Below are 72,089 nucleotides of genomic sequence, written 5' to 3'. Positions count from 1 at the left end.
AATGACCTGTTCTCTCCCCTCAGAAAAATGTTTAATCCATTTGTACACTGCCATTTTCTTCATGGCATTATCCCCACAAACTTGGAATAAAATGTCCCTGATTTCACTTCCACTCTTGCCAAGTTTAACAAGAAATTTAATGTTTATTTGTTGCTCTAATTCAAACTCAGACATTCTCAGGACAGCACACAAAAACACACAACAACAATAATGAATGTCACTCAGCAAGACACCACCACACGTGGACACAAACAGAGTTATGAGACACTGATATACCAAGGTTATGAAACCTTACTGAACTGTTGGTACAAGACTGCCAATGTAAGCGCACCGTGGCAAGTTCGCAAACTTAATTGTCACAACTCGTAGTATTGCCATAGAGGGAATGAGTGAATAGGAGAAGACATGACAAATGAAGGCAGGGGTAAGAGTAAATTTTAACTCTACACTGTTTATATTTTTAATTATGAACTGTATGGATATATTACTAATCAAAAATGCATGGAAAGTATTAGTAACTGAATTCAGGATAGAAGAGAGGAAAGAGAATGTGATTGGCTAGAGAGAGATACAAATGGAGTCACAAATTATATTCATAGCATTTTATTTATTAAGTTGAATGATGAATACATACAGTTTTATTATTCTTTATACATTTTGCATTCTGAAACATAATATTTTTAAAATAAGGCTTTAGCTTTCAAAACCAATGGTTCTGCTAAGGGCTTGAAGATTAATGTTTCAAGGTAATACTTTACCCAATATATTCTCCCTCCCTCTTCTAAACACTCTTCACTGATATATTTCCTAAATCTCTTCCCAGAATTAAATTATTTCAGGTATTACCTCCCAATAATAGTATTTGTAATCTCTTTATTAATTTATCACAGACATGATCTAATATTCTATTTATATAAATGTAACCTTGATTTTATAATACTTCCAAGCAACACTAACATATTTTACTAAAAAAAATAAATTTCAAGTCATAAAACTAAGCTTTAGCTTTGATTTCCCCTTTCAGGGATTGATTGTGGCAGGCTAATCTTTTTCTGCAGATGTGGGTTTCCTTATGTATATAATGGATAGAAGCTCATGCAAGAAAGATCTTGTGAGAATTACATCAATTAAAATACTAATATTAAATTAAATGAGACAGTGTACATAAAGCAACTGAATTAGTGTGTAGAACAAATTGAATGCTCAAAAAGTAACCATTCCATCTTGTCCACAAAAATAAATATAAGTATGCCTACATTTTTTACCACTCTGGAGGTTCTTTAAAGGTCTTAGGATTGTTGTTATCACTCTTCAGTATGTATATACAATGCTATGAATGCAAAAGTTAGAGGGGATTTGGGTAAGTATGTACATATTTCAGGCATATGTAAATGTTTTAGTAATAAAACTTAGATGTGGATTAATTTTTAAAAAAATACTTTTGTCAATTACTTCTAAACTAATTTAGAAAAACAGAGACATGAAAAATTTGAAAACGAATTCAAAGCCTGTATAACTAGTTTCACACAATTGTATTATAGTGCTTTCATTTAATATATACATATTTACATGCTTTTCATGATTCCCGTTTAATAATAAGCATAAATATATGTATATACTAAATATATGAAATATATAAAATAAACAAACATATAGAAACATTTTTGTGTAGTTCTGACAATTACGTTCACGAACTCATCCTAGAAAAAGGGATACATACCTCACTGTTGAATATCACTATGGTCACCTTTGATGTACTACCTTTGGGAAGCTATGCACTGACTCCAGAGTCTAGTCCACCCTTCAAAGCAATTTTGGAACACTTTTTCTGGAATGGCCATCAGAGTTGTCATTGTATTACCCTTGATGTCCTGAATGTCATCAAAATGTCTTCCTTTCAATATTTCCTTTATCTTTGGGTAAAGAAAGAAGTCATTGGGGGGCCAGATCAGGTGAGTAGGGAGGGTGTTCCAATACAGTTATTTGTTTACTGGCTAAAAACGCCCTCACAGACAGTGCCGTGTGAGCTGGTGCATTGTTGTGATGCAAGAGCCATGAATTGTTGGTGAAAAGTTCAAGTCATCTAACTTTTGCACATGGCATTTTCAGCACTTCCAAGTAGTAAAATTAGTTAAGTGTTTGTCCAGTTGGTACAAATTCATAATGAATAATCCCTGTAATATCAAAAAAGGTTAGCAACATCATTGCAACAAGTTCGCAAACTTAATTGTCTGACCTTGTACATACATACACACATATAATGAAAGACTGAATCTATAAACAAAAATATAAATTAGGGAGAAATTCTTTGCTATATGAAAAATTTCAAAATGTTATTTCTTTAAATCATAATTTTCTTTACAATTATTTTATACACAACTTCTTAAGATAGGTTTTACATAAAATAAGTTAAACACCTAATAATATTTCCCAAGTGTTATAATTAATGAAATGAGCTTCATTTATGGTAAAAAGAGTAACGAGAAAGAAACTGAGGTTTACACATTATGCTTTCATTCAAAAAATATTTGAGAGGACCTCCATAAGAAGGTAAAAATCACAAAATTATTTTCTTTTAATTTTCTTTGTTTTTGAGTGAACAAATACTGATGTAGTATATGCAATGTCCACATAGTGAAATAACTCAAACCTAATATTTCAGGGTGAAATAAAGTTTTTGAGTGGTGTTTCTACTGTAATGCACTGTAGATTAACTAAAGAATTTAATTTGGCACCTGCTGATAGTATGTTTTAACCCCATAGCTCATGGTGCAATTCCCCTGTCTTGGCAGATAGGTAGTGGTGGTTTTTTTTTTTTTTTTTTTTTTTCATAGTATAGATTCAATTTGTTTTGAAATCTAGTTATACATATATTGGATTGCTGACCCCCTGCCACAGTGAATTCCAGGAAGGAGTTCCACGCTATGACAAGTGGTATTCAACTAGAGGGGTTCATGAAGAAAGTAAATGTCTCTCAAATTAATTTCTCAAAATGCCCTAAGCCCTAGCCATCTCCCTCCAATGTTCTTTGCAGTTGCTTAACACTTCTGGGATAGTTGAGACTGGGTGAGTTGACTGCCTCCCCCTATGGCAATATTTCCTTTCAAAGGGCAGTTACCATGGTTGTATAATTTTGTGCAGTGAGTGGGAGCCTTTGTGATTGACCAAGCTGTGCTGAAAGATAACAAGCACAAGTTTACGCTGAGGAAAACTTTGTCAAACTTTCAGATGAAAGTTGGAAGAAAGAGTGCTTTCCACAGTGAAAACATGTTGCATTTTTAAACATCATCTAACTGCGAGAAGCTCACAACACTTAAAAGGTTTTATTAAATTTGGTCAGCCCTCTCTGTCTCCTACTGAGCACATGGAAAACAGAACACCAGATAGAATTAGTACAAAATAGAGAAAGAGAGGAATGGACTAAAATCCTGGCTCATTTACTGTTACATCTTGGATCATATAAATAGTTGGTATCTCCTATAGCCCTCTTTTGGTCTAGATTGATGCCCTATCATTCACCCTGACATTCTCATGACTATCTGCTATCCTTTGTATCAGGCAATTCCTTCCACCCAGAATTTGCTTTCTAGGTTTGAGCAAACTTTTGAGCCCAAATCTCTTATGATATTCTTGCACATTAAATAGTAAAATACTGACTCACTAAAGGTAGCATTGGATAGATTTAAAGATGGTGGAAAAACTGCATTCAAACAATATTGATCAATGATAGAGCCTGTATTTACTGTGTGTTGAGAACTGCGCTGGGTACATTTGCTTGCATTATCTCAATTAATCCTTTTGAAGTACATGAAAGTTGGCAACCAATTTATCTTTTTTTTCATACTCAAATAACTCCAATTTTGTTCAGGGTCCCTCTGTTTCCAGTTAAAGCAGGCCCCATTGCATTTAGTCACGGTCATGTGCACAGTTCTGTTCAATGTGATGGAGCAGAGGGTCTCTGGGGGAAGCCACTCTTTCAGAAATTTAACTTCAGAATAAAATACGCAAATCCCTAGGAAGATAAAAAATTCCTTTTTGCTCTTAGCTGTCCTCTTATTCTTTCTTCCCACCTGGGACAACAGGGTGAAAGTGATACCAGGAGGAGGAGCAATCGTCTTTGATGGAACTACACAACAAGGAGGGCAGAGTGAAAAGATAGTCTGAATTTTAGATGAGTATTTGGGCAGTTTCATCAGCCCTCAATTCTTTGCCACTAGTATTTTTATTATATAAAAATATAATCCTATTTAAGTCATTTTAGTTTTTTCTGTTGTTGTTGTAAAGTTTTCTGCTGCTCCCAGTATAATGCAATCATTACTTATACATGAATCATAACAACTCTCCAAGATATGTGATAATATCCCACAGCTAGAAAATAGGAAAAGGAGCTAGTATTTGAAGCTCTGTTTGTAACTCTACACCTATTCTCTTTTCACTCACTTCTTGTGGTTCTATATAGCTTAGCACTTTTTGCTGGTGACTTAAATGGAGAGATAGAAGTCAGTCATCAGATTTGCAGTTTCCCAAAGCTTGAGTGATAGCTAATGTGCCACAATCTGAGACAGCATTGTCTTGACATATTGAATTTCCTGTGTCAAGCTTTTCACCCTTGGTTGGATTTATATCCAAATAATTCATGGTTTGATAAGTTTATTAGAATCCAAGTGGAGATATTGAGTAGGTAGTTGAATATAGTGTTCTGGAATTCAGAAGAGAGACCTAGACTGAAAATATAAATTTATTCATCAATGACATACAGATAGTATTTTAAACCACATGACTGTGAAATCACAAAAGGAAGGAGAGTAAATAGAAAAGAAAATAGGATTAGTGACTAAAGCCTAGTCTTTCACAGTAATGGTGATGGTAAGAGTAAAATATACAGAGAAGGAACAAACAGTGAATGTAGTACCCAGAAAAACAAGTGATAAAATTATATAATTTATGGTGTCAAATACTGCTAATTTGTCAGGTAAGATAAAAATTGAATTGATCATTGGATTTAATTACATGAAAATTTTGGTGGGTGACCATGCATCCTAATGTGTCTGTGACACTATGAGTTTGTATCTACTGTTTTGGTTTAATTAATATAATTTTCCTCTCATTCTTAAGCATCATAGTTTGAAAATAATTCATATGATCATCCTAGTCATTGGTGATTTTGACAAGCGTAGTCTCTGTGGAATTCTGTGAGCAAAACTATGATTGGAATATAAGTAAGAACAAAGCAGGAAAGAGTATGAGATTCAAAGAAGGAGTTTTGATGCACAGATTTACAAAGAGATGGGATGGAAACGGGTAAAAAAATTAAATTATGTCCCAAAGGGATGTAATAGAATGAAACATTATTGATGTAGGAGAGAAAGAAAAAGTCCTCAAATAATTGAGAAGTAATTGGACCCATGTTTAGTAAAATAATTGGTTTAGAATACACACATATTGAAGCCAATTCTTCAAAGGTCTCTTGCATTTCTGCATGTTTTGTGGATGAGGCATTAATTGCCCTGTGTTCTGAACTCCTATTTCAAGGATATTTGTATAGTCAACAGCCTTGGAAGAGAGAAAGATAGAGACTTTCTTCATAACAAAGTGTAGGTTTATCTCCAGTCCTGAAGGAAAAAAAAAAAAAAATAGTGTCTTTCTGGGGCAATGGGTAGCCATATTTTACTATCCTGTATAACAATTTATTCCCTAAGCTGAAAGTTCCTCCCCTGTAATGTAACCCATTGCATGTCCAGTGTCTATGGCTTTCTTCATGTTGCCTGTGGGAATTGGGGCTTAGAGAACTAGAGCAAAGTTTCTGATACTCTGACTATTGATATTGCCATGAGTAATAAAGTGTTTTACACCTCTGATCCAAGAATCATGTATCTTCTACCACTATCCATGAAATATGTGAACTGACCTGCTTGCTTGGAAATAGGGGAAAGTATCACATCCTTCACAATGCTTGACAATAAGGTCTTATACAATTAGAATAATAAATACTGCAAATATAGTGATCCATTTTTATTATGTTTTTCACTGTATATAAAATTTAGGTTTTCAAGTAATCAAATCTATCAATCTAGTCTTTTATAACTTGTGAGTTTTGTGGCTTGCTTAAAAAGATTTTATTCACCCTCATAGGTGACTGAAAGACTGTACTTTTTCTTCTAGTATTTATTTTTATAGTTAATTCTTCAGCGTCAGATATTGAATCCATATGAAATATGCTGTTTTTTGTATGAGGTAAGATTTTCCCCCCAAGTGATAGTTAATTATCCCAGTGCCATTAAAGTCCATCTTAATCTGATTGTTTGAAATGTCTTTTTATAATATATTAAATCTCTAGTATGGAAATGTTTATGTTATACATTTTTTTATATTCATATATATATAACTATATAAAGTATGTATATGTGGATATATTTATTTAGTTCTTGCTTTCAATACAGGTTCAGTTAGTGCCTACTATGTGCTATATACAGTGATATGCATTATTACACAGTGGTTAACAAAAAGCCCATGGTTCCTGTTTCCATGAAAATTGGATCCTACTTGGAAAAATATGTACTAAAAGGGTAATCAAATAATTATATAGTTTAAAAGTATGGTAAGTGTTCTAAAGGAAATTAAAACAAAATGTTTTGACAGAATATTGAGGCAGGAGAGAGATCTATAAATGTAGCTCTCCTCTGAGGGGAAAATCATTTACGCCTACACCCAGACTATAAAAATTTAGGGTTACAAAGAGTAGTTAGAAAAATGTTCTAAGTTGATGGAACAGCATGCCATAGATAAAAGTTGTTTCAGAAAAAGGTCATGCAATGGTTTTTACTCACCAATCAACCAAGTACACCACGTAGGGCTCGATCTTTGGTTAACTGAATTCAAGTTAATCAGTTATACAGCTAAGGTGTTGATATATTTTCAAAAGTAAATATCCACTTCCTTTTATAGTTAAGGTCAAATTATTGTATGTATTGTAGTGGTCATTATGATTAACTCTCCAACATCTATTCTATTTGAAATAATCCATCGAATCTACTCTTCTTGCTGGGAATTGGTTTTAAGGATGGACTCAAATCTGGAAAATAAGATGTGAAGGCAAGTCTACTGGATGACTTTTGCAAAAAATTTTCCACACTTCTGAGATAGAGTCATGGAAATGGAAGGAATCTCTGTGCTAAGGAATTTCAATGTAACTTTTTACCTCATGCAGGTGCTTGCTGTCAGCTTCAGAATAAGTCAACATGTGGGAGAGCAGAACAATGAAAACTGCAGAATAGCACAGCCAGAGCCTTGGCATATTGTGCCTGGAACCTGCCAAACTTCCGAGTTTATTTTTAAGCGTATAATTCATTTCCTTTTAGTGAGTTTATTTGTAATTGAGGTTTTCCTGTTTTTTCATCTAATACGTGTAACAATTTTTAAACTCAAGTCAGAGGCATAAAAATGGAAAGTGGATTATCAGAGAAGAGTGGCTGATAGCTTCAAAACTCTGATCCCTCTTGGCCCAAACAAACATATCTACATAACATTTCTTGAAATTATTGGATAACAATTGTGGAATTGTAATGCTTCTTGTTACCATATTTTGTTAGTCTTTACTATGACATACGGCGTTTTATTCCTCATTTGTGTTTCTTTATAAATCACTATAGCGTAGTGGGGTGCGGCGTTATGACCTTAGAGTCATACTCCTTCACTGTGTGCTCCATACTTGAGCAAGGCCTGGGAATAAAATAGACTTTACTTTTTCATTATAGAGCTGGGACTTACAGTGGACAATGGGATTAAACTGAGTTACACAGTAGTGAATACTTCCTTTCCTGGCCTCTTACCCTGTACCTTATCTCCTTAGGTTCTGTATTCTCCGCGTGATTGCTGCTGAGTGGGAGTCCACGGCACTGTCATCACCATCGTTGCCTGGCCCCTCACATATTCTAACACTACCTTTATTTATACCTTAGTTGCTTCTTGTAAGCTGTAGTTTTTGTTAGACCTGATATGGAGGCTTTTCAGCTAGTGTTACTCTTTACCAGGAGAATAGATGTTAGATGTCTTCTTCTTTTGCCTGTGCCCTCTATTTATGGGTTGTTTTTCTGCCCTTATACTGATAGGAACGTAGCAAGAGCACCTATTGTTAAAATGCATACTGTAAAGTATTTGTATATATTTTTTATACTTAGAAAATGTACTAGTGAGATAATTTCAACCCTTTACTGTTCTGTGGTGAAAACAAGTGCTTGAGTATTTATGACCACTTTGTAACTTGTACATTTAAATTTTCATGAACTTCAGTCTTAATTCAATTAGATATAAACAAAGTTCACCATTAATAGAAATTCATATACACAGAAACAACAATAGAAATAATGCCACAATTTATTTTGTTGCTTTCTAAGACATTTTCAGAAATCAAATATCACAAATAGCTGATTGGCCAAATCAACATTTTGATATGTCACAGTCTTTATATTATGAAATTCCAAGTTGAAAGTGTAAAGGTGGTTAAATGAGTATACAACTTATCACTAAGATGAATCACACTAGGGTACTTGTTACCCTACAGATTTAATTAATGTGTCTAAATGCCAAGGAAAATGGAAGTAATTGGTGGCTAGCAGAAACTACTTTATATGTGGCGATTATTAGTAGGTGTTAAGAATATATGGGATGAAAGTAGCAAGCAATTGAATATTATTATTTTTTTCATTTAAATCAGTCTTGTTTGGCGACTTCAAATTTTAAATCTGAAAATTTTAAAGATCTAGAAGAACCACTCTGTTTTGTGAATAGAGAAAAAGCCCCAGAGAGAAAAATATTTTCTTCCGGTAAGTAATGAGGAGTAAAAAGTAATATGGATTTTTTTCTTAATTGCAAATGTGCTGATAGAAAAACAGCATAAAATCAAAGTCCTTTTGAAAAGTGAGGACAAAGAATTTCAAAGTTAAAAAAAAGTCACCAGGTCTTTATTGAAATTTTAAAAATCTCCTTTGAAATGGGACTGGCATAATGATATGTAAATAATGAGAGTAATAATAGACTCCTAAATGTGGTAGCCACAGATAACAAAATTTGGGGAGGCTGTTGTTTATTTATTTATTTTTGCCAGTTTTTTTATTTTTGTCAATTATATTTGACATTCAATATTATATTATATTAGTTTCAGGAGTACAGTATAGTGGTTAGATATTTATATAATTTATGAAGTGAGCCCTCTGGTAAGTCTAGCACCCACCTGGCACTATACGTAGTTACTACCATATCATTGACTATATTCCCTATGCTGCACTTTACATCCCTGTGACTATTTTGTAACTACCAATTTGTACCTCTTGGTCCCTTCACCTTTTTCACCCAGCCCCCCCAGGGGTGGCTATTGTTTAAATTATGTGATATTTGAATTGTACATCTCCTCTTGAAGATTATTTTAGTATAATAATAAATTGAGAAAAGCCTTAAAATAGTTTGCTAGCACATCAAAATCTTACATGAAAGTCAGCATAACAATTGGCCTTAAACTGCACCCAAATATGTTCATTTAGTTCATAAATCAGTTTAATTCATTTTTATATTTTCCAGGAAGAAAAATTAAAGTCTTCCTCTAGCTATTTTGTAACTTTTCCATTACTGGGTAAAAAAGCTGTTAAGTCAAATAGATTATTTTTTAGAAACAAGTTATTGATGATCATTTTAAAATTGCTAGTGTGTATAGATTGTGCATTAATATCTTACTTCTAGAAACGTAGATGCAAAATGAGGTTGTGGTGAAAATATCTGAAGGAAAAAGTTTTGTGTGCTGTGTGAGCAAAATTCTTAGAGGCAAAGAGACATGGAAGAACAGGGAAATAAGAAATGTAATGTTTTACACATGTGGTCCTTAAATTATTAATTTATGAGTTGAACATGTTGTTTCTAGGATAAAAATGTAAAAAAAAAAATCACACACACACACACACACACACACACACACACACACAAAAACCAGCTTAAATATCCTCTCAGGAAGATATCATTGAACAGAGGGTCTAGCTTTGTGTTTCTCTTATGTGTCCTACTTCAAGTTCAGATGAGGCTCACTCATAGAACTTGTTATACATCATTTAATTGTCTATGTTTTTCTTTTCATATGTTTATTGGCCCTTTGAGATTTCTTAACTGTGAATTTCCCATCCATATCCTTTACTCATCCTTTTCTTTACCAAAACATCATTAGCAATTTTTCCATATTTATACATTCATGTAAACATTAAAATAATACTGTCTAGTATTTAAAAAAGACTGGCACTTCTATTTCCAGGAAAATGATGGGCTAGATTATTTAGAAGAATCATTCTGCTAGAAATATCAGAGCAGTTAGATATAAGGTATTTTAAAATCATTTTAAGCATAGAAGATCCAGCAAGGTGGTAAATCAATTCAAGGGAATTAAAAACCTAGAGAGATAAGTCAAACCCTGAAGCCACTTTTGCCCTAATGGTATTTACTGATTAATGCATAAGCAAAACTTCTTTTTTGATGGCCCGTGTGGCATAGGAAACAGGACTCTAAGTCTTGGATCTTCCACAGTGGGGACTCTAAAAGGATGTACTCCATATTAAGCTGGGATTCTTATGACATAAACTTTCAGAGTTAAGGGTCCATAAATACCTTCACATGGGATTATCATGGAAAGTTGTTCAGAGCTTAGAAAAGTAAGAAAAAATAGTTCCCAAGCAGATAAAATGAAAGCTGTTCTGCATATTTGCAGTTTCAACCTGATCCATATATATATATATATATATATATATATATATATATATATATATATATATATATATATATATATGACAGAGGTAAAAATTACAGATCAGTGGAGAAATTGTGCACAGTTCTGAGCTGGCATGGACCAAGAGACATTTACACAAGATGTAGATAGAGGAAATGGAGAATCTGTCCTATCCCTTTATACTTGGGAGTTTAGAGCCACAGTGTTGTTTTATTTGCTACCTTACCTACTTATTGTCAGGAACAAGCCAGATGTGTGGGTTGAATTGTGTCCCCCAAAACATATGTTGAAGTCCTAACCCCTGGTCTCTGTGAATGTGATACATTTGGAAATGGGGTTTCTGCAGACATAATCAAATTGAGATCATATTGGATTTGGTGGGTTCTATTCAATAACACTGATGTCCTTATAAGAAGAGGAGAGACACAGACACATAGGGGAGAAGGATATGTGGAGATAGAAGCAGAGATCGGAGAGATGCAGCTACAAGCCAAGGAATATCAAGGAAGCTAGAAGAAACAAGATGAGATTCGTTCCCTAGAGCCTCTAGGAACAGCATGTCCCTGCTGACACCTTGATTTTGGACTCAGCCTCCAGAACTGTGAAGTCATAAATTTGTGTTGGTTTAAGCTCCTAGTTTGTGGTACTTCATCAGGGAAGCTCTAGAAAACTAATACCTCGGGCCTGCCACTCCTTCCAGATGTTCTTCTTCAGCTTCTCTGATTCCGGGTCAGGGGGTGTGTTTATCTGAGATGAAGGGTACGAGCTTCTCCTGCAGAACCTCGCCATCATCAGTCTTCAAGGCTAGAGACTTCGGTGTGGGAAGGTGTGCTCAGAGACAAATGAGACTTTAGGTATGACCTTGTGTATTCCAGTTCAGCCCCATAAGTTCTGGTTTGTCCTTACTTTCCCCACTTTATATCCATTCCATTTTCCTAAATTCATACCTGGCAGTCTTCAGGCTTTGGGCACAGAAATAACAGTCATCTCTTTCTTCCTAGTGGTGCTGCTTCTCTGATTGAATCCTGACTGGTAACAGACAAATAAAATAATATAGGTTTCTCTGAACTTATTTTGGTTAACTGTGGAAGAAAGTATCCTATATTGTTTTCCAACAATAGTTTGATATTTTGTCTTTTAAATTATTATCTTTTAATCATAGTTTTCAAAAAATGTATTTGATGAATACAGATTAGAGTATCACTTATTTTTTAGCTAAATATATTATATGCCTTGAAATGGATGGAAATCTACCAATGTGGCTATCAGAGCTTGAGCAAATGCAGTGAACGTGGATCAGAACTGATTCTACTACTGAAAAATAGAGAAATTGCTTATTTTTACATAAAGCATTAATCATTTCAGTCAGCACCAGCTTTTGCATAGACAATGAATGGTATGTGATACCAAAACATTCACTAAATCAATTTTTAATGGAATAGATTATTTCTATAAAACAAATAAAAAAACACACTGTGGGGACAGAGCCAGGAGTGCAGTTTCCAGGCTCTCGGCCTCACATGGAAAGGTGCTCACTCAGGTAGTAAATGGCCATCAACTGTGATTGCATGGCCAGCAGCTGTGGCTAGTTGGCCGTCAGCTGTAACCAGCGAGCCATTGGCCACTAATATAACTGCTGTGGCTACACTAGCAGAAAATGGGGGCTGGCAAGAAGATGGTGGCTGAGCTAGCAAGCGCGGATTGTGAGAGGCGGATGCCGCCAGTGAGAATATAGTGGTATGACTCCCCCATCTATGGCTCCATGGGTGTTCCTTTTTCGCCTCACCATGTCCTGCGTTCTTATGTGGGGAGTGGGAGCAGAGACCCCCCCCCCCAGGCCGCCCTGAGCAACAAATGGCGCAGCGAGCAGGGTCTCCCCCACGACAAATGGTGCAGTGAGCAGGGTCTCCCGCACGACACACACTTATTTGTATAAACTTGCTGATTTGGTTGTTAAAAATAAACTGACAATTTTGTTTAAAAAAGTGGTTTTAGTATAGGAAGAGCCTATTAACATTTTCAAGTCCTTTAATCCTATGAACAACCCCATATCTGAGAAATCTAAATGTCTAAGCCGATGTTTTTATACACATAATGCAAACACAAACCCCCACAAGTAAACATACTCACAAAAGTTTATGATATACATAATATCTGAAAAGAGGATTCATTCTGTGAAAACTTTCTTATTTCTTCCTGTTCAGAAATGAGACTGAACTCAGAAGAGTTAGGAAAAGCTCTGGTTAGAAATGTTAGAAAAAGAAAGAATAATAAATAAGAGGATACAGTCTGACTCTGAAGATCCATTTATAAGCAGCAATTTCTCCTTTAAAAAATGGAATTCCATATTTCACTCTTCACAGTGCAGTAAAAGATAATTGATTTATGCATTCCACAGACTATATATTTATACGTAATGTAAAACAATCTTTGTGTATATTATTACTTAGTATATATTTGAATCTGATATGACTCCTGAGTGCTAAATGTAACCAACAGTGATGTTAGCTAAACTATATTATATTTTATTATATGCTAATCACTGTATTAGGAATTTTGAGTGTATGTATTAACTTGTATAATCTACACAGTAATGTTAACAGGAATATACTGGTTTCTTTGCAATTTGCACTTGAATTCTGGATCTTCATAAATTTAGGTAACTTTCCCAACTACAATAGTCTCCCTTATCCACACGGTTTACTTTATGTGGTTTTAGTAACCTGTAGTCAACCCAAGTCCGAAAATATTAAATGGAAATTTTCAGAAATAAACCATTCATAAGTTTTAACTCGTGTGACATTCTGAGTACGGTGATGAAATCTGAAGCAATCCAGTCCTGCTCTGTCCTGCCTGGGATGTGAATCATCCCTTTGTCCATTGCATCCAACCCTTAGTCATTTAGTAGCACACTTTGTTGTTGTCATATTGGTTGAGAGACAAAGAGAGAGAGAGAGAGACTGAGACAGAGACAGAGAGACAGAGAGAGACAGAGAGAGAAGAGAGGAGAGAGCATTCATATAACTTTTATTACAGCATATTGTTATAATTGTCTTTTTATTATTAGTACTGTTGTTACTCTCTTATTGTGCCTAATTTATAAATTAAACTTTATCATAGGTATGTATGTATAGGTACTTTCTGTCATTTCAGACAGTCACTGGGTCTTGGAACACTGAAAAAAGGGGACTACAGTATGCATAGTTTGTAAGTTAGGGAACCAGCATTCACATTCAGTTGCTCATCCTGACCCTAGAGTTTGTATGTTTAACTGCTATGCATGCTGTGCTGATACTTTATTGGTCAAATAATAGATTGGTTGCTCTGGATTATGACAAAGTAAGAGGAAATATCAGCGACTCCTCAACTTTTTGTCAATTTTCTATTGAAATGTCCACAAATGCATATATAAGGGAATTATTTAAAACAGCATGTGAAAGTGACGACAATTAATAATGATAGAGTCAGGTATGTTCTAGAGAGGAGCTGGTAAATGGGATTAAAACTCCACTAATGGTGGTGACTTCTGACCTACCCAGAACAGGAAGACAGAGTGGACAAACTGGGCAGCTGTGCAGGGTGCTGAACTACTGGTAAAACCACAATTTACTGGACTAAATATAAAATCTTGTCCTAACTCAGATAATAAGTAAAATGATAACTGGTCATGCTTTGGAAAATTAGACAGCACTTAATTATACATATACAAATACATTTCAAAAAGAAAAGAAAAAAGGAAGCACTTCTTGCCAGATCGATTTCAAAAATTACATTCAAACAAATAAAAATAATATAATAGTAACATAGTAAATTGTTCTGTTTCATTCTTTAAAAATGTATGCCAGTTGGCATTTGTGGGGAGAAATAATAAACTTATGTCATCAATGGCTGGTATTAAATATTTATTATTAATATGTTTTATTTTTCAGTTTAGTCCAATACTTTGTGCTGTGCAAGTTTTGCTTTATCAAATCCATTAAGTTATTGTGGCAAAATATGACCAACTTTTATAATTATTCAGTGGAGGCTTGCAAAGACATCTCATCAATTTTTTAGAAATCAAAGTTTAATAAATATACATGAAAGCTATAAGTCATTCTCTCAAATACTTTATATTCTATTTTGTTAACAAACATGATCTCTCAGACTCTGAAAAATCTATCAATATAAACATTTTTGTCACCTTCTCCTCATATTTCTAATATTTTTTCTCTGTGTTTGGAACTTTTCAATTTGGAGAATATATTAGGACAGTTGACATTAAAATATGTATACATCATCAAACTAAAATTGTACCCTTAATGTTTTAATATTTTTAATTCAAATTCTCTTCTCATATTAGAATTGGTAGCCTTTCTTTTCCTTGTCTGGAATACCTAACAAATCTTTGGCTCTTTTACTTTTCTGTTTAGTTTTGATTTAAGTGTGTTACATTTAAAAACTATATATTCTAGCTTCTGTTTCAAGACAGTGAACTGAACACAAGCTTCACTCTTACACTCTTGTATTTAATATCTAGAAACACAATTTAAATAATATGGTGTTAAAGAGAAAACTAGCCTTACTTGTGCTAAGGCCCAGGATACCAAACCTAGATTTTTTTTTTTAATTAAAATTTACAGGGGGTGACAGTGGTTAGTAAAATTACATAGGTTTCAAGTGTATAATTCTGTAATATATCATCTATATATTATGTTGTGTTCACCACCCAGAGTTAGTTCTCCTTCCATCACCATATATTTGACATTCTTTACCTTCTTCTACCAATCCCCTCCCCATGACTCTCTGGTAACAACTAACCTATTGTCTGTGTCTATGAGTTTTTGTTTCTTTGTTTGTCTTGTTCCTTTGTTGCTTTCAGTTTTATATCCCACATATGAATAAAGTGATATAGTTCTCAACTTTTTCTCTCGGACTTATTTCGCTTAACAAAATAATCTCAAGATCCATCCATGTTGTCACAAATGGCACTATTTCATCTTTTCTTATGGCAGAGAAGTATTCCATTGTGTATATATACCACAACTTCTTTATCCAATCATCTATCAAATGTTCATTACAGCTTTATTTACGGTGACCAAGACATGGAAACAACCTAAGTGTCAAACCTAGATTTAATACCTGACCCAATTGCTCTTTCAGCCTTTCCTAGAGACATAATTGTAACCAGTCTGGAATTTTCTGGTCAGCACCAAAGAGGTAATTGGTTACGTGGGTCCTCTCCAACCACAACCCCTCCCCAATGGAAAGAACAGGTAATTTGTATGATAAAAACCCTTGCCATTCCCTTCCCCCCAAAAGATGACGTTCTGGTCTAAAAGTAATCCTTTTTCTTTTATTAATAACTTCTTTGTCCCACCCTTCTTCTTATAAAAACCTTCCATTTTTTATCAACCCCGAGGAATACCTTGCCCTTCTAGCTGCCAGATGGGATGCTGTCTGATATATGAATCACTTAATAAAGCAAATTAGATCTTCATATTTACTTGGTTGAATTTTCTACTTTTTGTCTTTTTTAACAAAGGAAACAAACTAACTCAAGACACATAGGTTCTCTCACTGCTCTAGAAGTTATGATTAGTACCTGAAAGTTAGAAAAAAAAGGGGGGTGGAGAAATAAACCTCAGCAAAAGACACAAACAGGAAATTACCAGTGCGAATGGTGCCTCAAGCTCACTGGAGTCAAAGAAAGAAGAGACGGTGGACTGATTAAGCAACCCTGTTTCTAAAATCTACATTCTACCTTCCTTATCATGTGTGCTAGATATTAAGCACTGGGTTGTTTGCCTCTGAATATCCACAGAAAAAACAAGACAAAACAACACAAATGCAAATTCCTTTAAAACACATGTAACATATTCACAAAAATTGGCTGTGTTTAAGAGAAAACTCAGAAACATGTCCAAAAAGTTGATAATGCACAAATCCAGTTCAATGATCATAAAGCAATAATTCTAAAAATAGACAAAATTTCCTTCAATCATGAAAAAAAATTCAAATCCTATTTAACACTTCTCAGTAACTCTTGGGTTAATAGATAAAATAGAGATCACTGTCTATTGAGACATACATGACAATGTTGATAATTAAAAAATACTGACTATTAAATAATGCTTATATAGTTACTGTTCCAAATACGTCAGTTATACTCAAATATTTAATCCTCAAAAAAGTCTCTATGAGATCAGTACTATTATCCCTTTGAAAGACACAAGGAGTTTAAGTAACATGCTGAATTTTATGTAGGCAACATGTAACAGATTCGAAATCATGCAGTTTAATTCCAAAGTCCGAATACTCTACACTCCAAGGGAGATACTGCTGCATACAAAACTAAAGGATCAGGTGAGAGGTTTTGGGAACGTACAGAGGGATAGTGGATGGGGGGAGGGGGGTTCACACAGTGTGAGGGATATAAATGATAAACGTCTAAGTTTTGCTTTGTCTTGTGCACCTGAAACTAATTAAAAAAAAAAAAAAAAAAAAGAATTGGTATGAGACCCAGTCTTATTTTATACTATATTATATAAGACCGGTCTTATAGTATTGTAAAATAAGACAGGGTCTTATATTAATTTTTGCTCCAAAAGACTCATTAGAACTGATTGCCCCGCTGGGTCTTTTTTTCAGGGAAACACAGTAGATGAGGATAAACTGGGTCAAATATATGGTGATAGAAGGAGAACTGACTCTGGGTAGTGAACACACAATGTGATATATATGTAGATGATGTATTACAGAATTGTACACTTGAAACCTATGTAATTTTACTAACCATTGACACAGCAATAAATTTTAATTAAAAACAAAAAACAAAACTAAAGGATCAAAGTGACAGAGAAAAACATAGTTTTAAATATAATTATTGAAAATAAGAAGAATAGAGAGAAATGAACTAAACCTACAATTCAATAAGATATTAAAGAACAATGAAATAAATCTCTAAACAGCAGAAAAGAGAAATTACTTCTGAAATCAGAAATTAATGAAATAGCAAACAAATAAAACAAGATAATTGACCAATAAAAAGGAAAGTGGGTTCTTTGAAAAGATCAATAAAATAGACAAGTCTTTGACAAGCAGGCACAAAGCGGGGGAAATATGTGGAATGGAAAAAGGAGGTCAGGATTGCAGGGCTAGAGGAGATTAAAATGACAGTTTCAGTGAACACTATATACAACTTATTTCAAAAATTTGTTAATCTTAGAAAATTTGGAAGAAAACACTAGATTGCCAGAATTGATCCTGGAAAAGTTTAAAAATCTGACTAGAACAATAACATTAGAAAAAAATAAAAATGTTTGTTAAAGATTTACCCTGAGGCATGGCATAAGCCCCAGGGTATTTTATGGGAAATTTCTAATGACATTCCAAATAGTAGATAATTCCAATCTCAGAGAAAGTATCTGAGAACATGGAAAAAGCTGGGAAGTTACATACTGTGTTTTATAATGCTCTTGTATACACGATGACAACAGAATAAAGGAAAAACTAAGGACCAATTTTACTCCTGAGCATAGATGCAGAATTTTAAGGTATTAGCAAATCAAAATAGTCCTGTGTTGGCTCAGTGTGTGTGTGTGTGTGTGTGTGTGTGTGTGTGTGTGTGTGTGTGTGTGTGTAATGCCATAAAAAGATATCCTAAGCTATATCTAGGTGTTCATTTCCTATTATAAATATGACTAAATATTCATACTCAAAAAGAGTTACTGATCTGAAATCATGGGTCGTGTAAACTCAGGAAACTATTTCTCCACCACAGAGTTGATTATTGATTTTGATCTTTGAAAACACCAGTTATCTTCTGGTTGAACTACCAGTTTCTGTCTTTCTTACTGATAATTATTTTCATGTCTTTTTTTAATATACTTTAGGAAATTATCTGTATGTTTCCCCTCCACATTATTGATTTTATTTTCTATAGTACCAGTTATTAAATTTACTGCTTCTATTGCATATACTTCTGTATTAACTTTTGCATTTACTTATTTCCTTCCTTATTTCATGTAGCTTTTTAATAAAACTGTAATTTAGCAACCTATCTTTTTATTTTAGTTTATTGCTTTATCATCTCAAATTTCATATATCCATTTGTAATATTTCTAACTTTTAAGTCCATAGAGGATACAATCAGATACTCTTTAAGATTTATACCCTATTAGTTAATGAAGATATGTTTTATTTTAATCAAAAAATGGAAGAAATATTTTTTCTTAAATCTTATATCTAACAACACAAATATAACTACAGACCTCAAGACTTCCAAGTTCATAACACATACTGAACAACAAAGGACTATACGATAGCCCATAAAATATTTAAAGGGTAAAGTTTATTATTGTCTTTGCTATAAAGCTCCCTCACAAACCAAAAACAAGCAAAAGGAGACATATATTTGTAGTGATCAGATAATACAGTGCATGCATCTCATAAAGTGTTTGACTTAAAAATTGTTTCATATAGATTACGATTGAATTCAAATACAGCTCTTTTAGAGTCAAACCGAAACAAATAAACGAACCAACAAACATACTCATACATATTCCAGTTCATCAAGCTTTTCTGGACTGTACTAGGTCTAGTTGAATCTGTAGCCAATATGTAAAACTGTCAAACACACAGTGCACTGTGTTCTTCAGTTATGTCAAAAATTATATTTTGGCACAAGTCATATTTGGGTTTAACCACTAGCGTTTCCAATATTAAATTACAAATTGTGAGCAAGTAGACAAATACAATTTATTAACTTTAAGCCATGCCTTCCACATATATATGCATATAGCTACATTAATTAAATTGCGGAAATTAAAAATAGAAATGCCTTCAGGTTAACATGAATTGTAGAATAGCGTAGCATTCAAAAAATTGAAAAGTAAACAAAAATGAAACTAAAATAAATAACGCATTCAGGTATCAAGTAAATAAACATTTAGGAAATATGATGAATAGTGATTAGTATAGCCATGGAACGCCTTGTACAGCAGAGAGCATTCCCTAATGAGCCTTTGAGTCTCTGGCTGACTTGGTATATAGGAGATTTCTAGATACGAACAATAGTTGTTCCAGACCACAGCCTTTGTAATCATCATGCCTAGGATCAACTTCCTACATCATGGCGTATTCTGAAATGTCAGTATTTGTATCAGGCGTTTTATGTATCAGCCCTCGTGAGTATTCTTTCCTAATAAAACCCTCTTTTCCTCATTCATTCTTTCCTCCCTGCTAACCCCTTCCTCCTTCCCCCTTAATTTTGGGTAACTGTTTAAACATGTGTCAAGCACACTTTTTCTTAATTGGCTACTACATAACACATTTGGGATCAATTAGGTAATATACATTTTCCCACTATTATTTTTCTTCTTCATTTTCCTTAAATACTTGATAAATAAGTAAATAAATATTTTTAAAAACTCTAAAGGTTACATGTCTCCTGTCCAAAAGGTTCAACTTCATTAAATGTAATATCCATACAATCTTCTTTTGCCAAAATAGTAAGTAGTTTCTATTTTCTTAAAGTCATTGCACAATATCCAACAGCTAAATCAAAAGCCTTCTCTCCTAAGATTCCAAATATTGTAAATCCTGACATATAAAAAAATACATTTATGCTAGATGTATTTAAAATAGACAGTAAAATTTTACATGAAGTAAATTCTATTCCACCTATTCTGGACTAAATGTAACTTAGTCAGATTTTACAAGTAATATAAATACAGTATACATTTAACACAATTAAGAATGAATGTTTAATGCTCATTAAATGAATTTTAAACCTCCTCATATGAATGAATGTACTCCAGAATATGAGTGCATCAGTGCCAGCATTCTAGATTGGACAGCTATCTCTATTGCCTTTTTATTACTGTTATTCCCAGGGCTCCACACACTCCTTCACCAGTTCACAACATTTGGCTGTGAAATTTGTTTGAAGCTGAAGAAAACAACATCTCTTATTAAAGCTTGTTTCTGTTTTGAAACATTATCCTTAGATCTGATATCCTCTTCTACAGGAAATTGAGAGGATCAATGCTATTCTGAAATGTTAGGCTTTGTTTTTATGACCTTTTTTCTTAGCTAAAACCAGAGTGCAGGTAAACGTTTTTAAATCCCCAGACTGTCTGGTGAGTGAGATGTGTTCTCATTTCTAGAGTATTTTTTATAGCAACCCATTATCACCAAATTTGTAAATTAGGAATTTAGGTGTTAGCTATTTCTTCTCCTTAATAATCATGATTAGATTTAGGCCATTAGGTCTGAGCTTTTCAGTTTTGCATGCAAAGTTCTGCTGACAATAACTTGTTCTAATCTCTGGATAAAATAATTCTTCATTTGCTTTACCATTATCTGTTCAGTATTTCAACAAATAACTGCAAATCTTTCATCTTTAGATTTGCAAGTTGAATGTTTATATCATTCTCTTGGAAACCCTGAAAATCTGGAAAGTCTTCTATTTTAATTCTCTCATTGATGACTCCCCTTTTTCCTCTACATGTGGACCTTAACATTCTTTAAGTATATTTCTTGCAGGTGACTTCTGGAGAAATTTGCCTATGCAGGTCAGTTCATGTCTGATTGTCTATAAGTCATGCTTGTTTACACCAAACTTAATAGTGGAGTCATGATGTGAAGATGTTTGAATCCTTTTCTTTCATAAGCCTTTCTTTTTGAATCAAATCTATGACACATCACAAGTGATTTTCAAAGTTCCTCCATCTTGCTCATCATCACTTATGGATATGATTAATCATGTTAGCCAACTACTTTTTGGTTTTTGGCAGTTCTCTCACTTTCTTCCGATCACTATTCCCACACTCAGATATCAGATATCATCGACCTTTTTTCTATCCTTTGGTGAAGGCTGGGAGAAGTGGAGGTGGCTAAATCAAGTGGCATTGGGATGAATGCATCTTTTTAATTCCCTGTAGTACTAAACATTCAACTTCATTAATTTTTTATTGTGTTCTGTACAGAGGTATTAACTATGCAGTCCACAATATTTAGTTGAGAATTCCTAGGTCCTTCTATTTCATTTTTAATTTCTACCAAAAGATATTTCCATACATGTAGATAAGTAGAAAATACAATATTGACAAGTAAAGAAGTAAGACACTGATTTAAAAATCTGGGACTCAGAACCGAATCTCCCTAAATTTTCATAACCTAATTTGAATGGCTTGTTGGCCATGCCCATTTATCCCATGATTTAAAAAAATTTCTCTTGTCTTCTTTTACAGAACAACTGGATATGATCATCACATTGTTGAAGGAGGACATTTAAAAACAAAATATATTATTACCCTGGGTAAAGATGATGATGCCATTTCTATAAACAGATAAAACAACTTAAGGCAGTGAAGACTTTTCTTCTCTCCCTGAGGTGGCCTCAACCATGTCCCAAAGCTTTGACCTCAACTTATTATCCAAGGCATTTCTAAAAGATGTTCCCTTTGCTTTCCTCGGACAGCATCAAGGAGAACTTCTCTACCACAAAAGAAGACAGAGCGGTTGTGGGGGGAATCTGATAGGAGTGATACCTCTGATATTTTGTTTCCTGCTCTGGGGTAGAGGCTCAATTATGAGCCACCCATACCAGCCACTGCCCACGCAACTTTGAGACACCATGAACTCAGGAGCACTGGCAGTGACGAAGATAGAAGAAATGGCCTACTGTATTCTCTAATCTTTCTTCCTCTCTTGGCTTTTGTCACCTTTACTACCAACATGGAGGTCACACTGGGGATAGTCTGTTCAGACTACATTTCTGTATTTTTTTTTTTATTTCTAATATTTCAAGGGCAAGTTCTTATCTAGTATTCAAGTTCTTTTCTTATCCTTATTTTTTATTTCCTTTTCTGTTGTTGTGCTTTACTCTCATCTACACAAGAGATATTTTCCTAGACAAAGAGTAGCCAAGAAACAGAATAAATGGATTTTCATTAATACCCCTCATCATCTCTGTGGATGCTGTTGAAATCCCCTAAGACTTTAAGCAGGAGAGACTGTTGATGTGCACAGACCTTAGGCAAATTTCTCATGTCAAGGTCATTCATGACTTTTTTCTGCTGGGTAAAGAAGACAACTTTTGCTCTCAGAAACTGTTTGTGTAGCAGTTTGATAGAAAGTTACCTGAATGCAATTTGGAGTCATTTAAAGTGCTTGCAACACCAGGCAGGGCAGAGATGACTATAACTTGTATTGCTCCTTTGGCTTCTGGTATTTCCACTCTTCCTACTGCTGAGCTCACAGCTCAGGTTATAATGCACCATCATTTGGTAATTTCTGCCTTTGGCCATGTTGCTCTATTGGGAAGTGTAACCAAAGGAAGGGAGAGGAAAAGTTAGTAATAAACCAATGGCCCCACATAGCTCCCACTGAACAGAGCTACACAGAAACTGTGCCATAGAGTTAGAAGGACATTTTAAGGGAAGTACTGGGATTTTTAAGGCAGAGATATTCAGTGGGGGTTAGTGCAATAACTTCTCAAATCTTACTGTCCTGCTGTTTTATCTCAGTCTATAATGGGCTTCTGCTATTGGAAATTTCTCCTGGGCTTTGGTGGATGTGACAAATATTGCTAGCTTCAAATTCTGTCACCACTTTACATATTTTCTGAAATTCTTCCATGTTCAACACCTGCAGAATTTATTTCTCTTTGCGCATTTATAATAGTTATGAAAGCACTTGTATAGCATTTATCAAATAGCATTATGTTTGTCTTAAAACCTGTACAGAGAAAATGCCTGTGTGGTAATAGTTGCTTGAGCCTGAAGCATATGGATTTACTGAATCTGATTATGCGTCCATAAAAATGAAGGGTTTTTCCACCTTATGACCAGCTCATCATATTTTCTTAACACCGTTGATTGCTCTGACTTGGCACCAATTGACCTGGCATGTCACCACGGTCAACATGAGCATCTTTCCCATTCATCAGACAATTGTAAATACAAGACTTGTTCATGACTGTGGATGATCTTAATTACAATAAAAAGATCACAAAAGAGGATGCTATCAGTAGTCATCAGAGGTGTGTCTTTTTTTACAACAGTCTGGGAACTCCTTGATGTCATGAATCTTGCTTGATTTAATCTCTTACTAGCAGACTGTGCTATAGACTGAGGCCCAAGGAAAGCAATTTTTAATCATTTACTAAACAAAAATAGAAGTGTTATAATAAGTATAAATATCTTGACAAGAAATAGAGTTTACTACTGAGACATCTGCCTGAATAATTTTACAATCTTGTTTAACTTACAAATTTATTTATTTAATAAAAAAAATTCAGTCTGCTATGTACTAGACAAAAAGATGTTTTTCAGAAAGCCCATTTCACATTTTGGAGATTGAAAAAATACTGAATATATGCATTTGGATGATACTAAGCAGAATGCTTTAAAAATATGGAGGCCATGAAAGGATTTGAAAGCTAAATTAGTTTATTTATCTCAGCATTGATAGACTTTTGAACTTCCTCTTGCTGACCAATGTGTACTAGTTGGACCTTGGTAACTGGTTCTGACATTTGGGTGAACTCAGCCTACTTGTAATCCATTGTAACCCAGATTTATTGAAAAAAAATTGAAAATAATAATAATAATAATAATGAAATTGAGGGCCCCTCTTCTGAACTATTAATATATTTAAGATGTGCTGTTACTTTGCCAATTATCTTTTCTTTACCATTCTTTCTAACCACAGAATAAGGTTGGTCAGGCAGCAGATTGTCTAGGCATGGGGCATTTAAGATTAATTTTAGCTTGCCAACATTAATGTGAGTGAGTGGAGGTCTATGCATTCCTTCTATCAATCACGAGTTTATGGATTGAGAGAGATTATAACCATTGCCTTCTTATATTTATAATCTCAGAAGAGTCACATGTTAAGGGCAGAGTGAATTGGAAATATGGCTTTATAACTAGTTGTAAATATCCATCTCAAAGATAGAAATAAACAATAAAAGCATGGCTCTCATTTTATTGATAACATAGGTCATAGACCAAAGGTAAAAGTGTAATTCCTGCTAAGCTCATTTCATGGGTTGCTATTTACTATCAAGATTATATGGTGGTAAGTTTACTAAAATAGGAAGTTTTCTCTTTGATCCAAGTAGCTATCCACAGGGAAGTGACCCAAATAGAAAAATATATATATTGACTGATTCCTTCCAATTCTGGTATTCGGGGCTCTTAAAGCTATTATGTCAACTAGGAGGCATCTTAGTAGATATAAAGTTCATAAGACTGTCAAATTGGTTTCCCACATCTGAGAAACCTATATGCATTTTAATAGAAAGTTAATATATTAAGACATTTCAATTTTTTCTTTCCAGGAAGTTGGGTTAAAATAAGGAAGGAACACATTATTTTTAATATATCAGGTAGCTCAGAAATTAAACCTTTGATGTCACAGAAAAATGTTATAAAGTTTTATACCAAGAAGAGTATCTGAATATAAAAATACATATAATAATTCGGAAGTTATTTCACCAAAGGACTCATTGTGCAGCATATCTCTATCTTGGTTTATATATAATGTATAAAGCAAGCTTTGATTTTTTTTTTTTTAGGCAGCTAAGAAAAGCACGCTGAAAGAGAAACTCTAAAATTTTGTCTGCAACTATATTGGACTCTTAGATATTAGATATATGGTCATGAAGTTTTAAACCCTGTCTTTTTTTTTTAACAGATATACTAAAAGTACATATAAAGGTGTGTCCTTTGGAGTAGCCAACATAGTAGTTAATACATGTTTTGCAGAACAGTTTCCATTGATCAAAACTTTTGTGTAAACTTTTGAAATTGCTACCTGAGATTATGAGTAATATAAAATTGTCAGTATTCTGGTTTATTTACCTAAGTTGGCATTAAATAATATTTGTTTAAAAAATATTGCTAAAAGAATAGATTGTAAATATTCTCACCATATATACACATACACACACACAATGATAACTATTAAAAAAAGCCCCCAAACCTATAAAAATCAAAATGCCCAAATAAGGATTTTGATGACATCTGATGACACGATATGCCTACGTCTCAGTTTCTCTATCTGTGCACTCTCATGCCTCAGCTTACTCTCTTCTCTCCCATGATCAATCAAGCATCAGTTCTCTTTATCACATATAATGGATGATATTAACATACATGACATATTCCCATGATATCTAATTATAACTTTACTTTCCCTTCCACTTGAGAAAGGGAATTTTAATACTTTAGTCATAGAAGTAAATCACATGCAAAACACCTCACAAGGCGTGGACCCATGTGAGTTCATGGTCGTGAATAGCTGAATTAGGAACTAGTAGCCCAGATCACATACATATGTCTCAGAAGAATTATACATTATCGTGTCTATTCTATGACAAAATACAGAGACAGAGAATTTATTTAAAGCCTTAGTTTGTTAACAGGTCCATTTGTGTATCCCCACAGTGTCATTGATCCGAGCTTGGCTCTCTTTCATCTGTGTCCTACAGGTACTTACTTTAATTTTTTTCTAACTAATTTTAGGAGCTGATAACTGAGAGAGTTACCCATTTGCTAGTAGTCTATAGACTCCTTCAAAGTCTTCCTTCCTGTAGGCTGTCTTACTTTCCCTTTCAATACGTTGGGGCAGGGAGTGGTTCCTGATCCTGCTTTTATAAAGTCCCCTGGAATATACAACCTCCCTTGGAGATAAATAGCACCTACTATGATTATTCCTGGCTTATACCTCAGACAATTCTTTCATGTCTACCTTCTAAAAATATTTCAAAGAAACCTCTCTCTTTTATGCTTACTGCCTTAATTCAGGACACTCTTATTTTTTCAGAATATTACCTCTTTGAGGTCATTTTTGAAACCTTAGCACTTGACACAATGCCTGGCTTACAGGAGGCGCCATAAGTGCTTCTGGGCTGAAGGAACGGTTCAGTCCTGCGCTGCTGATCCAGTCTGTGCAGGCCTGCAAGGTTTTCCTTAGGTTCCCACATTCTTGTTATCTCTTATAAGCACTGGTCTCTTCTGAAGTCTTTTATGCCTTTGTTCACTGCATTCATTAGAGCTAACAGGAAGATCTTTATGCTGTTCAAATTCTAACAGCACATGAGACGCATAAAGGCAGTTTGTTTGCGAATGGCTTTGAACTATTCTCAGTTTGAAAGTCTGTAATTGAAACTTTCACATTGAGGTTTACCCAGTCACCATTATTCCACCATTGTTTCTTCATTGTAAGGCCTAGCGACATGTTTTTGTTATCTGCTGGCTGTAGTGGACAATGTTGAGTCCCACCTATGTTATTGTTATGTCATCTGCTAGCTAATTGTAACATCCGGGGCTCAGATGAATGGCATTTATTCTTCAGAAGAAGAAGAGGAAGAGGAGGAGAAAGAAGAAAAAGAAGAAGGAGAAGGAGGAGGAGGAAGAGGAGGGGGAGGAGGAAGAGAAGAAAGGTTCAAATTTCAATGTGAAATATTCAGACATTCTAAAAATATAGAAAATAGATACCTATGAAGCCATACTTGCCAGATTTATTTTTTATATATTTAGACTAATTTTCCAGAAATAAAATGCTATACACATCACTAAAGCTGTACTCCTCCATGCATTTGCTTTCCAGAGGAAACAGCTACGGTATCAAAGTTAGCCTGCATCCTTTCTTTTCATTTTTTAGTACTTTTATTACATGTATTTGTTAGCCTCTATAATAAAATATAATTTCCTAAAATCCTATCATATTATACTACCTAAAATATTTTTCCTATTTTTTCAGCTGATGTCATGTTTTGAGAAATCATTATTTTGATTCTTGAGAACTTAGTTCACTAGTAAAATCACGTAGTGAAAGACAATATACTAACAATCACCAAACTGTATATAAAAATGGAAGTCTGACCCAGAACCTCTACATCAACCAGCCCAAGACAATAAATAACTGGGTCAAATAATCACCATCTACTGTAATTTGTGTCCCTGCTTCCAACTTAGGAACAAGCAGAGAAAGCTAAATACGCTCCCCTCACCAACTACTTGCATGCATTTCTTATGGCCAGTGATCCTTCTTCCCCAAACCAACAACTTCCCATCGCTGGGTACCTGAAGCTGTCTCTTTTTTCTAATTCATTGAGGTTTCTCACTCCCCTGCCTGCGTTTGAGTCTCTGCCAAATGTGAGTGATGATGGCTGGTTCCCTTACTATTGGGACAGGGGAGGAACAAACTTTCCTCTATCCGCAAGGATCTTTGGGCTGGCCCAATAAGCAAATAGATATGAGACGGATTAGCAAGAGAAAATAACCAAATTTAATACATGCATGTGTCTGGGAATCCCACATACATGAGAGAGTTAGAGACCCTGCATGCAGGAGAGGTGCAGAGGTAGAAAGGGGGATTGAAGTAGATCAGACATTCTGAGCTAGGGACGTGGTAATACACCTTGGAGTGTCAGCAGGCAATTGCATGTTCAGCAATTATTACTTTGCCCTGCTATAAACATAGGTAAAAACTCTAAGGTGATAACTCTTATTGTGGGCCAGGCTCCTAATTTAAATTCTTCTAGGTAGTTAAAGTGGGAACCAGAAGTTTCTATTGCGCCTACAGGGTCTCAGCCACTTTTAGCTCAAAATAGTCCACCTACCATTGAAGCACATGTAGCATGTTCTGAACTCCCACACTATGTTTGTTCTCATTTTAGTGGTCTTTGTTTATTTCCACAGTAGTATTCATAGCCTATGTCTATTCTCACTATATGAACATTTAAGTTGTTTCCAAATTATCACTGTGACAATGCTGCAAGCTGCGTGTGTGTAATGTGTAAGAGTTTACTTAGAATGTTTATCTCAAACTACAGTTAGATATTAGGCTAGTTATAACTGCAACTTTACTAGTTATTCCTTAAATGCCATCCAAGCTCTGAACAAATTTACTTTTTACAAGTAAAATATTTTATTTTCCAAATCTTTATCCGTAATTAGTCTTATCACACTTCATACTTTTTGGTAGTTGCCAGGGTTATTGCAGGCTAGGGCTACAGTAAGAAAACTAGTTTCGGTAGCTTCATCTAATAAAAAATGTATTTCTCATTCATGTCGATTATAATGTTGGTCTGTGTATAGGTCAATATGGAGGAGGGATTGATATCTTAATGATATTGAGTCTTCCAATTTAGGAATATTGACATATCTCTTCATTTGCTAGTTTTTTTTTGAAGTTTGTGATACAGATTTCTGTGAAAATCTTGCCTATTTTTGTTAGATTTATCCCTTGATATTAGATGTTTTAAGAAGTTTTTGTAAAAGTTGTCTTAATATTTTTGCTAATTGCTAGTATATAGAAATATTATTAATTTTGTATGAAAACCTCGTATCCAGCTATCTAAGGTCACTTATTAATTCTAATTCTTTTTCCCTATCTTTATATCTTTTATTCATTTTTATAATTATCATTAGCTTTTGGCACTGGACTTCCAGTATAATTTTAAGCTGAATACAAGTTGTGATGTCAGATATCCTTGTTAATTCCTGATCTCCATCGGAGGTGGTGAAATCTTTTCAGTAATTCACCATTAACTTTGATGTTTAGTACAGGTTTTTTGTACTTTATCAGATGAAAAACAATCCTTCTATTCATTTTATATTTACATACTAATCAGGAGTTTAAGCATCTTTCCATATTTTAATTGAACAGTTGTGCTCCCACTTCAGTAAATTGCTTTTCATTTCCTTTGCCCATTTTTCTCTTGCAACGTTTGCTTCTTATTACATATTGCAGTTTCAATATATAATATAGTTAGTAAAATCCACCAAAAATATTTAGTGTTACCATTCAATGTGGGTAATAAAATGTTGCAATATGATCCATAGCCAGCTTATATATTTCCTTTATGCCTCAAAGAGCCCTAAGACTTTTTTTTTTTTTTTTTTTTTTTTTTTTTTTTTACATTATTAGTCTTTGGCATTTCTATCAACTTGCATACATAATATAGCAGATTTTATAATTGGTTCTTAAAAGGCACAGTTTGTCAGCAATATAAATTCATATAAATGGAAACAGTACATATTTTATCTAAGTGGGAATTGCATGAGATGTAATTATTAAGTTATTTGAACTTTTTCCATATCGGTCTCCTATTACATTTCTGAATTTCTTTATTGACATTCTTCTAGAAAGTCAGCACATTTTTTGGACTATATCTAATTACAATGTTGAGAACATTTTTATAAATCTAGTATTAATAATCTACTGTCCTTAGGTTCTAAAACTGATTCATGTTTCTTGGCATTTTATTAACTTGATTATAAGCATAGTTTAAATACATAGATCATAAGATCTCAATAATTCTATCCAACTGTGGGGAAGGTCTGTCTGAAATTTAAAAATTTCCTTAGAAGTTAATAAAAAGATAAGATTCAGTCATTAGTAACTTAATAATTTCTGTTTAAAGTCATAGCATCAACACCTTTGACAATATGCGTGGACTTAAGTTAGATTTTGTTGGCCACCTGTATGGTTGAAACTCTAAACCAAGAAGTGACAATGGGGTTTAAAGACAACTACAAGGAGAAGCCAGAACTAGGCAATAGAAAACAGTAAATTCAAGCAGTGAGAAGTGAAAGATTCAAAATCTATGAGCTTATTTTAGATGAAAACGGGTAGATAATACAACAGCTGAAAATTAGGACTTTGGGCACGCATTTGGGCTGTAGAGACAAAAACATTCACGTGGAGAAAATTTGGTCATGTTGGGGTCTCTTGAAAGTCTCATCTTCTGACCCTGCAATCAGGCTACACTGAACTGAAAAAAAATATCTTACTCTGATTGTACTCCCCCTCCTTTCCCCTCATGCCACCAATTAATTTATTATGTGACAATAGTGATGTGGCCCTTCCATGACAAATTGCATTAAAAGCATGCATAGTCCTGAAAACAAGCACTATGATAGAAATATTCTCAAAAATTTCTGAGATGCCTCTGTTGTTATGCCATTATAAAATAACCACCCTGTCCAGAACTTTGATGGATTTGAGAGTTTTACCCTGCTTGCAAACTGAAAGGTTAGCCTGCCACCGTTTTTGGCAGAAGATATGAGACTCCTGAGTCAAACGCAAAGCACTTTGTTCCCCATGGCTCAGCCGGCAGTGTGAATTGTATGTTTGCATCATTTTCCTTTGTCTTCTAAGTCCCGTGAGAACAATGCAAAGTGGCCAGGTGGAAGCTGTACCTGTGGTACATTTACGTCATAGCTAAGAAACCCCGAGCTAAACAACGACAGACAAATAAACAAAATCCAGTCATTTAAAAGGACTACAAGCAAAGCTGTTCAATCTTTTTCCTGGAGATTTACCTTGTCTTTACTATATTGGATGGCAACCAAATCTGCTCTCTGAACTAGGAAACAGTGTCTCTGTCTTCTGAAGCTGTTTGCTATACAAACATTTTTGTAAAAGGAGTCCTAAACAAAAGTTGCCATTGCCTCTGCTGACAAGTTGTGTAGAAACATGAGAGACCTACGAAGAATATACCCGTGGCAAGGGCAGTATTCCATTGTTTATGGATAAACAATAAACCAGCACACTTCAGTCTTTGTATTGTTTCCATATTGTTTTATCCATGGCTTTGTTATTCATCCAGTGATTATCCTACCTCTATGGATTCCCTAGGCATTATTCCATAGATCCTGGACCTCAGCTAACATAAAATTTAGGAAGTTACTCTGCCAACCTTCCTATTTCTAATCTACCAGTCTACTACCAACTCTGAGGACTTAGAGCCAGATGGACCATCTCACCTAGGTTTTGAGTAAAACTCCTATAGTTACATTTACTACAGATAACATGTCTTCTACGCACCACGTTTTGATGGAATTTCCGTGTGACGTCACCATCGCCTAGTGCACCTGCTTCCACCACAAATGCCCATGCTTGGTATTATTCATAGGTCCTAGAACAAACATTACCCCTGCATCTTAGCCAGTAACAAAGGGAATCTGAAGGTGTCCTAGGAATGGTACAAAGATATATTAACCAGTGTTTGGAAGTATATCTATGTAGGAGATATTACTTAACTCTTTTCTTGATGAATAGATGCCAAGACCAAAAACGGGAGAAGTGTAACCCTGCAAAAACTCTCTACACTCCTACCTTCTGTCCTGAACGCTTCAATGAATCCAGCTCATGGGTATCAGCAGAGATGACTGAGAAAAATTCAACTCTTCATCACTTCTACTTTGAAATAATGTAATATTCTCCAATTTTGCTTCTTTATATCCATTCTTGTTACTGAATCCAGGGAATTATTTCTAAAGTTGCAACTTGGAAACTCAAATAATGTTACTCTCTAGCTTAAAGTCTTTTAATATGTAGCCTCATATGCCACTATTTTCCCACCTGCTTCCTTTGCACCCAAACAACTTACATTTTGAAGGGCAAGATATTTTAGGCCCTCATGTTTTGCACATGTTCTTCCCTTGGTTTGGACTAGCCTGGGCCTGTGCCTACACCCCATCCTCTCTTCCCACTAACTCATTCTTCAAGTTTAGGGTAGAACAGAACATCATAAAAATGCAAGCGCCAAAGAGTGATGAGTATGATTAATGTAGTGTTATTCCCTGCTGTCTAGCAAATTATAGGTAGTCAGTGTATATTAGTAAATGAATGATAAGCATGTGTTTGTCAGTTTTCATACATTTAAATAAAGAGCTGTCATAGTTCAGAAATACATTTCAAACCACTTGTTAAATTGAATATAGATACCTCTTTGTAAAGTGCAATGTGAAATTTCAATAGGAAATTGGTTGTTAGGTTACAAGTAATACTCCAGTGTGTATAACTAGAGAGGTATATAATTCTTTGCTCTTGTACAACCTGAAGAGTTAATTTATATTCAAGGCTACAGATCTTTCTGCTGATAGATGCCATGAGAGTGTCAGAGCACTTCAACTGAACTCTATCAAATGGAGTGGCAGAATACCTTCTAATTGTGTATTATCCTTAAGGTGTTTTATTATAATTGTTCAAAGCTTGTGCTGTTTTATTGATTAAACTGCTGTGAAGTCTCGGTGAAAGTATAGCATACACCACTTGATATAAGCCTTTTAAGATTATCGTTATGCTTGTAGTCAGATGGCTGCAGTTGTGATGGCTGTGGTTGAAAAACAAATGGAATGTTTTTAGGAAACTGTAATCACATTAGTCTTGACATTTCACCACTTCCCCCTGGGTAACTAATAGATTCTTTCCATTTCTAAAAGGAAACTCCTAATTAAATATCGTGTTGGTTTTTTTTTCTCTCTCTTATTCTTTTTAAGGAAAGAATTCTGATTCTATATGTAAGACCCAAGAGCTTATATTTGAGTTTCTACTTTGCTTGCCACCTTATTTATTTATTTATTTATTTATTTATCTATCTATTTATTTATTTACTTATTTATTATTTCAAGAAGTTTAGGTATACTTCCTTAGCATGAGACACAACGCATATGCATTTATAAGTAATTAGATTTTCTTAGAAAACATATAGAGAACTAAAACATATGACTCAGAATGGATTTATTATTGGTGATACAATACTACCAATTATATGTGTTGAGTGTGAATAAGAAGTGAAAGAGGGATGGACTGTGAGTTCCTCAAACTTTATAACACTGTGAGATAGTGTACACTTACTAAGTCAGTACGGTAAAACCTTAAGCAGGCCTGAGAGTCAGGTGGTCGGAATCTGAATCTTGACTATATCACTCACCAATTCTGCAATTTAGGGCAAATTATATGACCTTTTATGTCTCTATTTCCTCATCTATCAAAAGAGAGTAATAATAGTACCTAAGCAATATGATTGCTGTGAGGATTTAATGAACTACTCCATGTAAAATTATTTAGATTATTTTAATTGCTCAGCAAATGTTAGCTTTTAGATTTATTTTTATTATCTGTATTTCTCCTCTTCATTCAACTAAACTCGTCAGGAATAGAAAGAACACCTACGTGTAAGAGCCACTGCGCAATATTAGAAAAACAAAAAAAGACAGAGAATTTCTGTCCGGCAGGGTATTCAGATATCCATAGGATCTATGACACTATTTTGAATGCAAACTTGGTAGAATTAAAATATTGGCATCCTTTCCCTTGGGCAGAGAATAATGCCACTAGAAGCATTACTAAGTCGATAGATGGTAACTGTGTTGCATGTGAACAGTGTTTGTGTTTAAAGGAAACATTCATAATAAGTCACTAATGCTGATGAATAACTTAAGGCTGTAGCTTCTCAGTATTTTCTTGAGAATTGATGTTACCATTTGCTTTGTACTCAGGAATTATGTGTAAGTGCCACTGAACTACTCTTTGTAGCTCATTACATGTGCAAGTGCATACACACAGTCAACTAAAAAAATACATATTTTATTTTTTTCTGGTAGGCAAAGTCTCAGGATGTACTACAGATGAATCTGACCAGCATTAATTATTTGGGCATTGTAACGTCAATATTCAATTTGCCAACGTTAGGACCTTTCGCAAGAGTGAAAGAGCCTGATTTATCTTTCTAAATTAAAAAGGTTGAATGGTATTAACTCATATTCATAATTCATTTAAATGAAATGCATAGTTTTGAAAAGCTTCTTAATGGCTATCCAATGGCTCATTAATCTTAAATGCAACAATCTGAGATCCTTTGGGAAGTCATGTGATAACTCAAACTTCATAAATACAATGTGCATTGCCCAAGGAGAGTGCCTGTTGGGCAATCTATACAGGTTGAGTATATACCAGCCATGATATTCATTTTTAATATAGTGAACTAAGGCAAATATTAAAGAGCTAAAAGACATGGATTCAAAAAAACTGTTTTTTCTATTATCATCACTACCTTCAAAATCTGTTCCAAGTAACACTAGGATACTCATGATATTTTAATTTACCTTTTATGAAGAAAGTTCATGGGAGGTTGAGGTATAGTAGATTAACCTAAATCAAATTAGGTTTCTTTTGTGAAATAGGGGTTCCCTGTACTCATTAGATTATGAGCTTACAAAAGCAGAAGTTTCAGTCTGTTTTGTTTATTTCTGTGCCACCAGAATTTAGAAAATTACCTAACATATAGGCATTCACTAACATTTCCATGAGTGGGTTAATGGTCTCTGAATACAGCCGAGTACATTGTGACTGCCCAGAAGCAGATATATCAGCATTGACCTACCTGATTTCAACATTCTTTTTCACGTCTTTTGATACAGTAGTGTTTCAAGAGAAGTAATTTGGGTAACACTCCTCTCTGGTCCATAGTTCTGTCTTCCACAATAATCTCTGGTGAAATCCTTGCCAATTGCGTGGCATCAGGCAAAATAATATGATAAATGACTGCACAAACCCACCACCATTACTAAGGAAGAACAGATGTGCCCCATCAGAATAAAACAGAATTCTTATACTTACGAACTCTCAAAAATAGATGAATTAATCATTAACGTCTAAGAAATGTACCTTGCGTATGCCTTTAAACATTTTTATAGTGCCTATAAGATATAAAACCACGATATACTGTCTCTCATTATTTTGGCATAGTTCTTTTTTTTTTTTTACAGTCTGGCTTCTTTACAAAGAAGATGATTTTGAAAGAAGAAAAATACGTCTCTGAAGTTTCTCTGGTACGTCAGTTAATTTGAGGGAAAGGATGAGCGTGAAATAGGACACACATAAACATGCATTCTAGGAGAGGCTGCAGAAGCTCCCGAGAAAGCCAGTCATGTTGCTTTTATACTGACTATAAAAATGCCTCTTGTGAAGTTTGAGAAATGCACGAGGCACTCTGCTTTTTGAAGTACTTTTATTGCATTAATTAGGCAATGCTCACATCAACTTAGTGAGCTGAATCAGAAGCATGGTCCCCATTTAACAGATAATGAAATTGTGACACCATGAAGTGGAAGCAATTTGTTCAAGGTCTTGTGAATAGTACATTGCAAAGACATGATAAAAAAATTATGGTATCTAAATATGTACACTTGCATGGCTATGAATAAAACAGAGAAGAGAGTTGTGGTAGAAAAGGGACAGAATAGAACAGGGAAGCAGAGACTGATATGGAAACGATGACATATCACAATCTTTGTCAATTTTGAGTGAAGTTCTACAGAGAAACGTGTTGAAAATAGGATCTTGCAGCTAATCACACACAAAGAACACAACAATGCGATTCAAAGAAATGTTTTCCTAAATGAAACTACTCAGATGACCATTTAAGGCAAATGCTCCTTCAGTTTACTTAAATATAATAAAAATAAGTTAATACTTACAATGTGCCAGGCACAATTCTTATTGCTTTGCACATATTGAATCATGTAATTCTCTCAACAATCCTGTGACATTTTGTACACGAGTGACGCAGAAAGAAATTAGGTTACTTGTTCAAGGTCACATAGCTGAAACTTAAACCCAGGCAGTTTGTCTCCAGAGACCATACTCTCACTATCTTACTGCTCAGCTTCTAAATGACTGAGCTACCCTCACTTTTCATCATTTTGGATTAAAAATTTAATTGAATTGGGCAATTTTAGGGGTTAGATGCCAGGAGTTGGAGGCTGACTCTCCTGAGATCCAGTGCTAGCCCTGAAACATATTATCTGTGTTATTTTGGACAAGATAACTTCTCTGAGACAGTTTTCTTCTCTGCTGAATGGAAATAATATTAGCATGTATAGCTATACTAGAAGAATTAAATGAAAGAACAAATACAAAAAATATTTAGCGACATGCCTCACATTTAGCGAGGAGTGACTTGATGTTAAAATACTATTATTGACTGAATTAATCAGTTGTTTTAATATCACAAGTTTTCAGCCACAAAGAGAAGAACAGGTCCAGTAGAAAAAAAAAAAATATGTAAGTACCTTTTGTATTAGTTGCTACCACTTGGTTGGTTATCAGCAGTTATCTTTGCATACTGCTAAGAGATGTTGAAATGACATTTTAGAATGATTGTATAGGCAACAGTTCATTTTTTAAAAATTGTCAGATCACTAAGATCCAAGGGCAGAGAAAATCTTGGGGCTGTAAAGTGCAATGAAGATATTTTAAAAACACATTTATTGACGTTTGAAACACTGGAATAAAATATTAATCCTTCAAAAGGCATCCTCAATGAATTATGCCAAGTTTAAAAGAGGGTGAATTAGAGTACTGAGACAGTGTGAGACTAAGTAAAACTTTGGTTAACTGTTTTGGGACATTTTAGGGGGAAAATGAAAACATTCATTCATTTTCTAAAAAAATAAATATGGAAGTATACTTTATATACAATAAAATAAACATATCTTGAGTGTTTAGTTTGCTGAATTTTGACGGTTGTATATACCAGCGCAACCACCATACTGATATAGAACATTCCATCTCTATAGAGTCCCCAAACACCCCTTTCAATTCAACCACCATCCTCTATCATTGCACCACAGAGGCAGGCAGTCACATTTGGATTTCTGTTTTCAATCTCATACAGAATATATATCATGCGTCTTTCACTCCCCATAATAGTTTCTGAGATTCACTAATTTTGTTACATTATCAGTGGATCATTTTTTATTGCTGGGTATTGTTACATTGTATACATATATCCAATTTATATCTCTATTCTCTAGTCAATGGAAAAATTTCCCCCAGTTTTTGGCTATTACATTTGAGCTACTGTGCACATTCTTGAACAAATCTTGGGGGCATATATTTTAATTTCTCTTGAGTAAATACCTAAGAGTAAAATTGATGAGTTATAGGGCAAATGAAGATTTTACTTTATAAGAAATCGTTAGTCTTCAAATTTGTACCATTTTATATTCCAAACAGCAAAGTATAAGGGTTACATTTTCTGTTTCTTCTTGAGCACTTCTGTTAATTGTGCTTTTCATGGAGCTTGTCCATTAAGTTGTCAAATTCCTTAGCATCGATTTATCCATAATATCCCTTTTGATGTCTGTAGAATCTTTTGCAATATTCTCTCCTTCAATTCTACTACTGGGAATTTGTTTCTCTCCTTTTTTGTTGTTATTGATTAGTCCTCCTAGCTATTTATCAATTAAAAAAAAATTAAGAAACCAACTTTTGACATTGCTTATTTTCCATTTCTATTTTATTGATTTTTGCTCTTATTTTCTCTTTTCCTTTTTCTAATTTTTTGGAGTTAATTGCCATTTTGTAAACTTCTTAAGGTGGAAGCTTCAAACATTGATTTTTTTTCTTTTTAAGTATAGCCATAAAGCTACATATTTTTAGCTACGTATTTTTTCATGCAGTTGTTTTGTGGTTGACTGCTAAAAATGAGGTTACCGCTCCACCCAAAATTGGCTCAGATGTTGAGACTGATGACATCATACACAGCAACAGGTTGTTAACAGGATTATTATGCACATAGTGAGATTTTCTGTGGAAAGCAGGGCAAGCTCAAGTCAGCTTAGGTGGCTTGAATGAAGCAGAGAGAGTAGGTTTGATTTTCATTATGACTAAATGGTGAGCCTGGGAAGATTTCATGCATGCTCTGGTGGGTCTGAGCTAGGGTGCTTGGAATATCCCTGCTGGTGCCCAGGGACAACATGGGGGCTTTCAGATTCACTTGCCCAAAGTTGGGACAAAGGAGGGTGGGAGAAAGTAGGCTTGTATGCTGTCAGTAGTCAAACATCAGAAACAGAGTCCCTTTATTACAGTAGTAGCTGTCTCCATTTTATATGGTATTTCATTATCATTCAATTAAAACACTTCTTAATTTCCTATGTGATTTCTTCTTTGACCTATTCATCTTTGAGTTATTCAAAGATGAGCATCTTAATTTCTATGTATCTGGGGATTTTCTTGATATTTTATTCTTATTTTCTAATTTAGTTTAATACAATTGTGGTCAGAAAGCAAAACTTTGTATGTTTTAATCCTTTGAAATTTATTGAGATGTGTTGTCGTGAGGGAGACCCTGCTCGCTGCGCCATTTGTCACGCAGGGTGTGTCATGCGAGGCAGCCTGCGGGATCTCAGCTCCCGCTCCCCACATAATAACATAGGACATGGTGAGGCCAAAAGGAACACCCATGGAGCCATAGATAGGGGAGTCATACATACCACTATACTCTCGCTGGAGGCTGTATTGGAGACACAGGAAGCAGGAGCCACACTGTTCGCAATCCTCACTGCGCCGCTTGCAGGCTGAGCCACCATCTTCTTGCTAGTCCCCATTTCCTGCTAGCATAACCACAGCAGTTATATTAGTGGCCAATGGCTCACTGGTTACAGCTGATGGCCAACTAGCCACAGCTGATGGCCATCCAATCACAGTTGGACATTTACTACCTGAGCCAGCACCTTTCCATGTGAGGCCGAGAGCCTGGAAAGTGCACTCCTGGCTCTGTCCCCACATGTGTCTAATGGCTTATCATATGGTGTATGTGCACTTGTAAAGAATGTATACTCTTATGCTGATGGGTATTAGGTCCAGGATGTTGATAATATTGTTCAAATATTCTTTATCCTTTACAGTATTTGTTTCATTGTTCTCTCAGTTACTGAGAAGACCATGTTAAAACTTCCAGTACAGTTACAAATTTGTCTATTTCTCCCTTTAGTTCTTCAATTTTTGATTCATGAATTTGAATTCCTACTCTTAGGTACATATACTTTTAGAATTAATATGTCCTTCCAATGAATTTACCTTTTTATCATTATGAAATGTTTATTTATCTCTGGTGATACTATATTTGCTCTTTTACATTGTTTGTTTATTTCTCTATATCTAAATTGTTCTTGTTTTTTCCTGTTTGAGTATGATACACCTATATGCGTGCATATTGGATTTTGAGATTTTTTTTTTTTTTTTTTTGAGGTGAGAGAAGATGGGGAGATATTTATCCTGTGCTCAGTTTCCTAAATCTCTAGTTTGGTATGTGTCACTAATTTTAGAAAACAATTATTGGTCATTGTTACTTCAAGTATTTTTTTCTGTTTTATCTTTCTTCTCTTTCTGGTATTAAAATGATGTATATATTACACCTACTGCTATCATCTCATAGTTCTTTTGGATGCTCTGTTATTTGTTTGTTTTTTTCATTCTTTTTTTCTCTTTGCATTTCAGTTTGCACGGTCCTCTCATCCTATCTTCAAGTGCACTGATTCTGTCCTTGGCCATGTCCAGTTTTCTAATGAGTCCATCAAAGACATATTTCCATTTCTCTGCTTACATGACCCATCTTTTCTTGCCTGTTACATACTTGAACCATCAGAGGTCTTAGCATATTAATCATAGTTATTTTAAATTCCCTGTCTGATAATTCCAACATGTGTTTCTTATCTGACTGTGGTTCTGATGATTGTTTCCTTTCCTCAATGTGTGTATTATCTTTTGGCATGACATAATTTTTTTGTTGAAAGCTAGATGTGTTGCATCATGTAATAAGAACTGAGGTGAATAGGCCCTTACTGGGGTTTAAGTTAATCTGGTTAGGAGTTACGCTGTGCTATACATACCAGGGGCTTCTAATTTCCCCAGGGTTATTTTGTGCCCTTTTTATCTTAGGATTTCCCCTACATCCTGCTGCTTAGAGAAAGTCTGTCTGGCAGCTCTTCAGCTGTAATGCACTAGAGAGAGTGTGGGGGCGGAGCCCCAGAGAGTAGTTTCCAGGCTCTCGGCCTCACATAGACAGGTGCTGGCTCAGGTAGTAAATGGCCAACTGTGATTGCATGGCCATCAGCTGTGGCTAGTTGGCCGTCAGCTGTAACCAGTGAGCCATTGGCCACAATATAACTGCTGTGGCTACGGAGAGGAGGAAGGAAGAGAGAGAGAAGGAGAGAGAAAAGAATGGGGCTAGCAAGAAGATGGCGGCTGGGCTGGCAAGCGTGGATGGCGGTTTGCGGACAGTGTGTATCCAGCCTCCAGTGAGAGTATAGTGCCGCCAGAGAGAATAAAGTGGTATGACTCCCCTACCTATGGCTCCGTGGGTGTTCCTTTTTGGCCTCACCATATCCTGCGTTCTTGTATGGGGAGCGGGAGCAGAGACCCCGCAGGCCTCCCTGCACGACACATGGCGCAGCGAGCAGGGTCCCCAGCATGACACATGGCGTAGTCGGCAGGATATGGTGCCAGCCAAAGCTCTCCAAAGGACGGTGGAGCAGTTTGTGTGTATGAACACCCAGTCTGAGGAAGACCAGGAGGAGCAGCTGCCAGAGAGCTGGACCCCCATGGAGGGGTGGGAGGACGTGGACGTTTCTCCCACCAGCACAGGAAAAGCCATGCAGCTGCTGGAGAGATGGAGCCCCGTGGAGAGGTGGAAAGATGTGGACGGTTCCCCAACCAGCACAGGCCGGAGAAAGCGAAGGTCGTTGCAGCCCTGTGGGCCGGGGAAGTTCCTGCTCAGGCAGCCCGGATGCAGGACTTGTAGTCCCAGGAGGTAATGCTTACGCTTGCTGAGTCCTCCGTGGGAGATGAGGGTGAGGTCAAGGTCGTCCCTCACCCCCAGGACAGCCCTGGTGAATGACTATGGACTATGGGGAATTGCCTTCCATCCCTAATTTAATGGACCGCTTGACTGTTTGTTTGGGAACTGTAGTTAGTGGAACTGGGGGATATTTGCTTTTGTCTCTTGACTGGCCACCATTGAGAATATGTAAGCACCTTGATTGTGAGTCGCTGTTGTTCCAGCAGGGTACCCTGAGAGGCACAGAGAGAGTGGCAGTGCCCTGAGAGCCCTGGCTGTGCCCAGGAGTACTGGTGGTGCCCTGAGAAACCCTGGCTGTGTCCGGGAAGACAGGTGGTACCCTAAGAAGTCCAGGAAGTCTGGCAGTGCCCAGGAGTACTGGTGGTGCCCTGAGAAACCCTGGCTGTGTCCGGGAAGACAGGTGGTACCCTAAGAAGTCCAGGAAGTCTGGCAGTGCCCAGGAGTACTGGTGGTGCCCTGAGAAACCCTGGCTGTGTCCGGGAAGACAGGTGGTACCCTAAGAAGTCCAGGAAGTCTGGCCGTGCCCAGAAGCACTGGTGGTGCCCTGAGAAACCCTGGCTGTGCCCAGAGAGCCTGGCTGTGTCCAGGATATTGCATTCACCCCAGGCTCCTCGCACAGGTCCCTCCTGAACCACCAGAGGGATCTCTGGGTCCTTACTGTGAGAACCTGGTGGGGTTTCTGGGGAGAAAATCCAAGAAAGTGTGTCCCCTCCCACCCAAGACTGCAGTTCCTGGGGAGTGTTTCACTCTCTAGCTAGTTCATAACCACCCTCCAGCAATTAGTCAAAGTTCCTATTAAGTGCTCCTACCAGTTTATGGTTCCAGAAGCTTCTGTTTCAGGTAAGCTGATTTCAGAGGTAGCTCTCTAAAATGCACCTGTGTCTCCAGATTTCAAAATGGCGGTTTGCTCTGCAATCTCAGATCTCTAATGATCCAAGAAAAGTCAATGATCGCAGTTTTCCCCAGCCTTTTCTTATTGTCTGGATGGAAATAGCTCTTTACAATTCAGAAGTGAAACCAAAAAGCCTATAGTATTTCTTATATGCAACATACAGTTGGGTCTTTCTTCTCATCCGGCTTGACAATCTCTGCCTCTAGTTGGAATGTGTAGTTCATTTGAATTTAATGTCATTTAATATGCTTAAATATATATTTTTAATTAAAGTTTATTGGGGTGACAATTGTCAGTAAAGTTACATATGTTTCAGGTGTATAATCCTGAATACGTCATCTATATATCACATTGTATGTTCACCACCCAGAGTCAGTTCTCCTTTCTTCACCATATATTTGATCAATATGCTTATATTTAAGTCTACTGTCTTGATATTTGTTTCATATTTGACCCATCTATTCTGTGTTTCTGTTTCTCCTTTCCTGATTTCTTTTCAGTGAGCAAACATTTTTTAAATATTTCATTTTATCTCCTCTGTCAGTTTACTAGCTATACTTTTTTGTTTTATATTTTAGTGGTTATTATAACATTTATAATATTTGTCTATAACATCATAACTTAACTTTAAATAATATTATGTGACTTCATGGCAAGTGTATAAACCTTACAATGTCATTCCATTTATTTTCTTGTTCCTCATCTATATATCACATTGTATGTTCACCACCCAGAGTCAGTTCTCCTTTCTTCACCATATATTTGATCAATATGCTTATATTTAAGTCTACTGTCTTGATATTTGTTTCATATTTGACCCATCTATTCTGTGTTTCTGTTTCTCCTTTCCTGATTTCTTTTCAGCGAGCAAACATTTTTTAAATATTTCATTTTATCTCCTCTGTCAGTTTACTAGCTATACTTTTTTGTTTTATATTTTAGTGGTTATTATAACATTTATAATATTTGTCTATAACATCATAACTTAACTTTAAATAATATTATGTGACTTCATGGCAAGTGTATAAACCTTACAATGTCATTCCATTTATTTTCTTGTTCCTTTTTGCTCCTGTCATACTTCTTCCTGTATACTTCTTCCTATGCTAAACACCTCACAGTGCATTGTCATTATTTTATCCTAAATGGCCAATAGTCTTTTAAAGTGTATGTATTTATGTAAATGGGATCCCAGCCTTCTACAGCTGTTGCCTTAACCTTGGGCAAGGCACAGAGGGCCTCTTAGGGTTTCCTTTTAGCTCAGCTGTTGTTTTGTCTTAGCTGAAGGTCCACATGCTTCAGGGAAGATTTCCCAGTTAGTTTTTCCTTGAACCCAGCCTTTGGGTTATTATTCCTGAACTTGCTCTATGTCTACGAAAATATTTGACAGGTGAATATGAATTGCTCCGTGGTTGGGGTCCCTTGGGATTCATTTTTTTTTTAATTGAAATTAATCTGGGGTGACAATGGTTAGTAAAATTACATAGGTTTCAAGTGTACAATTCTGTAATACATCACCCATATATCACCACCCAGAGTCAGTTCTCTTTCCATCACCATATATTTGATCCCTTTTACCATCATCTACCACCTCCCTTTCCCCTTTATCCTCTGATGACCACTAAACTATGAGGTTTTGTTTCTTCATTTGTTCATCTTGTTCCTTTGTTGCTTTTAGTTTTATATCCCACATATCAGTGAAATCTTATGGTTCTTGACTTTTTCTGTCTGCCTGATTTCACTTAGCATGACCCTTTTGGATTCTGATTCACCATGTCAGCACACATGTAGCCATAAAAAGTTTGATATTTGTCTTGTCTTTATTCCTCAATGTATGGCACGGTCTTCTTTCTCTTTTGGTTTCACCAGGGATGAACGCAGTGATGACATCTTCTGCTATACTAAGGGCTCCACCCTTTCTAGATATTAGTTTTTCGATTTCTTAGCATTCTTAGCTCTCTGAATTTATTTTTTAAATGTTATTTGGTAACTTGTTTAGCTTACTTTTCTTTTTTATGGTTGGACCAACATTATTGTATTTAAAATCCTAACTGGAAGTGAAAGTCCTCTTACACTTTAAAACATCTTTGTTTTTGGCAGATATCATCAGACAATTTGTAGATAACCTATTTCATATACAAATAAAACATTTCTACATCTAGGCTTCTTTTCATACATATTTATGCAGAATAACTGTCTTTGGGGCATGGATGAAGAATTGGGACTATAGAAAGACCTTACCGATCTAACTCAGAGCTACTTCTGGGGTACAATCCAGGGTTCATCACAGGTTATGCAAGTTGTTTCGCTTGACTAATCAAGCATATTGCTTTTTTTATTGCATCAGTCATGGGTCCTAAGGCTTCTGGTGTCATTAGCCTCAAGGAGAATTATATGAACAGTGGTCTGTGAGCAGTAAGGGAGAGATGAAAGCATGAGTTTCTGCAGAGATGTGAACAGGAATAAAGGTCAGAACAATATCTGTTTAGTGATCTGTTTAGAATTTCTAAATGTCTGGCTCCTTCTGTGTGCCTACCACCCACGGAGAGGTGGTAGAAAATGACAGCCCCTAATAATGAACAGTCTCCACTCTTAAAAATGCACAGCGTGACTATGACCACTCAACTCAGTCCTGGAACTACTCAGTGGATAATGATCTTTTATTTGGATGCTGCTTTCAATTCCTTTCTCCTCAAGTGCCTGCATTTCCTAGTGCTTAGGAGCTCTCTCTACCCCGACTCTGCTAAAAAAAGTGTGCGTGTGTGAGTATATATTTTTGGAAAGGGATGTTTTTTATGTCATTTTTAAAAATAAATTTATTTTTAAAAGTTTCAGGTTTATATAAAAATTGTGACTAAGTATAGTGTTTCTATATACCCTAAAACCAGTCACTCCTGCTACTAACATCTTATGTTAGTATGATGTGTATTAGAAAGAGGAGTTTAAGTAAGCCCATACTTTATTCAGATTTCCTTAGTTTTTATCTAATGTAAAAATCTTCTAGAATTTCCATCTAGATACCACATTTAGTTGTCATGTCTCCTTATAGTTCCTCTTGGATGTGACAGTTTCTTAGACTTTCCTTGTTTTTGATGACCTTGCCAGTTTTGAATATTGGTTGGGTGTATTCTAAAATATCCCTCTATTGAAATTTGTCTGGTTTTTTCCTCAATGATTAGACTGTGGTTATAGGTTTTGTGGAGGAATATCCCAGAGGAAAAGTGCCCTTCTAATTTCATCATATCAAGGATACATATTATCAACTTGACTTATCATGAATGTTGACCCTGATCAGGTTTCTCCACTAGTATAAAGTTACTCGTCGTTTTTCCCCCTTTATAGTCTGTATTCTTTTGAAGGAAGTCACTATATGCAGCCCGTATTTAAGGTGTTGGAAGTTAGGATTCTCCTCTTGAGATTTGTGCCTTATCCCTCGTTTGTTTATTTATTCAACCATTTATTTATATCAGTATGGGCTGATAGGTATTTATTGAAACTTCAAGTTATAATCCAATACTATTTTATATATTTTGTTGCTCAAATTGTACCATCGTTGGTCATTGGAAGTTCTTTCACTTATCTCCTGTATTCCTTTGACTTATGCTTTTTTTTTTTTTTTTTTTGGTACTTCTTACTGGCATCGCAAGATGCTCAAGCCTCGTTTTGTATGTTTCCTGCCCATTCCTAGACAGCCATTTTGCCAAGGATTCCTGGTTTCTTTTAATGAAGAATGGTATTAGAAACCAAGAAACCAAGGCCTAGGTGTATTGTTCATTGTTACTGGTTTGTGCCATTTTTTTCTAGGTCCTATCAGCTGACAGAATAAGGAAATATATACGTATGAACTATACACATAACTTTATATATTTCTATATGTAACCAATTTTATTTTTATTAAGCTAAATATGAGTTCATATTGGCGTCTCCAACTCTAATCCATTACCACATGAACCATTCCTGACCAATTCCCTATTGCTTATCTATAAACTTCATTCCAGCAGTGAGAAAACTGGGTCCCATCATTCACCATCCTTTAATTTAGTTGTTCAATTTCAGTATACATGTATAACAGTATTAAAATTTTTAACTCATACATTTACACATATATTATATGGTGGGCCATAAAACACATCTCAATACATTTCAAAAGATTGAAACATACAAAAGGTGTTTTTTCTTTTCTGTTTTTGTTTTTTTCTGCCTGCAATTATATTAAATATAAATCAATAGGAATATCAAGAAAATCCAAAAGTATTCAGAAATTAGGCTGCTCTGGATAACTCTTAGGTCAAAGAAGAAATCACACAGGAAATTAGAAAATATTTTTAACTGAATAATGGTGAAAAACAACATTAAAAAAAAAAAGAAAGAAAGAAAAGAAAAGAAAAGAAAAAAAGGAAAACTCCTGTGCTTTGCACATTGGCCCTGTGTTGGGGGCACACTTTCAGCACCTTCCCAGGCAGGCCATTTTCAACTCTACCTCAACCTTCGTTTTCCTGCTTGCACTGAAACTACAAATTCACCCAGAGTTGAAAATTTAGGGTCTTCACAGGTCTTTCTTGAGTACACATCCTGCCCGTGACGTGAACATGTGCATGGCTTGCCAAATATACCAGCTCTTTGAAATGCCCTAACTTCCTAAAGAAACTTTCTCCCCAGCTTTCTCTCCCAGGCTTTCAACACTCCTTTGTTTGCCTCCACTGCAACCTTTTGCCCCAGGTGGCAGCAAGTTGTTCAAGTAGTTCATTCATCTTAAAATATCTATTTTTTTCTTTTTTTTAAATTTATTTTTCAATTACAGTTGACATACAATATTATATTAGTTCCAAAACATGTCCCTTGTGGTCACTGAAACTACGAAACATCAATTAAGAGAGAGTGCTTTTAAGTTGGAAGGGGAAAAATCCATTTTGTTGGGGCTATAATCTCTAATGTTAAATTAAAAAGAAAAGGAAAAACAATTTAACAGGTAATCATTCGTTTTGCCTGACTTTCTCCTTTTATTTTCTCTGCACACAAACCTAACCATCAAATCACCAGAACTGATAAATTAAAGGGAGAATATGCCAGACCTCACACCTCAGCCCCTCTAAGCTGTCACTTTCTGTGTGGGATTTCAAGGGACATTGTCTTTGGTGAGGAGGAAATAAATATTTTATAAAATAGCATTTAGTTAAGACATGTATTGAAATGGACACTGGTCAAAAAACAAAACTGGAATAAAGTAACAGTCTATTAAAAACATACACACAATGCAACTTGTCTCATTAGCAGGTGCCAATGCATGTTTTTTTCCTGAAATTAAGTATCCTGTTTATGTGCTTTCACACTTCAAATAATGCCAGGCTCAGAGATTTGCTTTACAACTTGAAATAATGTTCATACATATAAATACATCCTTCTGGTGTCTCTGTAGTAGGAATATCTCTGATGCTCAACTATCATATTAGTTTCATTGTCCTAGTGTTGTTGTGTATCATGGTATAAGACCATCTATGGACTTACGACGTCAAGGAACACAATTGATCTAAGTTATGCGTTACTTTCCTAATATTTTTAATTTTTAAAATAAAAAAATTTGAATGACAAAGAAATATATTAGTTCCAGGTGTACAACATAGTAATTGGACATTTATATGCCTTACAAAATGATCACCAGATAAGTTTAGTATTCGTCTGATGCCATGTCGTTTTTATAGTATTATTGACTATATTCCTTATGTTCTACTTTACATCCCGATGACTATTTTTATAAGTTTTTGAGGAATGACTAGTGAGTCTGTTGGGAGTAAATTCTGAGTTAGAAGGAACAAAGGCATGCACCTTGTGTTAGTAGTACTTCAGGCAGTTTCCAGGCAGGTCAAAGCAGACAACTTTGTTCTCTCCAGATCCAGAGAACTGGGTCCTACCTGGCAATGTGGGCTGCCATCTTCAAGATAGCCACTGAGCTGGAAAGGAGAGTGTCAAGGGCAAGTAAACATGTTGCAAAGCTTTCTTACTATTTTAAAGTTGCCTTACTCTTGTTTTAGCATTTGTTTGGTTGCTGTAAACCATTGATGATTTTCTAGAGTTCTGAAAATATTGGTTCTGACAGTTTTTACTTGATTTTTAATTACTTTGGAAGGATTGGCCCATAAGGTTACCTACTGCACCATTTTTTGTTGACACCACTCTGCATAACTTATTTTCATAATGTGGCTGTTCAAATCTTTTGCCCATTTTTTATATGGCCTTTTTGTTTTCTTGCTGTTGAGTTTGAAAGGTTCTTTTATTTTTGATACAAGTCCTTTATCAGCTATGTATTTTGTGACTATTTTTGGTTTTCATTTGATTCCCTTAACAATATCTTTTACAGAGAATAATTTTTTAATTTTAATGAAGTCCAATTTATCAATTTTTCTTTCATGGATTATGCTTTTGGCCTTGTATCTGAAAATTCATCACCAAATCCAGATTGGTGACTTTTCCTTATATTGTCTTCTAGAAGTTTTGCAGCTTTCCATTTTACATTTAGATCTATGGTCCACTTTGAGTAATTTTTTGAAAAGTGTAAGATCTTTCTTCAGATTTACTTTTTGCACATTGATGTCCAGTTGTTCCAGCAGCATTTGTCAAAAAGAATATCCTTTCTCCATTGAATTGCCTTTGTTTTTTGTCTAAGTTCACTTGACTATTTGTATGGGTCTATTTCCAGGGTCTCTATTTTGTTCCATTGATTTGTGTATCTATTCTTTCATCCATATCACACTCTCTTGATTACTATAACTTTATAGCAAATCAGGTAATGTGAGTTGTACAAATTTCATCTTATTGTGTTGGGTCTTCTAGATCTTCTGTTTCTCCATATCAATTTTACAATCAGTTTTTAACATCTACACATAAATTCCTGCAGTGTGACTGAGATTCTGTTGAATCTATAATTCAAGATCAGAAGATTTAATATCTTAATGATATTAAGTCTTCCAATCCATAAATATGAAATATCCTGCATTTATTTAAATTTTTATTTGTTTCATCAGGATTTTGTGGTTTTCCATACACAGATTTTATACATATTTTATTTTTGGGGTGCTATTGCAAATGTTTTTTTTTTTTTTTTTTAATCTCAAATTCCAAATGTTTATTACTGGCATATAGGGAAACAATTGATTTTGTATGTTAACCTGTTTCCTATGACCATGTTATACTCATTATTTCGAGGAATTTTTTGTTGATATTTTTTGATTTTCCTCATAATCAATCCTGTTATCTGCTAACAAAAGCAGGTTGTTGTTTTTTTTCCTTTCCTCCCACTCTCTATAGCTTTTATTTATTTTTTGTTATCTTATTGCACTTGCTCACAGTATGAAATTGAATAGGGGCAATAAGGGAGGGTATATTTGCATTTTTAATGATTTTAGGGAAAAAGCACAATTAAGCATAACATTAGGAGTAAGATTTTGTTGATGTTCTTCTCTACTTTACAGTTGAGAAATTCCTCTTCATTCCAAGTTTGCTGCAAACTGTTAATGAATTTATTTGGCTTTTGTCAAACATTTTTCTGCATCAATTAATACCAAAATATGACTTTTCCTTTTTAGTCTGTTGATGTGGTAGATTTCAATAATTTTTAAATTTGAACCAGGCATAATTACCCAGAATAAATCTGACTTTATTTTAGCATACACTTATTTTTACAGATTGTTGGATAAGAGATGGAAAAATTTCATTGAGGATTTTTATATCTATGTTCAAAAGGGATAATGATTTAGAATTTTCCTTCCTTGTTAAATCTTTATCTAATTCTGGTATTAGGTAATGCTGGTGTCATAAAATAAAGAATAGTTTCTTCTGACTTACTGGAAGATTGTGATGAATTGGTAGGTATTTATCTCTTAACAATTAACTGGTAGAATTTTTATCCTTTTTAATTATCATGAGATCTAGGTGTTTTTTATCTTTTATTTCTTCCCCCTTTTACATGAGGCTGCAAGCGTGGAGAGGGACAGTCTGGGAAATGTCCTTCAGGTGGATAAGACTCTGATAAAGTCTTTTCCTGTGGAGAGTAAGTTACTGATTTGGAGAATGCTCTGCTATATATCACAGTGGTGACTCTTCCCTTTCCCCTTCCCTCAAAGCCAGGAAAGATCTCTTTTGGCGCTTCCCTTTGAGAACCTAATGTGGTTCCTTAAGGTAAAACCCAGGAAAGAATGTGGACCCGCCCCAAGAATGTGTCACCTCAGGACACTTCATGCGCATGCTAGCCCATAATCTTCCCGCAGAAGGTCATCAAAATGATCATTTATGTGTTCCTACCAGTTTATGTTTTCAGTTGCTTTTGATTTAGGTAAGCAGATCTACCTGTAACTATCTGTGTTTGCCTACTTCTCCTAATTTTGGGGTGGCAGTTTGCCCTGTGAACTCAATGATCTCATAAATTAAAAAAAAAAAAAAAAAGTGTTTATTTTACAGTTTGTTTAGGTTTTTTTCCTAGTTACAAAGATGGGAGTGACTACTTCCAAGCTCTTTACATGTTTGAGCTAATACTGGAAGTTAGTGTATGTATTTTTGAGGTGAAAAATAGAGCACAATTTTTGCAGTTTTCCCTGATATGGAGGAGGTTTTAAATAGTCTAAATTAGGAAAAGGGTAAAACGATTAGAAAGAGTGGTCTACATGGCAAAGAAATTATGGAGTCTGAGCAAGGCTTTTTGTATTGTTTCAATAGAGATTCATAGCTACTGGCTTTCTTTCCATAGTTTTTTTTGTGTGTGTGTTCACATTGAATATATACGTACTCTAGCTGAAAATAACATATATTACTGAAAAATGAATTCTCAATAAATATCATAAACCCAGAATTAAGTCAACAATAATCATGAGGTGTACTGTTTTGTTAATTTTCTTAGTTTAAAAACAAAACTTACATTTCTAAATCATCTACCTCACAAAGATAAACAGCCTGTGATGTTTTCTTTATAGTCATTTTAATTTCATGACTTTGAGTGCCGCAACATAGAATAAAGATTTTATTACTGAAAGTGATCTCATCAGTGAATATAAAGGGGAATGAATAAACTGGCTGATTCCAAACTTGGCCTAGTTCTCCTTGCCTTGAGCAGTCACTGTTCCAATAACATCAGACACTATAAAAGGACCTGTAAGAATAAAAGGCTTGCACTTTCTTTGTAGTCCATTGCGTAATGATGGGACCCTTCATTTACACAGATGCAAAGGCAGTGTGGGGATTTCCATAGCAGAGTTAGAAAGGTATTCAAAATCTGAACATGCAGCCACAATGCCTTGTGGGTATCTTCAGGACAGCAGTTAGAGTGAGGTGCCCCAATTCAAATCCTTGGTAACAATACTAACACGTGTGTGGGTGTGTGAGTGTGTATGTGAGGTCAGGATCTTCAAGAAAGAAGCTTATATGTTAAACACTCAGTGAAGCAAGATATAAGCAAATAGGTAATCAAGGAGTTACTTAATGAATTTATACTTAATTTAAGAATTTATGTTGGAGACACAAATTTATTTGTATGTTGAATCTGAAGACTGGTGTGGTACAAATTTCTTTGTATGTTAAATCTGAAAAATGTATTCACATACATTTTTAGTTTAACTTTTAGGAAATAAAACTCTAACCCTCTATAAAGTCATATTCTAAAGAGAAATTAAAATACATTAAACACTTTGATATAGAGTGTAAGGACAAATAGATTATGTGTTATATGTATACTTTTGTACATATGAATTTATTTAACAGTTGAGTTACTGAAATTTCCACTCTCTTCCTGCTAGCTTTGTTATACAAATGAGCCTAAATATGCCTAATGTGGAGCATGTCTTATATTCAAAGAATGGAAGGAAATATCAGGCTTATGTAAGTGGATTTTACAAGGTTAGATGAGCAACTTTTTGAGCAATAGTGAAAAAGTCTATTATGGGAGAGACCTATCGAGTTATCTCTTGACATTCATTTATTTGATCTATGAGCATCAGTCAAAATTAAAAGAAACATTATTTTAAATGGTAAAATAAGAAAAAAAGGGTTAAGATTTTATAAGATACATAATTAAAAGGTTAGAAATGGTTTCTAAAAAGAGTCAAATTAATCTCAGTGTGAAGGCTGAGGTGGCAGTTTTTAAAAAGCACTGATAGTAAAGGCATATGTAGAATTAAAATAGAAAGTAAAGATAACTTCAAAAATAATTATTTTTAACATTCTAAATATGTGAACGGATTAAAAATGTAGGACAGAATTTTTACAATATATAAGTTCTTGGGAATTTTTTTAAAAAAGATGACGTAAGTTGTGGAAGAGTTTTCCTTTCCTTTCTTGGGTTATTAACCTTAGATTAATATTAACATGTTTTTTGTTGGAGAAATACATTTTAAACAAAGGTTTGCTTATGTGCCATATGTTTCAGTCCAATTTTTAAAAAATAGCATAGTCAGCAGAGCCTCAGTTGCTAAGTCTTTCCACCCATTTCTGCATCTTTGAGCCTGATTTTAGCAAGAGGATGAAATAGTGTGCTTTATGAAGTACATCTCACATAGAGCTTCTAATATATAGAGCTGCTCAATGAAACTCACAGGAGTTTGCTCAAATCAAAACAAAAATGCCAAAGGAATCTATTTTGTAAAATTCAGGGCTACTTCTCAATTTTAGACAAAAGTATAGCATATTTCCTAATTTTCTTTTGGTGATGGGGGATCATTACTTCTTTTTTTCATTCAATGTTTACTTACTGGCAGGGATGATAAATGGGGGTGGTATTGCAAAGGGTGATGCTGAGGGGAAATGAGATATACACTAAAGAGAATGATGAAGAATTCTATGTAACTTGGCCAAATAAAATGTATGATTTCACACAGATGGTCACTGCCTATCTTTTCTACTTTTGTTTTTCTACCATGCATGAATGGAGCACTCTGATTAATTCTACATTATTTTACATGTTGTAACGTCAAAGGGTGAATCACAGAAAAATTGCCTATTGAAAGCAGAAGAATAAAATTTTTAATACGATTATTTTGTAGAACCTTAAAAGTAGATGAAGACAAGGATGATAGGTGTTAAAATCAATGCACTGATTGGTTCTAACCTTCTCCCAACCTTCCCACACAATGCAGGGCTCTTTGAGAAAGAAACTAAAAAAGATTATTTATAAAGTCTACAAAATGTACTTGTATAAATAGTCCTTCCTAAGCGACAAAAGAAAACAAAATGCAAATTGATGACTCCTAATCTTTTAAACTCTTTAAAATCCCCAAGAGTTTATTTACTAACAACAGAAAGCCTGGACATTACATATTTTTGTAAAGTCTTCGATCCTGTAGAAAATGAAATAGTTCATTTTTCTGGACCTAAATGAATTTGATTCAGAAAATTTTATTTGAATTTCGATGATCTGCGTTGATATGTTTCCTATGATATTAATTTCTAAGTCTAATATTTGTTAATTGTTGTTTTTAAAACAATGATTTCAATAATTTCTAAGTATAATATTTGTTAATTGTTGTTTTTGGAGCAATGATTTCAATAGAACAATGATTTCAATGAATTGCATAATCACTCAGAAATGGCTTTATTTCTAAGGCTGTGATGATTGTTTTCCCTGTGAGCTGGGTCCTTCAGTAATCATATGGTCTAAAACAGTTACTGAACCTTTAAATATAAATGAGTATTCCATTATAGCATTGAAATGTTTTTCTTTAGCAGCTTCAATACTTTTAGCGTTTTTATAGTTTCTGCATTAGCAAACATTTATTGAATCTCAGTTTTGTGCAATCATTTTTTCTAGCGCTTACTGTTTTGATAAAGACGAATATAACTTGTTTCCTGCCTACGAGTATTTTAGGATTCTGTATGCAAAACTGATCTATAGTATTATTAGACAGTAAATAGTGTCAGTGTTTGTGTGCAGATTAAATTTCTAAATATGGAGAGTAGCATAAGAGTGGTTTATTTATGTATTTATTATTCACATTTTATTTAGAATCATTGTTTAGAAATTTTCTAATCCTCATAAAAGTTGCAAATATTTTATTATGAACATCTGTATATCTTACCTAGATGCACCAAATGTAAAAACTGCCCATTTTGTTTGCATTATTTCTTGTCTCTCTGGCCACCCATCTGCCCCTTCTGAAGCATTTAAGAACAAGCTGTAGAAAGATAAAATGATTCCCATAAATAATTCAGCGTTTAGCTTGTAAAAACATAAGCATTCGCCTCATGACCACAATACAATGATCACATTCACAGAATTTAACATTGATATAAAAGTATCTACCATGCAGTCCATATTCAAATATCTCCAACAGTCTGAATGCCGTCTGTTTCAGCTATTTAAAAAAAAAATCTAAGATCTAATCAGCAATTACACATTGCATTTCACTGTCACCTCTCTTTAATCTCCTTTAGTCTAGAATAGTACATCAGCCTTCTCTTTGTCTGTATGGTATTGATATCTTTGTAGAGCAAAGGCTAGCTGTTTTGCTAAATGACTCTCAATCTTGGATTTTTCTGATTGTCTCCTCATGATTAGATTCAGGGTAAACATTAAGAAAGGGAGATATTTCTTAGGGGATATTGTTATTTGGACTATGCTGCACTAGTGAAATGCCACGCGACTTATGAAGTGCTTTGTGGCAGTAAATACGTGAGCATTGGGAAACAGGAGAGTCGGTAGGCTGAGGGGTCATGTCTGATTCAGTGCACAGTATGGCATACATTACTGTTATTTGAACATATGAGTGTTTGGATATAAAGGGTAGATTAATGGAGGAACAACATTGAAACCAACATTAAAATTGCTAAATATTTGAAACCCACCCAAACCAAAGTGACAAATGCAATGTAAACTTCACAATCTTCTGAGCTGGACTTTAGTCTGTCTAACTAAACCCATTGAGATGGGCTCGACCCCATCCACCATTGACATCTTAACTCTGGTGTTTCGATCATCACAGATACAAGAGTGAAGCAAGATAGTGAACACAAATGTTTGCTTCCCCTTCCTGCCCCTAACTTCTGGAAATTGTAGCTAATATTTAGATATTTAATGATTCAAACTCAGAACAATCCTGGAAAAGAGAAAGCTGGAGGATGGATTGGAGGAGTGGCTGTTGTGTGTATTTGTTGACCAGAGATTGCAAATAATGTTCTAAAATGAAAGCTGATACTTTAGTATTGCTTGTATTAAAAACAATAATATCAACACAACCAAATACAAAAGCTCTTTGAACTAACAACCCCCTTCACTTAGTATTTAGTAAGATATTCAGATGTTCATAATACCATTTTTGCAACTTTTATGAAGGCTAGAAAATTTCTAATCAATGACTTTAAATAAAATATGAAAAATAAACCATTCTTATGCTACTGTCCATATTTAGAAATTTTATCTGCACACATATGCTGATAATATTCACTATCTCATTATACTGTAGTTGTTTTGCCCAAAGAACTCCAAAATCCTTGCAAGAATCCTCACAGTATAGCTTCTCAGAATAGTATAGCTTCACAATTGTTGTCTTTATTGTCTCCTTACCCTCCCCAGTGTTTTATCTACAGTATTTCTCTAAAACTATTTTGCTCAAGATATTCAGTGACTGTCATCAAATGACCACTGATCACTATCTTGTCTTCATTTTCTCAGCAACATTTAATACTTCCAACTTCTTTAAATATACTTTTTCCTTGACTGTTGTGACACGCTGTTTTACAATTTTCCTCTTTCCTCCTTTATACCACGTTCTTACTTTCTATTTTTAGCACTTTCCCTTCTGCTATGGAATGTGTCTATTTTCTTCCACCACTGCTATTGTTCTACTTCAAGCCACCATCACCTCAGCATTGGATTCTATGATAGCCTCTTAACGCCAAATGTAATCTTTCAGTCCCCTCATTAAATCTTTCCGAAGACAACTCATCAAATATAAAATAAATCCAACTTCCATCGAGAGATATAAAATAGAGAATTATACACATAAAGTTACTTGCTAAATTTGTTGGATGTGACATAGCTGGGAATTTGAACTTACATCTTCTGTTGTCAGTCCTGTGGTTCTATTGCTTAGTTGCAAAGTAACTGATTCTCTCATGATTAATTTCTTACTTAGTGTTTTCACCTAGGATGTCTCTTCATAATGCCTGCCATTAGTGAAAATATGTAGTCAGCTTTTGATTTGTTTTTCTGTTTCATTAATTTTGTTTCTGTTCCTAATGAATTTTGGCTAACTTTTCAGTCACAATGTCTTGTTAAATGGAATTGATCATATAATGGAATAAACATACTTAAACACTTGACATATTATTGAAGCATCATTTTAGAGACTAAATTTGGAAGAATAATGTACTGAGGCATAGTATGGAGATATAAGAAAGTGAAAATTAAGTCTGTTTAAAAAAATTGCATTATGTAGTTGACTGCTTGGCAATAAATTATCTCAAAATATGCCTATTTGGGGAATAAAATAATGACTGTTGAAAGTATAATGTTTGAAGAACAGGTATAAAATAATATCTGTAGCTATAAAAGCTGTGATTAACAGACTTTTATTCAAAGCTAAGGAATCGGACAAAGACTTGTAACGTGGAGCCATACATATTAGAATTTTATGCTACAAAATATTTGGTGATTTTCATCCCTCAGTTTAGATGAAAGTTTCCCTTCACTTGAACATGAAGACTACAGTAGCAAATATAACTACATGCCTAGCGATTGTATGTATACTACGTACCACTTAACACCATGTTATAGGCAACATGGTAATATAGGTGTAGGGCAAAACTATGGACTTTGAATTGTCAGACCTGAGTTAATTTTGAAAAGCACTTCTGTCTTTCAGGTTCACTGGCTCTGAACTAGTTTCTTAACTTTACTGGGCTTATTTTCATTAATAAAATGGAGATCATGATACCATTCAGATGATTCCGGGGAGGATGAGTTAAATGATGACGGTAGCATGCACCGTGCTTGGAATAGTTAAGCGTTCCATCAAAGAAAATCAAATTAGTCCTCCTTGCCCAGCAACTGCAAGGCATCACCATAAACTAAGGTGGACTTGCTGATTGGGAAAACATTTAATTTAAAGGTTAAAGTAGAGGTTTTAGGAAAACATTTAATTTAAATGTTAAAGTAGAGGTTTTCGTAGACGTATCTATCATCTATCTATCAATCTATCTATCAAACTATCTATCTATCTATCTATCTATCTATCTATCTATCTATCCATCCATCATCTATCATCATCTATCTTCCATCATCTATCATCTATCTATCCACATTATCATCACCATCATCTAACCCTCTATATCTCTGTCACTGTATCATTTATCTATTCAATTTCTTGTAATAATGGAAACTTCCTTCAAATAAAAATTTTAAAGGAATGTTAGTATGTAACATTGTTAGTCTGTAACAACTGAAATGTTAGTATGTGAAACAGTGTAAATGCTCTGACTCACAACAGTTTTTTTGTTTTGTTTTGTTTTGTTTGTTTTCCAGAAGCAAGCAGCTTTATAGACCTGCATGGCACTATGAGGCAAAGTTTGAAAACCACTGGGCTGAAGAAGCTTTATGGGTCTTACATCCATCCCAATGCAGCTAAGTTCTGCAACCTTAGTGTCTCAGACTTCATCTGCTTGTACACACAACTGACACCACATTATCAACAATGGCACAAATTTTATTGGCTCAGTCATTCAACTTTTTTAATGAAATATCTTGATACACCCTCCTAATGAAGTTCTTTGTATATACAGAAATAAATCACATTTGATAATGCTATGGGTATTCTATTTTCTAAAATAAGAAATCATATTTACATCTACATATAGTTAACAATACTGTATTATATATTTGAAAGTTACTAAGAGAGTAGATCTCTAAAGTTCTTATCAGGAGAAACAAAGGTAACTATGTAATGTGAGGTGATGGATTTTAACTAAACTTCTTGTAGTAATCATGTTACAATATATATCGTAACATGGTATTATGTTGTACACTTTAATACAGTGGTATATGTCAATTATATTTCAATAAAACTGGAAAAAACAATAAATCGATAGAGTGTTATTCCAGATAACACCCTAATATTTTCTAGCAGCCTTGCATTCTGCATCTGTATTTTTATGTAGACATATATGTTTTTAATTGAGGCATAATTGACACATAACATTATATTAGTTTCAGGTGTATAACATAATGATTTGATATTTGTATACCATGTGAAATGATCACTGCAATAAGTCTAATTAACATTCATCAACTCAAGATTTTAAGTCCCATGAAGGACAAGTCAGACTTTGTTGAGAAAGAAAATATTTTTCTTAAAAATCTCAAAGCTAAATTTTAGTATCAATAGCTAATCTTAAATAGCTGCAGCATAGAAATATTACAATGAACCATGGAGTAGGAAGGGTAAGGCTTTAATCTGGGATAAGTTTCTGGTAGAAAGAATCAGGAAGAGAAACTATAGAGAGCAAACATGAATATAAAAGTGTAGAAACACTCAGATTGGGTTCAGTGTCCTATTTCCATGGGTATTTTGTTAGGATACTACAGATTTAGAGAAAGATTTCATTGGTTTCATATTGCCTATTCATGGAGGGAACAGCGGACCAATTTCTGTGGGGAGTGTAGCTGGATGCCTCTGGGCAAATTCACACTGGGGTCTTGAACTCCTCAGTCTGATGCAGTGAAGACTTGGTGTTTAGGAAGGGTGGAGAAAGCCAGTCAATAAAAAATTTGGATTTGCAGCCAGGAGGCCGTCAACTGAGGGTAACTCCAAATGGAGAAAATGGCCAGGTCTACAGTTATGAAAACAAATATTAGCATAAACATGGAATATCAGGTGAGCCAAACTACACATATGATAAAATGGAGCATAGATAGACACTGGAGTTCACAGGCGACATGGAATGAAGTACCTTGCCCGGAAGTTACCATGCATTCCATGTCCGTTCCCTGATTTCAGAACATACACCACCCTGAAGAGTGATAGCAAGGGGTGAATAGATGGTTGAAAAGCCCTAGAACCACTGAGTGTTTTCCTCCTAGTTCTTGAAATTTTAAATGGGCAGGGACTTGAATTTTTCTGACAAATCACTTAATGATATTGAGTATCCTGGAATAGAACAGAGGAAACTGTTTGGGGAAGGCAACCTCAAGCTAAAAAGCAAAGTTGTACTCCTTTTTAGGAAGTAGAAAACAATTATATTTTTTTAAAAAACATCTGAGACGAAGTATATAAATTTTTGTTACACTGTGCTTATGAATTCATCTTCTTATCCTATTGCTTTGCTCACACCATGATCTCTTACTGGGCATCACAATTGTCCAAGTAGAAATCAGTCTCCCACCAGTCACCAATGTGGGCCAACAATCACCAGTCACCCACTAAGTGAAAGTCAGCATTACCATAAATCTGTTGGGGGGCTCTTTGTCACTGTAGAGTGAAGGAAAATACCTATCTCTCTTTTAGGTTATATTTGGATAAAAGAATCTTATGGGGTTGCTTGTACACAAAGTTTACAGAATGTAGTGAAACTATTTTTTTTAAAAACTAATCACAGTCCTATTATTCTCTCTCTAAGACGCAGGCATATATCCATGCATCCATTACATGGATTTAAGTGACTGCCACAACATTCAGAACTATTATTTCTCTGGTCACCAAACTTTCTTTCTGGATAAAATCTGTTATGCCTGCCTCTTTTCCCAACATGAGTTTTCCCGGGGAGTAGGATGGGGGTGCATCCTTGAGACTTTTAAAACCATCTTCTGAGTTAGTTAGACATGGAACCAAGTTATATTTAATTAATGATCCCAGGCACACTTCCATTTCTCTTTGGTGTTTGGAGTTACATGACAGCATCATTAGTCAATCTTCATCTGAACAAGGTGTCATGGTGTATGGAGAAGGTGCCATGGTGTATGGAAACTCACTGGCCATTGAGTTTGAGAACCCACACTTCTTCTGTGTTCTTGTACGTATATACAGTGTGACATTTGACAAGTTATCCATCTCCCTGAGCTTTAGTGTTTTCATCTAAAAAGCATAATTATAATGTACTGTATTGCTTATAGATGTGATGAAAATAACATGATCACAAATTATGTGAACACATTTTGCAAAGTGATATTCACATACACATTTTTTATTGCTGACCTTAGCTCACAGTATTCTCAGGTGTAGTCAGAAGTCATGTGCCAATGCAAGCAGATGCTCTCCCAAAAGATTGAAGCAGTCTGCCACCTTCAAGTAAGTCAGAAAAAATGTGTGTGCCTTTAATATAATTCACATATAATTCACTTTTATAACATAGGTGATATTTTTCTTCTACTTCCCAAATTTGGGTTCTTCCATTTAAGCCTCTGTGCGTATTCCACAGTAAGTAGGAACAAAAGAAACCATCTTTGTTGTGGCTGAAAACAGATAATTTTTCTATATATGTTTTCCCTAGTGTTTGAACATTCATGAGCAACAAGACTACTGAAATCCAACTAAGCTTTATAATAGCTTTTTAGAAGCAATATTACGAGGCAATATTATAGTGAGTCTTAGTTCTGCTTGGAATAGTACATTTGCATGGGGTTTTTCTATTGAAATGGAATGTGTGCACATTACAGTTTTTTTCCCCACATTAAAGCACAAAACATTTTGCCTCATTTTCATCTGCTTCACATCCCATCTATGCACAGAGATCCTACTGACTTAAAACAATAATAATCCATAGGGTTCTGCATTATATGAACTTTACCAAAATAAGCCTAAAATGTAAAGACATCACTAACATTTTTCTCTGCTACTGTGTCTGTTTTGTAACATTTACTAGTAAAGAAAGGGTTTTAGCATATACCGTGAAATTCTAAAACCGTTCCTATAAAGAGGCATCTCCCCTATTACATCTATAAACTGGTAGTTTAATCAACTTCACAGTGAGTTATGAAATTGCCGGACAGGCTCAGTCTGTTCTGACCATATTTTGACAACATAGTTGTACACACAGAAAGCTCGTTTTGTTTGCATTCAAAATTTCAAAATTGCCACTATTGGAGTTGCAGTTGATAGGGGGAAAAAAAGCCACAGTCATTACTTTCTACATGTGGTCTTTGTACTGACTTTGTGGCTCCTCTGATCAATAGAGAGAATGTAGTTTTCCTTTTCTTAACTCTGCACTGGCTTTGCTTTGGCCAACAGAGCGAAGAAGAAGTGATGTACCATTTCCAAGACTAGTCCTCCAGACCTTCAACACTTCTGCTCAATATCTTGGAACACTGCTCAACTAACATGTTGGCATGCTGGGGAATGAGAAAGTATGTGGATTAGAACTGAGTTGTCCTAGCTGAGGGAGTGCTGGACCACCAGTTCCCACTTGACGCATGAGCTGACTGCACTTGTTTGAGTGAGCCCAACCAAGATCGGCAGAGCTAGCAAGTCAACCCACAGACTCACGGGCCACATAAAATGGTGTTTGTTATAAGCCACTGAGTTTTGGGGTGTTTTCTCATGGCAATGGATAACTAATGTTGAAGGACTGATACTTTATCTAGGAAAAGTTGTTCCACATGATCCTGACATCATGCCTGTAATTTCATTTTCTACAAGAAAAATATTGAAATCAAGAAAAAACTTTGAAGGTTTGACAAATTTAAGTGTGAACAAAATAGTGGTTAAGGATGGTAATTTATATATTTTGAAAGTAGTCAATACAAATGGCAAGTAAACTGATGTCTTTCAGCTTTTGAAATAACCACAAAAACATGAGAGGAAAAGAGCACAATGAAAAAGTTGACCAGTTTTCTAACAATACTGTGTTTGCATAATAAATTAGTAAAAGGTAAGGATACTCTTAGAGAAGGAATTTTTTCCCGGTAATGTAAAACATCCACTTAGAACTTTGGTCTGCTGGTTTGGATTAAAATGCAAAATGCAAAATGTCACATCTTACCAATAGCATATGAACCTTCTTTCAACAGTGAAATGTTCATGCCATTTAGGTAGGTGGCTTAGATGGCCAATGGAAAATTATAAATGTTCTGTTCCGTAAGTGCTTACTCCCACAGTTTGCTGAACACAAAGTTCCGGTGCACCAGTTTGGGAGTTTGTAAAAGGGCCTGTTAATTAGAATAATCATTAGAGAAAATTATCTAATTCTCCATAGAATCTGCACTTACACATGTCACTCGTCCTCACATGACTATGTTTGAACAGATGATGTGTGGTTGTTGATTATGATTACATTACTTGATGTTGATAATAATGTGATACAGTGTCACACAAGAAAGAATGAAAATCTGGCTGCACGTGTGACACTAATGAAACCAGAGAGTCATGGTTCTCAAATCATGGTGATTTGAGGGGTAAAAAGTTATTAACAATCTTTTACAATGCCTTAGAACTTTCTAAACATAATTGATTTCCTGTATAAAACTGGCTATCTGAAGAGCTGATGAAGAGCAATTGCATCTGGCTATATTCTCATGAGTTAATGTCAGGCATTCACTTTTAAAATAAGTCATTATTACCAAAGAGGTATTTCTTGAGAGCTTGCACATAATGGCTCATTTACAATAGTTTCGGAAGAAGGGTGGGAGGCTTGTTGAGACATCTTTTCTCATCAGATATTTTAGTCCATTATGGTCTTTTTGTGTTTTTTTTTTCTTTTTTTTTTTTCAGTTGATGGATATTGTGAAAGATTGAGTGAAGGGACTGACAAAGACCAACTTTTGAAAATATCTTTTGTCTCTGAAAAGACATCCTGATGTGAAAACAAGACAATGAGTGCCCAGAATAAAATGTGCTTAATTTAGTCTATATCTTGATGAAGCGAGATCATTCAACCATACTGTGTTGTGAGGGCATGTCAATGACTAACGAGAATTTAAATATAGTTTCAATTTTTTTAAATGTACAGAGTGCATCTCAACAGGGGTGATTTTTCCCTTCCAGGGCACACTTGGAAACACCTGGAAACATTTTTGAATTTAGTGGGTAAAGGCCAGGGATTCTGCTCAACACCCGACAGTGCACAAGACAGGCCCCACAACAAGCATTATGTAGTCCAAAATGTCAGTATAATATTAGACAGTGTTTAAGAGTGGGCTCAGGAATCAAATTTTCTGTTTCCAAATTCTGATTATACTAAAGTGGATGAGCTTGGGCAAGTTATTTTTCTTTTTACCCCTTAGTTTTCTAATCAGCACGTTTGAATAATAACAATGACTATCTCATAGAGGTATTGTGAAGATGATAAAATAAATTTAAGTCAAATGCATAAAAGTGCCTGGCACATAATAACCACTCAGTAAATAATAGTAGTTGTTATTATTATTTTTATCATTATTATATTAGAATAGTAAAAGTTGGTGAAAATTGTAGATAAGTGTAGTAAATGTTTATATGATACTTGAACTTGTTTCTCTGTGAAGGTTCAAAGTGAACCTCAGACGTTGCAACGATGATAAACCACTATCCATTATCTCACATATTCAATGGTAAATGACACTTAAGTTCATTTTTTTAGAGAGTGAAAGTGAAAATTTTCTCTGTTGAACAGAGGTAAAATCACACACACACACACACACGTTAAGATTACTGTAAATATTTTTGGAGCTAAGAATATAACAAAAAATATGTATAATAAGTATATGGTTTTGGTTCAATAAGAATTTGAGTAACTTCTACATATGAGGTTGGATGTTTTCTGGAAAAGATGGAGGATTGTTCAGAAAATGTTCTCTTGTCATTGCTTGGGAGAACTCTCGAAAAGGTAGAGCTGTGTTTGAAGAGAACTCTGAGCATGACCAGGGTTGGGGACATTGATGAACTCTATGGCTGATCTCTGTGGAGAAATTTCTACTAGGACTGGGTGTGACTTTAACAAAATATACACAATATGTGGCATGACTCTGAATCCTGGTAGTGAGTGGCAAGGGAACTGCTACAGGGTTTTGGAAAAATAGTAACTCGTGTGGCAAAGCATTTTATAAAATTCTCTCTTGTGATAGTGTAGAAAGCAAGTGATGTAGTTAATAAACTTGTGGCTTTAAGTGCAAAAATTTAGAAATGAGTAGCATTAGCTAGAGTGCCTCAATTATAATTGACTGCATTTAAAAATAATTTTTTTTTAGATAAACACCTCTTGGAGGGGGAGGAAGGTGGTATATGAGCATAAAAGTGATCAAATGTATGAATGTATGGTGATAGAAGAATTGATTCTGGGCAGTCTTTGCTTAGCTTTCCTGCTTTCTACTGTTGTTGTGTTTTTTTTTTCACATTCTACCCACCCTTCTGACACATTAAACTCCTTTCATTTCCACAGCTCTATGTCTGTGAAGGAGAAATTTCCACAATTTGAAATTGCTCTCCTTAGTCTTGCTTGGAACATAGGAAAGTTATCATTTGAAATGGCTCAAATTTCAATGTGCATATACATTATGTGGGATCTCATTAAAATACAGATTCTGATTCAGTAGATCCAGAGAAGGCATGAGGTGAATTTCCAACTATACCTCTTAGGTGATACTAAAACTATTGGTCCACGGAACACACTACTGTCTTACTACATAAAGTCTTAACAGTAGAATTTCCCATAATAGTAGGAAGATTATATAAGTAAAGGAAAAGCATTAACAAAGTCACTGAGATAATTATTGGTTCAACCACAGTAAATTATTTCTATTTTGTGGTCACTTAGAAATTCTGAACAGGAAATTTAGACAATAATGCTGGTAAGATATGTTAAGGCCATATGACACAAGATCTTGAAAACCAGTGAGAAATGTGTAATTAGTAAAGCTGGCAGTGACAATTAGCTTTATTTTTTTCTTTAGTAATGGAATTATAGGTGTAATTGTTTTTTGTTTTTGTTTTTAGAAAAAAATTATTGAGTACCATCACCAAATATTTTCAAGTGCAAACATTGTGCTGGGAGAAGAGAGTATTTAGAGATATTGTGAGGATTTAAAGAATGACCAGCCTATTAAATCTTTCTACAACTTCTATTTTTCGATTTCAACATTTAAGCACTAGATATTTCCACTTGTCTCATCCTGAATGGAGAAATTTTATTCTAAAGTATTTTATTATACTGGATTTGCATTTTCCCATCATTTCTTCTTTATGAAAGTAGATTATATCTGTAATGTTTATGTGTGTGAGTGTGTGTGTATGAGATTTGGCTGTCTGTACAGTGAACAAAGACGTCAAATGGAAAGAATTTAGGCATAATATCAAAGGAAGTCAGACATAACAGCAGGAGAGGGATGAGTTACTGAAATTCAGTATCACAAGAGTATCTTCAAGTCACCACAATGCAATCTGTGAAGCCAACCTGGTACTTCCTCTCCCCTCTCCTCTCGTGAATTTGGATTCAATAAAACCCCAGTTTGGTTTCAGTTTAGTTCAGAATAATAGTTTATATTGTTTTTATATCTGTTTCATAGAGGAGTATGTAGATTTATTTACTGACTGACCCAGCTAGCTGAATTAAAAACAAACAAGCATATAAACAAATAAACCTACATAAAACTGGAATTCAGTTAATGGCCTAGAAAACAGTTTTACATCTGCTTTGGTTAGGGGTAAAGAGCTCAACACATATATTGAGTTTATTTCAGCTTTTAATTTTCTTTTGGTTGAGTCATTGAATACAGATGCCAGATGGAACATCCAGAATAGATTTGGAAGCATTCGAGCACACAATGCTGAACTCCAAAATCTCTGGACTGAAACTGGTTAACTTGTGGGAGCTTATCTAGTGGCTGTAGTTCAGTGGGGAAAGCCCTGCGGTATCTGTGATCCAGTATGTGCATGCCCAAGAGGAAATGTTCTCAGTAGAATTTGCCTAAGCTGTGTAGGTTGGCGAATGAAGGGAACCTCAAGGGTTGGCATCGTTTAACAATAATCCACACCCCTCCACCTTGTACTGTTTATTTAAAACATAAATCAAAGCACCTCTTTTGTGCAGCTAAAGCCAAACCTATCTATTTGATGATTCTTTGCAAATTTATTGAATAGGAAAATTAGACTGTGGAAATCTCCTTAGCAAGGTTGTTTGCTATGTTATAGGAAGAAACTCCTTTACTTATTTTCTAGACTGTAAGCATCCTGATCTTATGATACTGTCTTAAAAGATTTTTTGAATACTCCTAAAATCAGCATAATAAAGTCTCACAAAATAACCATTTAAAAATGTTTGTGAAATTGCATGAAAACAAATTAATGATCATATCTACCTTTCTGGAAATTAAAACTCAAATGACTTTCCTTATCATTCTCTAGGTCCTTAGAAGGTCAATGTAAGAGAAGAAAAAAAAAAAAAAAAAAAGGCGGGGGTGCTTTAGAGAGACTGAGTTTGTTCAAATCCCAGCTTTCCATTCACTATGTGTGCAACCTTGGGACAATTCCTTCAAGTCTCTGCACCTGATTTCTTCATCGGTAAAATGGAAATAATAAAATTTGGTTGCAAATCAGTGTGAAGATTGGAGATAAGTAACATAAAGTGCTAAGCACAGTTCCTGATACATAGAAGCTATTCAATAAATGTTATCTCTTGTTAAGATACAATCTTCACATCTTTAGTTTTCAGCATGACCAAGTCACCAATTCATATCCAGCAGCGTATTTAAAAAAGTTATTTATATTTTATTTTTCTTTTTTTCCTTAGTTAAGCAAAGACATGAGAGCAAAGATGAGGAGGGAAAGTTGAAAGTTATGAAGGGAAGAAGGGGAAATAAACATTCAGATCAGGGAGTGTTATGAACTCTCAGAAGAGAGAATAAATCCTGAAGATGATGGACAAAAATGCTTCTTTCTTGCTGGAGCTGGGTAAAAGGTAGCACCTTACATTTTAAATGCTTTTCAGTTGGAAAAACAAAACTAGAAACACTATACTCCTTCAAGTATACCTCCAAGATCAGCATGCTGGATTTTGAGTTTCTGCCTACTACTGAGCAATTTATACGGAGGAAAAGAAAGAGCATGACTCAGAGATTCTTTCAAACCTTCTTAAAAATACCAGGATCATCCCTCTATATACCCTTCTAAATTCTAAGATGATAAAGCAAAATCACTCTTAATTAAATGTTGGATGCCTCTTCTAGCTAAGCTAATAGTTTTAGGTCAAATTTCCAATACAATAGTTTATGTTATATTCCTGTAGGTTTCCCCCCCCACATAATCTATGCACATATTTCATTCATGTTTATTTTATGTGGTTTAAAATATTATTTTGGTTATTTTTATGATTATAGACTTATATGGGCTATCCTATCTTGCCTTTAGGACATATGCTGGTTCAGATTAAGGTTAAGATTTATTCACTGCTGAGTATTTGGTAAAGAATATAACATACGAGTATAATATTCTTATTTTATGACTTGGTTTCTAGAAATACATTATGGCAAGAAGCATTACATTGGCTTTACTGAAACGTAAAATAAAGTAAACAAGCAAATAAAAAAATGCCTATGAGCAATAAATGGTGTCTGACTTATACAGATAGTGACAATTTCATGTGGTTACTGTGTAAATTATACAAAAAAGTTATTAAGAAATTTATATGTGAATTTGGGCTATTTTTTGATGCTGTATCTTCATGTATGCTTATAATTTGATATGATTTGTGCTTTCATTTATGATAACACTCTGTTATTAAAACTGAGTACTGATTCCTCCATGTAATTAAACTCTAAACTCTCAATATTAGTAGGATGGAGGTTTTTTTTTAAAATTTGTGATCATGCTTTTTTTTCTGATATATAAGTTAGAAGAAAAAATCTAACTGTGCAAATTTTTAAATTGATGATTATTGAAACATTTGGGAAAATATAAAAATGATGAAATTATTACATGTGTTTCTTTGTTTTTTAGAGTAAATTCAAGATTAAATAAAATCAAGATATGTTTAGAAAATGTATTTTATTTGAGAGTAATTTAATTGATGAGAGGCCTGATTTACAAATTGAAATGATTAAAGATAACTTGGAAAATATTTCAGATATTTGGGACCTAAGGAGGAGTAGTCATTTTTTTTAGGTTTAAAAATTTTGCAATACTTAAAATTACTGATTCATAAATTCTTTGAATGTTAAAATACAAGGGAATTTAGATGTTATCTATTCAAACCCTGAATAATACATTTTTATTTTTATCACATGGAAAAATAATCATTTAGCCCTTTTGGGAATATTTCCATTGGAAGGGGGACCTCTAGGTACCTCTATTCTCAGGAAAGTTCTGTTCAAATGTTCTTCCTCATACTGATTTGACATTAAATTTTATATCACTTATAACTATTTATTTCATTGAACACACAATATCATGGGTATTGTTGTATGTGAACTTCAAACATTTTCTTACCCACGGAAAAAGCGTTTTCACTTTGTTTTTCAAGTTTCACACCATAAATCTAGTTTTTCTTTTTTTTTTTTCCATATGACAGAGCTTCACTGTCTATACTGTGTCTGCAGAGTCTTTTGAGCAGGATAAACATACCTGGGAAAGTGAGATATGAATAGTTTGATAGATAAGTAGGAAGATAGATTCACATTTCTGGCAGTATATTAGAGTAGATGGCATAAATAACCCCTCTGAAAAAAAAAAAACCAAAAAAAAACCCCACAAAACTAGAAGATAGTGTTAAAAAACACCACTGAGCTGAGAAGTAACTACAGAGATCTAAAACACTGTGAAAATGGGGAACTTGGGAAATAGGTACATGAATGCTAAAGATCACTTTTGGTCGCAAGTTTTCTGCCAAACTCTACTGTCCATAAGCTTCAATTTTGAAACTGTGGAGACTGTGGAATTATAATGGGGTAGGCTGGAGATAAAGTCTAAGAGAGCCTCTCATGCAAAAAAGACCCAAAACGGTCATTCCACCTGTGTATGTGTAAACGACCATTAAATTTACCCATCCTCCCTTCTCATGTGACAACATGGATGAATCTGTAGGGCATTATGCTAAGTGAAATAAGTCAAATGGAAAAGACAAATACCACATAGTATCACTTACATGTGAAATCTTAAAAAAAAAAAAAAAGTTGAACTTGTAGAAACAGTAAAAAAATGATCGCCAGGGCCAGAGAAGTGGGGGAAATATGGAGAGGTTGGTACAAACTTTCATTTATAAGATGAATAAAGTCTGAGGAGCTAATGTATAACGTGGTGACTATAGTTAATAACACTATATTGTCTAATTAGATTTTCTAAGAGAGTAGAACTCAAATGTTCTCACACTCAAAAAGGTAAATACATAAAGTGATGGGTGTGTTAAGTAACTGGGGAAATCCTTTCACAATATATATGTATATCAAATCATCACGTTGTACACTTTATCTTACAATTTTGTTTGTCAATTGTATCTCAGTAAAACTGAAAATAAAGAAAGAAAAGAAAATTACAACTAACTTCAGATTAATGCTCTGTCTCATGAACATGACTTTGGCATCTTTATAAATGAAAATGACCATTTTGACTCCATCAGTACACAGGAACTTCAGGAATATTAAGGTTTTTCTCCCCAAGGAAAAGTGATGGATTTCTGATGATTCATTTATTCCTTTCTTTTAGCTAGAAATCATGTAAAAATGGAATTCTCTTATAGCATATTGTAGTGTTCCATGGTAAAACCAAATTGCCTTCAGTGGGGTTCAATTTTGGTCTACTTAACCCCAGTCATAAACATTTTAATCTCCAAATATAATAAATTTAGAAAGTGTATTGGTTCTCTCAAAACCCATTCCAAGTCTTTGTTTCTGGAATGTTGAGGCTGGAAATTTAACATTGATTATTGTCAAGTTTCTTTGTGGCTAGAATTCCAGATGTGATTTAGGTTTGGCACATCAGATACACTCACGTAATACTTTGGTCGGAGTCATGAGCGAAGAAAGGGTATGTAGGGGGCACCCCATTTACTGGCATGTATCGTGATAGTGAGCCTTCTTGGGGCTCTGTGCCACTGTGGTATTAAAAGTCATTTTTGGAAGCCTAGACAAAGGGAGGATTTCTTTAACCATCCCAATGATTCTGAGCTGTGTCTATACCCATTAATATGTCTTGCACTTTCCAAGAGTGGAGTCTCTTGTCCATAACTTCATGTGTCTAGGGATGTATCAAGAGGATATATCTGGATATTTAGAAAATCTATAAACTAAAAACAAAAAGAAAACATCTAAATGCAGTATCACTTTATTCAAGGCCAAAATAAGTTGGTTTACTAATGACCTACATATTTTTACTTAATTACATAGACTAATACTTCGTTTCATCAGATAAAATGTTATTTTAATAAAAACAACATACATGGAAATCTATTAGAGGAATGCTTTCCATACTTATTTTAGTTGAGAAAAGGAAGTCAAGGTTAGTTTATTAAGCTTGATAGCAATTATAACAAATACATGTTTAATGCATTATTAGGCCTTGGATACTCCTTAGTGTGAAATGATTATTTTTTTCCTTATGAATATGAATGGCTAATAGAATATGTTGATTTATCATGTTGCCTCTTCTAACAGTTCTATTCTAAAAATACTCTACTTAAGAAAGTTCAACATTTAGTTACTGGCCTCCTTTCTTTATCTCTGAAAATTTTGATGATTCATCCTGTTAGCTGAGCTACAATAATATTGTCTGGAAAAAAAAGGAATAATTAATGTTGATAGAGAGTCATGATGTTTGCATTACACCTAAGATGTGTATGATTATCCTGCTAATCAAAGCAAGTTTTCTCCCTGATTTTATTGGAGATGCATATATGTACATGCTTATCTTCTCAGCCACCCCAATGCCAATTGCCCATGATTACGTTCCTACAGGAAAGTGCACATACACAGCAGAGGTATTAGCACAGTTGGACTAAAAAATCTATTGTTAGTTATGCAAAGAAATGGGACGTTAAGTAAATGTAGTTCAACAGAATAATGACCCTTTCCCCATGATCAGCATGTTCTTGTTTCTCATTGCAATATATCCAAACAAGTGTGTAATATCCAGAAGTCTGTACCAATATCTAAGGAAATGTGCACCCTAGCATTTCAAGTGCTACATTTGATTACCATCGAAAAACTTAGTTTATTTGATCAGTGTTTGTATTTTATAGTCATTTGAACAATTAGAATCTTGACATATATAAATCTAGAATAATAATAATTAAAAAAAACATAAAGATCTGTTTTGTAAGTAAAAAGAGTTAGGAAATATATAACTGATCTCCATTTTTCCAAAAATGCCCTCACAAACCTATGTGGGTGTTTAGATGTTAGTCCATTCAGGCAGAAAGGGAAAAAAGAAAAGAAAATCACTTAACCTATTTTAGAAATAACAAAAGCCTAGGGTTTCAATGTATTTCTAAAAGTGGGCCAAGATCAGCAAGGGTTCTCATTTTATCTAAAATAGGTTCCTTAAAACTTGAGTATTTCAAATGTGTCAGAGATTCCATCCCTATCAATGTTTCTTCTTATTTAATCAATGTCTAAAAGCTAAGGCATGCTAGAAGAGAACTCTACAGAGTGCATTCTTTATGACTTTAATTAAATCCTTGTTCTATGCTTTAAAATGATGAATACTTACAGATTCTCCTTTTGTCAAGAAACGTTCAGTGCAGAAAAATTCTTATTTTCTGGAAAAAAAAATTGTACCTTTTTTCCCTTTGGACAGATGTAAGTAGGTAGAGTATGAAAGATTCTGTACAGACCTAGCTACAATAGCTCCATATAAGTTGTAGGAATGAGAGGAGAACAAAGGTATTTTGTTTCAAATGATGAGTTTCTAGCAAGAGAACCAATATATAAATATACCTGTGTTTAAAAACTATGCTTTAAGTAAAAATAAATTCATTTAGTTATATGTTAAAATTAAATAAATTAATGATGATATCATAAAATGAACTCCAGACACTGATATTGATGAATAGTTTTTCCCTGGTTTCTTAAAAATGGCGAATGACACTAACAGTGGAAAAAGCTATTTTTAGCAGTAGCTTTTGTTTTACCTGCACTCTGGCCA

Source organism: Rhinolophus sinicus, linkage group LG02, assembly GCF_036562045.2.
Source record: "Rhinolophus sinicus isolate RSC01 linkage group LG02, ASM3656204v1, whole genome shotgun sequence".
In the NCBI taxonomy this organism is placed as follows: Eukaryota; Metazoa; Chordata; class Mammalia; order Chiroptera; family Rhinolophidae; genus Rhinolophus; species Rhinolophus sinicus.
Note: the sequence above shows the minus strand (reverse complement) of the source record.